General features: G+C 42.2%; 1 protein-coding gene across 1 annotated transcript; it reads right to left on the bottom strand.

The window, feature by feature from the left end:
• Positions 1 to 5,955: 5,955 nt before the first annotated feature.
• Positions 5,956 to 39,659, bottom strand: galnt13 (polypeptide N-acetylgalactosaminyltransferase 13). Its single transcript, XM_079518257.1, has 11 exons — positions 39,445 to 39,659; positions 34,538 to 34,706; positions 31,869 to 32,035; positions 31,120 to 31,327; positions 28,312 to 28,482; positions 26,810 to 26,927; positions 25,091 to 25,271; positions 20,385 to 20,524; positions 18,989 to 19,087; positions 17,361 to 17,495; positions 5,956 to 7,091 (listed from the first exon to the last, which is right to left on the bottom strand). Exons 1-11 carry the CDS (start codon positions 39,584 to 39,586, stop codon positions 6,951 to 6,953), a joined length of 1,671 nt encoding a protein of 556 aa, XP_079374383.1. The 5' UTR covers positions 39,587 to 39,659; the 3' UTR covers positions 5,956 to 6,950.
• Between the last annotated feature and the right edge of the window lie 19,374 nt (positions 39,660 to 59,033).

Below are 59,033 nucleotides of genomic sequence, written 5' to 3'. Positions count from 1 at the left end.
AGGTCACTCTCTGAGAGAATCAGCCTATCACTTCAGCCGATCTCCTTTAATTTTCCATCTCCCCATAATCTCCACAATCAGGGATACAGCATGAGCAAGACTGTTTTGATGTGAGCCTTGATGGATTTGTTCATCCTCTCGCCATCTCGCTACTTCTGCATTCAAAAGTCCACGTAATCTCGTTGTGCTGGCACAGTATTGATTTTTGAATCCTTAAACCAAACAATCTTCTGTTCATCTGAGAGGGTGCTCCATGATTCCCCCCCTGGTAAAAATGAGGTCCTTAATGTCATCTGAACCATGGATGAAGGAATAAGAGGTCCTCCTCCATCCTTGACCGTGTAATGCGAAACCATGTGGCGGAGGCCGGGGCACGGCAGCATCACTAAAGTGATTCCATGAAAACTGGATCAAATGATGGAGGCCCCGAGGAATAGATTAAACTGTCAGCATCTTGTGGTAATCAAAGGACATTGTAGCTGCCCACAAACGGCAGTGTCTCAGGGGTAGAGTGGCCGGTAGAGCAGCCGGATGGCAACTGTGAGGCTCCCAGTTCGATCCCGGGCTCCCCCAGAGTTTGAGTCGAATTGTCCTTGAGCAAGACTCTGAGTCTGAACCCCTAATTGCTCCTGACGTGCAGGTTGGTGCTTTTCATGGTTCCTCCGCCATCGATGTATGAATGTGTGTGAATGGGTGAATGTAACGCACAATCTATGTAAAGTGCTTTAAAGCGCTATATCCTATAAATTCACCATTTACCATTTACAAACCGGGACTGCCTGGGGCAGCCGCACGGAAACTGCGACGTAAACTTGGGCCATACTATTAGTTGTATATTGGCTGTGGGCAAAATAATGCTGGTAGTTAGATGGTTATAATAATGGCAACACAACAGCTTCACAGGGGGGGATTGCACACATGTGGGTAAAATAGGAAATTCTGTATAGGACAAACAAAGGGAGAAAGCAGTACATCCCTCACATACAGTACAAGGCTAGACAAGGTTGCTCCTACGGTCAAAAATAGCATCACAACTGGGTTATTTTCTGGAGCAGTTCCTGGTGATTGGTGATTGATTACAACACAATTACTGTTGAAAGCATGAGGGCCCCTCCTCCTAATCACTGCTTTGGTCGCTAAAAGGGTATTATCACATAGGAGAAGCTTAGAAGCTTGTTAGGGCTATTTCCTCCCCAGCTAGTCAATAAAAAAGAAATTCCCAAGAGGATGTAAACATCAGAGGAACCTCAGTGGAATCCTATAGGCTGGGTGAGGATCTGTACACTTTAGATGTACAGATCCTCGTGTGTGTGTGTGTGTGTGTGTGTGTGTGTGTGTGTGTGTGTGTGTGTGTGTGTGTGTGTGTGTGTGTGTGTGTGTGTGTGTGTGTGTGTGTGTGTGTGTGTGTGTGTGTGTGTGTGTGTGTGTGTGTGTGTGTGTGTGTGTGCGTGCGCGCGCCTCCCATATGGCAAAAGAACTGACCCCCACCGAGACTCGTAGCCTCAAACCATGTCTAATTAAAGCTGCTTTTCAATGCAGGCACTTTGGAACCCCAGGTCCCCTCAACAATTAAGGGCAGCCTTTCTCTTCTGGTCTTGAGTAGGAAGAATAGGCCCCATCTAGAGTGTTGATTATCCCCTTCTCTCACCCACTCTCCCTCTGCCTATTATTGGATTTGGAGACTAGATGGAATCCCATATATCGAGCAGGGAAGAGACGGAGGGGAAGCCTCGCACACAATCAAATACACCAGAGACGCATGCAAATAGAATGAAGAACAAAAGTGTGGAGAATACTGTTTGACAGTGTTAAGAAGCTGCTCTTGTTGTAGATATGCTAAGAGTCAGATGAGTTATTTTCAGTGAGCAACATGGCCGTATGACTTGGACCATAGTACAATGGAGTTGTGCACCCTCTAGCTCACAACACGTACGTCAAGTTTGTATTTTCGGTACGATAAATCGGCTATTATAATTATATATTTGGTTTAGCACTGTCCCCAATTAAAACCATACCTGCTGTTACTATATACTACATCTACTACTACAGTCTTTCAGCTGATGCGTCACATTTTATTTGCTTGAAAATGCTGTAATTTTCTATGAGCGGTATCACATCTTTGCTCGAAAATGCAGTTATTTTCTGTGAGTGGCATGGTATTATATTATGATATATTATTATGCTTCATGTGAGCCCACACCACACACTGCTGCTGACTGTGTGTGATGGAAGGGATAGAGTTAACTCTCTGGCAGTCTCCATGGTGAGAGAAGCTCAGATCATGTTCTACCTCTGAGAGCCACAGTGAGCCATGTCAGATAAGGCTCCATTAGGCGTATTATTTTAAACCATCTGCACCCACTAATGGACTACCCTTGCTGGGCCACTGCCTGGCTATCTTATCCCCATGGGTCCATTCTGCCGTGATCGGTTCTGCCTCATACAGGTGTGAGACCGCCTGATTGCCCCAGTCCTACAGGGCCCCTGCAGGGACTGTGGTGAGGTGCTGATGTGTTGTGCCATTAATGGAAGCCCCATGAGAGGCCATTAATAACTGCTGTGTGGTTACCTCAGAGAGGTTTACAAAATATGTATTAAAAGGCAGTGTTGCATTGGTGATCTCTGGTGGTATGCTAATGACGTCACAAGCACGTCGCTTAACACCTATTACCACCTATTTCCGTCAGTGCCTTACACCTTATCCCTAAACTTCTTTGCCTTTTTTTACTATTTTGAAAAGTATTTTAAAATTGTTCAACTAGCCGATCTACATCGACACGTTGTGAGCTTGTAGATCGGCTATTTGAACTATTCAAAAAAGTTTTTCAAAATAGTAAAAAAAAAGGCAAAGAAATGGTAAATGGTGCATTTATATAGCGCCTTTATCCAAGGCGCTTTACATAGATTACATTACATTACATTCACCCATTCACACACACATTCATACACTGATGGTGGCGGAAACCATGCAAGGTACCAACCAGCACATCAGGAGCAATTAGGGGTTCAGTGTCTTGCTCACACTTCGACACTAACTCTGGGGGAGCCCGGGTTCGAACTGGCGACCTTGCGGTTGCCATCCGGAAACTCTACCCCTGAGCCACCGCCGCCACCTAAACCAGAAGTTTAGGGGTAAGGGGTTTAGCGGTGACGAAAATGGAGCCCTAGGTGTCTGGTCACACAATGGACCCATGTGACCCATTAGCGCTGTGTGACACTCGGCACTCGGCAACCTTTGTAAACTATGTTGAGGTGTGAACGTAAGGTTGTTTTTAATCAGTGCATGTGCTTGTGTGTGTGCTCCTGAAAAACCTTTGGGTGGACGGCATGGTACCCCGTGTAATGACCAATGCAGCACTTTTGAAAGGACATCCCTCCCTCCCAAGCGAGGAATTAGGGAAAAAATGTGTGTAACATGGAGTGAGGTACTGTTGATTATTATAACAACACTGTGTTTGGGTATCCTATTTCTCAATTTGCCCAGAATTATAGTGACAAAATCTTGATCAAGCCAATAAATTGTGCTATTCATATTTGTAATCTAGTACCAGCTTCAACTATGCAATTTCCAACCCTTAATCTCTCTTGTAAACTGACCATGTTCCATTCAGGCACATAGATTACATCTGTTATTTCCTGTCAAATATATATTTTTTGCTCACATGGTGGAAAAATAACGAGCCTTATAATCGCTATATCTCAACAGGTAAACACAGTTGTTGCTGAACAGAGGGGCAAGGTCATTCATTATAATGCATTTGTTTTGGCATCAAATGTTTGTGCTTTTTCCTGTAATGGCCACCAGGAAACAAGGTTGCAAATTACCACTTTTAAAAGCTCTCCTCCAACCCAGAGAAGATGGGTAATGCAATACATGGGGTATTGTGTTGTATAGTGTTGTTCACAGCTTCACTAGTTGATGTGAACCCAGAAGTCAAATGAATTTCAATTCAAGACTCGGGTAGTTTTTTCCTTTTTTCTCTTTAATTTTTATTTATTTTCCCTTATGTTCCTTTTTTTATTTTTTATTTTTTTTACAAAAAGAAAAACAGAAATATACAAACATATAACATATCACGTGACGACCAGAACACTGAAACACAAACTACATTCCTATCATAGTAGCATGCATTTAAACATAATGGAAAACAATAAATGTGTACGTATACGTACTATGAAAGAGTTGATTGGATTTCAGTCTGAATGCCAAGCAGACAGCCGGCAAGGATTCAGTATTCAAGCAGCATTGATAGTGTTCCACTATTTGACGTTCCTTCATGTGTAATTGCCTAATGCTTTATTTGTGTCCCATTTGTATAAATAGCAGATCTACATGCTCACAGATCGTGTTGTAATGCAACGCGTTGTGAGCTTGTAGATTGGCTATTTTTCGCAGCACGACAGCATCGTACGATGAAGTATACTGTAAATTGGTCTTAAGGTCCATAAGGTAGGTCTGTCAATGGCTTCCTTGGGACTCTTTTTTTCTGGATTTTCCGAACACATTGCAGTGTAAAAAGCCCAGGAATTGTACGATTATATTTCATAATAAAATAACACAATACCTCATCATGTCATGATCCGTTACCATTCAATTTTCCTTTTCTGAGAAGGAGCATTCAAGTTTTACAGAGTCTTAGAAAAATAATTGGTTCTGTATGTACAATAACAAGGGTGGTAGAAACATGTTAACAGTATTATGTACAATAATGTTTCCTGCCTGATCTAGGACAGCAATCCACTTGACAATCTAAGTACCTATAGTCACATTTGCTTGGGAATGTACTGTAGGATTGCATGTTTGGTCAGGCATAAACTATTGCAGTGTTTCCCAACCTATGAGTCGGGGCCTACTGGTGGACCGTGAGGGTATTGCAGGTGGCCGCTCATAAAGTATAACTTGGCAAAACACAGATTTGAATGATAATATAACATTAACAAAAAGATGACTTAGTGGGCCGTGAACACCGATTATCAAGTCGGCCCTGATCCAGAAAAGGTTGGGAAGCACTGAACTAATGATCCTCGCAACCTATTAAATACTAATATACTATTGCAATTAAATTTTAATTAATACGGGCTAAACATTCAACATTTTAAATGAAAGAATGATTAAATAATCTAAAAACTTGATAAACGAATACACCAACCAAAATTCTAAAGGCACACGCAACTATTCCGTTCCTAGACATAATTTATGCTCGTTAATATTGTAAAGAAATGGGTCCCAATATTAAATACTGAAATATGACCGGATCCAAACAATGAGAGTTCTTAGAGGGACTTGATGACACCATATGGATTAAAAAGCGCCACAGTGCAGTACAAAGTATTTCAGAACACATGTTCATGTAGGGCAAGCAATTACATTCAGAATTGAATCCTATCTGCAGACATCAGAAAGAGCTATCGTACTTCCAAGCCATGCTCTTTTCCCTCTCTCAGTTCCTCAAACAAATTACAATAATCTTGTACTTTAAGGCATTCGCATTCTATCGATTCAAGGGACACTTCCAAGGAAATGTGGCCATGAATTTTCAAAGCTGCATACAGTATACTCCTTTCCAACAACATGAACCTTGTAAGATTCCTTATGCTGTTATTTAAAAAAAGAACAGGGGTATTAAAGCAGCGTTAATTTTCCCTGCATGAACTGTGTACAGATGATGGCATATTCAGCTTTGTTATTTAAATTTTTACACATCATTCAAAGCAACATCACTCATCCCAACATCTGTTAATAATGTCTGTACAATATACCTAAAGACTAATGTACAGTACTCTATATATACAGAGCACAACACAGGTCATGTGCAGTCAACACCTACAGTATGGACAGATGCAAATGGTGACGCTCTCTGTTATAGATGCTTTGTGATCATAATCAGCCTCTACTTGACCTGGATGAGATGTTGATATGTTGGTGATATCCGATAGCCAATAACACTTTGAGCTGATATGACAGAGGCTGACCAATCAATCGGAAACAAAATGCCAACACGGCGCACGCTGAGCTACGGAACTGAGGTACTCAATGAATCAGACATGCTATTTTCTCCTCATCTTTGTGACTAAATAAGGCTATGGGTATGTGATGAACAAATAATTACATTTGTGTTTTACTTCGGTAACAAACACCCAGGTGATGATCTATATATGATATGCGTTGCAGTTTAAGTCCTGGGATTCAGAAGTGGCCTGCACATGTGGTGATAAAGCAACAATACTGGATGCCAACTGCCATAAAAGGACAAAAAGAAGTAGAACAGGACCTGCACAGCAAGTAGATGCATCTGTTGAGAGTTGGCTCACAGCTACACGTACTGTGTGGTAGACAGTGTGAGTCCTCCGATATCAGACTATCCTGTACACAACTACTCAGCAGGCCCCGAAAATCATTCTCCCTTGTCTGGAAAGTTGAGGCAGGCACTTTATCCAGCATAGCCTGTGATATGGACCCGAATGAGAGGTATACAGTCGTTATTGTGCGGATATTACGTCTCATGGTGAGCCTTGAGGGAATGTCCTCTGGACGCACAGGAACACAGGCGGCTATGGCCCAGATACCGGGTGAGTACAGTAGCCTGGGGCCAGGCAGTCACAGCAGAAGGCATGGGATGTCTGTGGAGGTGCAACGAGCCAGTGAGTAGGGACTAGGGAGGCAAGGGGCGGACTGGTGAGGCAAGGCCTCAAGGGCAATTCAACTGGTGAGGCAAGGCCTCAAGGGCAGTTCAGACCACACTGGGATTTGTTTCTGCAACGTTCTAATGCTTAGTTTATGCTCCGTCGCTACGACACTGTCACGTGCCAAAAATAGCTGATCTACAAGCTCAGACAGCGTCGCACCTTGCAGATCGGCTATTTTTGGTGCACAACATTGTCACATGACAAAGTATAAATTGGGCTTAAAACGGCTTTGTCTTGTCTTTGTCTCTGGTCTGAACTAGGCCTCAAACATTCAGAGTCATGTTGCGTAGCAGCCACTGCTGCGAGCGGCTTCCTGTGCAGTCTCTCAATGTGGGAACCATCTTATCCTCCTCTGAGGGCATGTCCAGACACTGGTTACTGTTCACGTGCAGGAGGGTCAGTAGCTGCAAAGACAAGAAACAACAACACTGAACACACGTACAGTTGCACACAGACACGGCCAAGTGTACATACACACACAGTGCACAGCCGCACACATATACAGGTACAGTACACATTCTTTCTCACACACACACACACACACACACACACTGGAAAAAATAGTTTGTCATTGCCCCAGGATTTTACTTTTAAATATGTCTGATCTGGTATTTCATCCTCAACATCTTTGCTGTGCAGGCTGTGTATTTGCGATAATGTGAGTGCAAACCCATCATTTGACCCATATTTTGTAGGCTATCCTATTCCCTCTCATTCTTCCTCCTTTTTCTTTCTTCTCCATTCCGTCTCGTCAGTGCTAACAACAAAACGCCAACTGCAAATGCACCTGTAGCGATGAGTTTAATTTAATTACAGTGAGATAATATGAATCTCAGTGACTACCATCACAGGCAATGACACACCGAGAGAGTGAGAGAAAGAGGGAGAGGGGGTCAGACTCAATGGCCTTAATTAACCATTTATGTCCATTTCCTTTGCGCTAACATACGGTACTTCTGCAATTTTGTAGTTCAGTGGCTTCAGGAGCCTCAGTAGCAGTAATGATCACTGAGAACTTGGTTATTTTGTCACCAGTGCCCTTGACTGAGACTAAACGTGAGCTATAGTCCATACAGACACCATGCTAATGAGCTAATGAGTGCTGTAAAAGCTTTCTTAAGAGAACAAAGATGAAATGAAAAGAAAAAGAAAATACCCCTATCGCTTCAAAAGGACCTGCTGCTGAAGTGTTTCAAGTGTTAAAGAGGTTAATATATTTGCTCACAATATGAGAGATGATTGTTGGTCATTAAACACAGCAGCCATTCAGTACCAAACTAAATAAAGGAAGGAACATTACCAAAAACGTGAATGAGTAATCAGGGATAATAATTTGCATTCTCACACAGACACAGACCACTTGTTCTTATTCCTACAGTGAGACAGTGTGGATTTAAGCCTTCATTAAAAACCTTGATTGTGAGTTGACTGTTGACAGAGGATTTCCAATCTAATGAGATGCTCAAACCATAATATTTGAGCTTGAGCTTCACCCAGTTTGTAATACAAATATCTGACGATCATTCTGGATGTGGATACACATACGTACTTGGTCTCTCTCCCTTGCGTGTGCACACTCACATACACACACCCAGAGTATTGGACTCGAGACTCGATGACTCGACTCGAGTCCGACTCGAGTCATTGATTTGACGACTTGCAACTCGACTTGGACTTGAGGGTAAAAACTTGAGACTCGACTTGACTTGGAAGACAATGACTCCAGACTCGACTCGACTTGAGACAAGCTGACTCGGACAACTTAAGTAACCGGCCTGTCCGGCAGAGTATTGGACTCGAGACTCGATGACTCGAGTCGAGTCCGACTCGAGTCATTGATTTGACGACTTGCAACTCGACTTGGACTTGAGGGTAAAAACTTGAGACTCGACTTGACTTGACTTGCCCACAACAGAAAAACTTGAGACTTGCTTGAGACTTGGACCAAATGACTTGCTACTCGGACTCGGATCGGAGAGACTCGTGCAATTGTCTGCACACACCTGACTTACAGGGCACTTTGTTCAAACAAAGCGACATCACAGAGAGCATGTGGCATGCACTGTTAAAAACACCTGCCAACCATTACAGTGAGGCAGACCTATGGATGAAATGTAGAACTGTGATTCATTCATCACTGACAATGTCTTATTCAAAGTATTGTCCTGATGCCCCATTAGCCTCAGTCTTCTTGCACTTTTGGAATAAATACAATCAATAAGTAATAGCTTTCATGGTCCTATATATATATAATAATAAAACATCCCAGCATAATGGCAACGTTATTGCAGACTTATTAATGATTCATTTAACATACTGTGAGCCTTATCAGAACTAAATGCATGCCGTGATCAGTAATGCACTAATGAAGATATCCTTTTTGCTCTCATTCAAGGATCCAACCCTCTCTGGTTGCATAACTGACAGGGGAGAGACTACAACAGAGGGAGGACGAACAGCCATTCCATATTTAATGAAAATATTAGAAATGTGGGGCCCTTGTCTTTTGCTCATAATTATTTCATGGCTCCTCTGAGGCAGTAAAAACTCCCATCTCAGCCTCCCAGCAAAACCAACCAGTGTTGCAAGAGCAAGTGTGTGTGCGTGCGTGAGTGCGTACGTGCGTGTGTGCATGCGTGCGTGTGTGTGTGCGTGCGTGCGTGTGTGTGTGTGTGTGCACAGCTGAGACCAGCTAATTAAACGACAGTTTCTAACCATCAGCCCTGCGTGAGGAATAAAGTCCTCCCCCCTCCCCTTTGTCACCAAGGAGCACATTGGACTTGCTGACAGCTACTGAAACCCTGTTTAATGTGCACTTGTGCTTACACTGGTGGACTCTCCAGGACTGAGACATCTTATGTCAGGAGATCAGTGGTGGAAGAAGTACTTAAAGCTGCTATAAGCAATAATATGTCAACATTTTAATATTTTTGAATAAAATACAAAATGTTTTGTAATAATAATCTAAATCTGCAAGTAACTAGAGGCTAAGGTTTTCAAATAATTGTAGTGGAGAAAAATTTACAATATTTGCCTCTGAGATGTAGTCTCTGAGAGTAGAAGTAAAAACTAAAGTATTGAAAATGGAAATACTCAAGTAAAGTAAAAAATCTTAACATTGTCACGGTGACATGCCACAGAACACAGAACAACACATTTGACACGCCTAATTTGTACTCGCCAAAAGTAACAGATTTTTTGGAGAGTGATGCGGTCGTGAGACAAAGCATAATTTAAGCTTTAATGCTGCCTAGGTCGCTCACTCTCAGGAGCTCAATTCTCTGTCTGAGCCTGGCTGTGTGTGTCACAAGGACTTTGAGAGTTAGCAGCAAATCAGGTCATCTAACAGCAGGTCACTTCACCACAGCAAACTTTGACACGGAACACCAGCCCCAGGAGTCGTTTACCCAATTTACAGTGCCTGGTGACCAAACAGTGGCATGATACAGTAAAACACTCTTTGCCTGACACAGAGATGCAGGCCGCAGTGCTTTAAGGCATTGCCTCCATAGAGTATATAAAAGGATAGAGACTGAACTGGTGCGAAGCTCCGTCCCCCCAGCTATTCATGTCAGTGGAAGTTGCTCAGTGGCGTTTTGAAGCACCCGGAAGACTGCCGGAAGTACCGTCTCAGAACGTCTACTTCCGCATTTGATCACCAAATTTTGGTGGTCAAATGCGGAAGTGCAACCGAGCGCTCAATGTTAAAGCCCAGCTGCACGGGGTTTCCTGGTCATGAATCCACGGGTCCGTCTGTAGTCCCTCCTCCTACCACTAGGGCCCAGTGCTTCAACGTTGAATAGCCTCACTGGCCCCTTGAGTGCCTCCCAAACTTTTCAGGTGGAGACCCAAAAGAGAGACTAGACGTTTGCCCGGGACCCAAAATAGTGAAAATAGCAGATATACAAGCACACAACGCGTCGCTTCACTACTTCTTAATTAAATTAATGGTATTTCTTAGATTTGTTTGTCTGTTTTAAAATGTATACAATTATTTGAATTGTTTTATTTAAAAAAAAAACTTTTGAAATATATTTATTTTAAATGTAGGAAAGGAAAATTGAATTTTTGGTTTAATTCTTGTTGCATTCAAAATAATAAGTTGCATTACAATGTTACTGTCTGTGTGTAGAGGAGATTAATTATTATACTATTTCTTGCATTATTTTCACTACAATAACTGCAAAAGCATGACTAGGCATTCTAAATGGAAGAGAATAATAATAAGGTCACAAGGAAGGTGTATTACCTTTCTTTCCCTAAATTTTTATCCCAGTTTTTGCAACCCAGTTTATTCACCCAGTGCCAATTATCTAATGTAATCCTGGGTGCTACACTTCCTCGGCCAACCTGGGGGGGCAGCGGACTGACCTCATGCCTCCTTCTATGCATGATGAGTCCAAGCTGCTTCTTTTCACCTGACAGGGGGGAATTTCCCTGGCCAGACGTAGCGCGTGGAAGGAACACATTATTCCAACCAGTTCCTTTCCCCTCCATCAGGCGCCCCGGCTGGCCAGGGGGAGGTAGTTTTAGAGACCAGGATTACTGCATGTTTTTGTGAGGGTACCTACCCTAGGGGACACAGGGAGAACATGCAAACTCCACACAGAAAGGCCCTTTCGCCAACCCCACCTCGGGTATGGGCACTGATGACACGGAGGAGGGAACACACCCCCAGCATCCCCAGCGGGAAGCGAACCCCGGACCTTCTAGTTGTGAGGCGACAGCACTACCGCCTGTGCCATCGTGCCCCTGTATTACCTTTCTTTAAATGTTTGCTAACGTCCATGTTTTGTGCCCGAGGACCACCTTGAAAATGAGATTGTCTCAAGAGCTTTGTCATCTTAATTTGATTTTTAAATAAATAAATAAATCCTAATCATTTAATGGCCCAAAATGCAGCGCTAAAGAGCTTTCCTTAAAAAAAAACATGAATAGACAGGTAGAGTGAGAGTGGTAGAGGAGGGTGATAATTGAAATTCACTGCTCTGACAATAGGGACACAACGCACAGTGTACACAGCTGCTCCGTGGCCATAGTAGTGTTCAAATGCAGCGCTCGCTTCCCGAGAGGACAGGACCATGAAAGCTATGCTCACAATGGAGGATCACTTCAAAAGAACTTGTAAACAATGGCAGTCCCATTTCAATCTGCCCGGTGCATAGATAATCTGCTAAAAATAAACATGTCCTCCGCCTGCAGGCGCCGTTCACCAAGGGCTGGCACTGGCAGTCCAAGGGACAGCCTGTGAATTATCAAAATAAAATATTTATGTTGGAAAATAAATGTCAAATGAGATCTAATTTGGTGTGAAGGCTAGCTAAAGGTCTTGCAGATAGCATCTTGTACACAGCTGCATTCTGATGCGATGTCTGTCATTGCCTTACGTGTCTGTCTCCCTCTCTTTATTCATTCATTCCCAAAGGTCACTGGTAATAGCTACTAATGGCCCAGAAAACTACTGTACTGTATGTTGCATGCATATTGTCTAACAGTTAGACAATATGCATGCAAATAATTTTCTGGGCCATAAGGCCATTACTACCTGAAAGTACCTGGAAGCTCAACGTCATGATGATCTTAGCACATGTATATATTGTACAGGTAAATGAAACTACTAACTACAAAGTAAAATGTGGTTTTGTTTTACTTTGAGTGTAACCCTTACAGATCAATGTTTACACTCAAGAGTTCAATTAACCACTTGAACTCTATATACTTTGTCGTACAGAGAATAACAAAAAATAGCCAACGTACAAGCTCGTTGTGAGATTGTAGATCTGCTATTTTCACTATTTATGAAATATCTTTGTCTACAATGCCCAAAATAGGGAAGCCGGGTTGAAAGCAGCTAACATTCTGTTATTATTAAAGTCCACAGCAAGAACAATGCATATCTATTTCCGGCCCACACATGTCAGTAAAACACACCTCTAGCCTAGACCACTACAAAGGGTTCAGGAGTTAAACTGAGACCCCAGACTACACTACGATCTACTGTAGTTCCACTGACCTGCTCCTATTAGAGACCCCCGGCATAGACCCCCACTGGCCCAGACCCGGAGGGTGGGCTACAAAAATCAGTCTTGTAGTAGAGGGCGTTTAAACACCTCCGGCCGGGTGTGGTTGCGGAGGATCCAGGTCTGCTTGGGGCTGTTGTTACAGGTCGCCACGGTGGGGCCATAGGTGCCATCCTCCAGGCGGCTGATGGTCAGACAGGACTGGGTGGTGATGTGGAGGAATGTGTGCTCCTGCATTTGGCCATGATGGCAGTGGCCCGGGAGGAGATTGGGAAGACGGGTGAGATCTGACAGGTCATCTCTACTAAAGCCCAGCCTGACCAAGAATAATGATTCTTCATTTTGTGACATATTTTCTTGCCTGTGAAATGTAATAGTTTCGGACTGTGTGTGTGTGTGTGTGTGTGTGTGTGTGTGTGTGTGTGTGTGTGTGTGTGTGTGTGTGTGTGTGTGTGTGTGTGTGTGTGTGTGTGTGTGTGTGTGTGTGTGTATTTAACCTTCAATAATATGGGATTATTGGGTTAGGATTTGACTGATGGCTCCTAATGTAGCAAAGTAATCTGTTACTCTGTAGCCTAATATGTCCCAGGACCTTTTGGACGAGAGGTATGCCGCATTTGTGATGCGTTGTGAGCTTGTATCTGTCTGTCTCTGTTTTTGCAGAATGTTTGACTATTTTTGCTAAATGTTTGTCTATTATGACATTACCAGAATAGGGACATTAGGGTTCATATGCTGAATTACAGAACGTAACAAGCATGTGTACTGTAACTGTATGCAAAACCAAAGCATAATAATCAGATTATGGGCCAAGTCTCAAGCCTTGCTGAAAATTCACACAGAGAACATGAGTTGAACCTAAATTTGTCTATGTCAGTGTCTGACTCTAGAGAAATGATCTGACAGCCGCCATACATTGTAGTGGTGTTTTGGTATATTATTTTGGCTGGTGAGATAGAACACAAGGAGCACAGCTCATCGCTGGCTCAAGCCATAGCTGAGTAGGCGGAAAAAAGGGCGGCCTGTCTGTCCGTCTGTCACGATGGCAGATCAGAACAGCAGGAATATGGAAAAGTCAGGTATTTCTGTGAAGCCGAAACTGATGACCAGATGAAATGTTAATGGGATTGTAGCCACCAAGGGTTCAGGGATATCTGTTCTTGTCTGTCACACTGCAGCTAAGAATAACCATGTCCATTGACAGTGTTGAAAAGCCCCAATGCTGTTTATGACAGGGACAAGCCTTCTTCGTTCATGAATTATTCAGTTATTTTATATTAAGGATGTACCCAGAGAACAAAGCTTAATGACTTGGGCTCTCTCCAGGGTTTGTACAGGGCTTGATGGAAAGGCCCCCAGATTATTCTCTTATCCTCGTCTACTGTACGGCACTTGTCAGCAGGTGAGGACACATCTCTATCATTGATAGGTGACATACCATCTTATTCTAAAACTGTATCCTACCAGTGAGAGAGTAAATAACATACCTTTATTATGAGAAATAACCCAGGATATATTGTGAAATGTGAGTTTTCTTATGTCATCATCATCTCTTCCTTAAAAGGCAACTTTACCAATATAGTTGAAGCCTCACTATGTCACTTTTTTGAGGGGCCTGTCCTATGGCCAGCTTGTAAAGCTTGTAAATTGTGATTGGCCAGAATGAGATGATGTATGATTGATGACGTATGATGATAAGAGCGCCCCTCACTTCACACGGGCGATTCTTAAGGAATACAATGTCATTCTTTTGTGTTTTGTCTAATCTGTATGGTATGTAGGGTAAGTATTTTAATACAATATAACTTATACGTATGGGGTGGTTGTATTTAGTCTCCATGCTCTTCTATTTTGTCATTTACAGTAGATTTCATGTCTCACCTAGACACAGGATCTGATATGAATTTTGACCTTGTGTTCATGATTCAATTTATCGCCTGAAAAATGGCAGCACTTGAAACCAGGAGTAGGAAACCGGGTTCAAATCCGGGGTAGAAGAGGAAAGCTATAGTGCTGCTTTAATCCAATCCTTCTATATAGTGAGGAGGACATGTGAAAATCTGACATAACACTTAAGTGCTCCATGTGTTAAAAGCTCATTCACTCTCTTGGCACTGAAATATCGCTGACATATGTAGCTGTTGATTTGAATGAATTTCATGTGCCTTTTACTCTGTGATTGGTATTGTAATCGACAATACAGTTAAAGTTGAGTTGAGCCCTGCCAGGTAGTACACCCAAGCGAGGTACCAGCCAAGCGAGGTACCAGCCGAGCGAGTGCCTGCGCCCAGTACTGTGATGGCCGTGCTGTCGACTCAGCAGTACTGTCCGAGTTTCTGAAATCGGTGGAAATCAGTTCTTATCTATTTTGAAACTACACATAGTACTTGACAATTAAAGTAAATGAGACTACACCTAGGGTTAGTTATAGTTTCTACATGGACCGCGTTGAGTCCACAATGTCCGCATTTATGAGGGTCGCTAGCCCCTCCTATATTCAGCTATTAGTGTAGATTTTCGTCTTACACAAACATTAAATTCCCATTGACAATAAATGGAAAATGTACGTCATATGTGGACAAGCAATTCGGCATTTTTGTCCTACACAAACATTAAATTCCCATTGACAATGAATGGAGAATTTTATGTCATAGTGTCTGAGCAAATAGGCATAGTGTCTATTGATGATGTACGATGATAATAGCGCCCCTCACTTCACACGGGTGTGATTTTTATAAATTGAATTCTTGATTCACAAACGTCGACGTTCAACATAGGCTATCCGTTATTTGCCGAAACATAGAATGTTAGTTATCCTCTGGTGATTGGGTTGGTCGAGCAAATGTTTATTTATGTGCAGCAGATTGCGACTCTGACTCTGGTTTCTATACATAACAGTCTGTACCTACAGTGTACATATGTATTATTGTACATATTTTATACAGTAGGCCTATATAGATACAGTAGCATCATTTGCTACAGACACCTGTGTGCTTGTCTCTGCCGTGGTGCTATATACTGTGAACCTGGATTTAAATTATCTGCTATAATGTCCATTTACACGTCACAAGTCTCTACAGACCACAATGGCAATGTAAATACTGTTGTAGGATATCTCTACAGATTCTGAAGGCTACTGAAAACAAAAGGACGACACTCAAAGGCAAACTCTTGGACAGCTTACCATAAAATCATATTCCCAGTTGCCAACATGCTATATAAGGGGAAACAATGGGCAACATATGGCATATTATAACTAGAGCTGGGTGCAATATGCAGCTCAAGTGCTATCTCTGAAGTAATTGGCAAATACTGGGGCACAGCACCATCTGTTGGCTAGAAGAAATGCATGTTCCACTTTGCTGTTATGGGACTGTGGAATATGTATTTCTGAGTCTGCAGTCTCTTTCGAGTACTATAAAAAAGTCCAGTCAGTAATATGTCAGTGAAATCACAATCTCTGAAGCCTACCTATAATTTCAGAGGGTTCATGTCTGATACATTGTCCTGCTACCTTGTCCTCCTACCTTTTAGCCAAAATATCGGACTGTAGGTAGCCTCGGGAACCCACGCTACGCAGCCTTCTCATCTAGAGTTTGGACTGCTACATGGCCCTCACACCTATGTCTCACCACCGATCCACTGTTGTGTCTGATGTGAGTGCAGGCTGAAAACCTCTATGTACAGGTATGTGCATTTGACACGATTTCTGTTGTGTCTGACACCAGTTCATGTTGAATGGTTTATGTTGTGTGTGACATCAGTGGATGTTGATCTCCATATCATTATCATTTGACTAACGGGCACCAATTGCTTTGGCGGGCACTATATGCATAATATAATGTGCTTTTGACGGGGGCCCCCTGGGGGCCTCAACAGGGTGGTTCACTCAACCATTAGGCAATTTAAATATAGGATTTGAAATTGTGTATTTCATAACAAAATTCTCCCGTTCCTAGAAACGTAGTGGAGTCAAAAGTACAATATTTGTCTTTGAAATGTAGTGTAGTGAAAGGCTATCTCTGGTCTATAGCTTAGAGCTATGGAACTGTTCTCTTCCTACGCTCGCATCAATGCAGACCAGCCTCTTGTCTGTAGCGAAATATAAAAAAAACGTTTTACCTACTCACCAATACAAAGGCCGTTTTTTTCTCCGGGAAGGAAAATCTTGTCTGAGATTTTCTCTTGGCAATATCGGTAGAGGGCGCAGTGGAGTAGCTAAAACTATTTTTTTTTTCAGTGGAAAAACAATCCCTTTCTGGCCAAAAAGTGCATTTTATACATGTGGTGGGGGGCTTAGAGTGCGTCCACTAAGGAAAGTAGGCTTTCTAATTACACAAACCGCCTTTGTATTGGTGAGTAGGTAAAATGTTTTTTATATTTCTGCTACAGACGAGAGGCTGGTCTGCATTTCATGCGAGGGCTAGAAGCAAAGAGTGGCAGAGCCTTAATACAACGGCAGCAAAGGGCATTAGGGCTATGGACCAGAGCTAGTGAAAGGCATACTGTAGTAACCAAAAAATACAAATACTTAAGTAAAGTACAGATTATAACAAATATAGACAAAAATCTATTCTTATTATTTTCTTAGTTATAGTACTCAAGTAAATGTACTTTGTTACTGTCCACCACTGCCTGTTATGTAGATCTTACCTCGGTATCATATTCAAACATCTGATTGCCCTTCATGTGATGACACTTGAGCATGACCACAGGGCCGTTGAGACGCGACACATCCAGACACAGGTCATCTGTTCTGATCTCCTTATCTGCCGTATACGAGAACACCTGGGGAACCAAGGTTAGCATTTTGAATCTTTCATTCTTTTTTATTTTTAGTTTGTTTTGACTTTATCCAGTGCAGCGATTGTTCATTGAGACACAGAAGTCAGTCAGAAAGTGTATTATATAAGACCCCCCCCCCACCCCTTCATTCTCTATCAGTAATTCATTCCGCTCCTTTAAATCAGCTGTCTCTCTCCACATCAACTCCCTTCACTCTCATTCACTGCCAGCTAACTCACTCACTCGCCGACATTCAATCAGATGGTCCTTTTAAGCAGTCACTACTCTGTGTTCAGTCTACATGCCAAGCTGACTCTGTGGTTGTTCAAATTCCCTCCACCTCCCCGGCCTCCTCCCTGTGGCATTTAGTTTTGTAATGGGTGATTCTGTGATTATAATGTGTTTTATGGATTGTATTATGATCATGTGATATGTACAATATCTATGTGGTATATGGAAGGCATTGGAAGTTATGTTGTTGATGTAATCTTATGCTCTGCTCTGCGGTTTGTTATTGTTGTGTTGAGCTGTGACTCGGTGCACAGATAATCTGAGATATCAAATGTGATATGATATCAGAGATGTGTCTCGTGCACAGATAATATGGGATATCACGAGCAGATATCATGAGCAGAGCCACACCGTCATACTAAATGCAATAGCTTTGCAATAAATGGTTAATGGTCAATCTTAGCTGAAGAGTCTTCATGAATTGTTTTCAATTTTGGTTTAGTTTTGATTCATTTTTAAAGGTTTGCGAGATTAGTTTAGTTTTAATTTTTGAAAAGGCATTCTGCATATCCAGTGAAGAGCGGATACGGAAATGGTCTCTGTGTGTGTGTGTGTGTGTGTGTGTGTGTGTGTGTGTGTGTGTGTGTGTGTGTGTGTGTGTGTGTGTGTGTGTTTGTGTGTGTGTGTGTGTGTGCATACTGTATGTGTGTGCAACATTAATGGATACAGTAGGCGGGCTCTTGATTGAATATGACCACTGAAAACAAAAACTAGGCTTTTCACAGGTAGTACAGAAAGGAGAACGCTTACTAGCTTCCTTTTTAGGGACACCATAAGACAATTGTAAAGGGTTGGTTTGCATAATATGCATTAAGTTTAGTTTTAGTTTAGTTTTCATGTATTGCTGCTATTGTGGAAAAATGTCACAATGCAGGTATTGCGAGCTCCTCACCTGGTTTCCCCCCATGCCATGGGCCATTCATTCAGCGCCTCACCTGGTTTCCCCCCATGCCATGGGCCATTCATTCAGCTCCTCACCTGGTTTCCCCCCCATGCCATGGGCCATTCATTCAGCTCCTCACCTGGTTTCCCCCCATGCCATGGGCCATTCATTCAGCTCCTCACCTGGTTTCCCCCCATGCCATGGGCCATTCATTCAGCTCCTCACCTGGTTTCCCCCCATGCCATGGGCCATTCATTGAGCCATGCCATTCATTCAGCTCCTCACCTGGTTTCCCCCCATGCCATGACATTCAGCTCCTCACCTGGTTTCCCCCCATGCCATGGCAGTTGAAGAAGCCCACTTTCTCATTCTCTTTTCTTCCCATGTTGTCCACACACTGATTGGTCTCTACATTCCTGATCTACGGGTAGTAAACAAGCACTGTTATTCACAGTATATGTTCCTCATAAAAATGAACTTTTCGAATATACATGATGACAGCAAACAATCCAGGAAACAATAATCTAAAGCGCGCGTTTCTTGCTGTTCCTTTTGTTTGTTTCCACAATCATTTTGGCACAGATGTCAAGTCTAATTACATATTCACACATATTTACCATTCAGTGAAAGGTGTAATCTAAACTCATTAATTATATTGCTGCAGGAAGTGGCACTAATATTACTCATAATCATGGCACATTTACAGATGAAAAGGATAAATGATAAATGACACAGTTCTCCACCACCGCCGCCATAAAAATGTGCTTTACGACTTTATAATTCACTGTGCCATCTAATAAACTAGCACATTGCGCTAGCTCTAATATCGAGCCGCCTTTATACAGTGTGTTGCATAAGAGGCTTATTATTCCTATGATGCAAGGACGGTGGCATTCATAATTGGGTAATATAAAACCTAACTGCTCCTGCTTAAAAGAGGTCCATATGTTATGGAGGGAGGGAATCCGTACGAGGACGACGGGAGCTGAGCGGAATGCCGCAGTGGCTCAGAGAAACGGAGTGAGACAGCTTCGTACTGCAGCAGCTGAGGAATCCTGGAGTCTCAGCACTATTAAAGTTTGAGGATTTCACCCTCATCTGACCATCAACTCCTTTACTGCCACTCACATTACTTTTAGATGGCCTCCATTTATCATAGGTGTGCACGCACGCACGCATGCACACACACACACACACACAGTAGACACATTTTTCTATTAGTAAGCTGTGTGTCAGCAATTGCTTCCCCCCCCCACACTCTGCTCGCAGATGTAATATCACCTGCACTCCGTATGTACTGTAATAAAATAAATTGTTTTTAAAGATGGGGTTTGAAGCAAATCTAGGGTACTGCAACTGCAATATAGAGCAGATCTACAAGCTTACAACACATTCACGATGCAACACGTTGTGAGCTTGTAGATACTAGTCTATTTTTGTTATTTTTGTGTGACACCGTAGAACAACGTATACGAGTATAAGACTGATTGATTTAGTGGTTTATTTTAGATTTGTCTCATGTTGATACACACACACACACACACACACACACACACACACACACACACACACACACACACACACACACACACACACACACACACGCTAACACTGTGATACTGCCTCCGGAAAACACAGCTCTAGACTAGGAAAGCCAGGCTCTGCCTGTGAAGTGGCTGCTGTGTTGTTGGGGATCAGAGTACAAGAAGAGTTCATACCTCGCCAAGAGAGTAGTATCTCCTTGGGATCTGCGAGTCTGGGTAGATGTTCTCCAGATACCAGGAGAATGGCCTGCATCTCAAGGCTTCGCGCAGGGCTTTGCGAGAAGACACATCTCCATAGTCCACCCGCACCACTCCTACAACACAACACACAGCCAAATCTTAAGTCCGAAAGTGTGCAAATCGTTGATGTCGGGTGGAAACCTTGAATGACCGAAACCGCTCCTACACGCAGCTATTTATGTATGTATGTATGTGTGTGTGTGTGTGTGTGTGTGTGTGTGTGTGTGTGTATGCTGTGTGTGTATGTATGTATGTATGTATGTATGTATGTATGTATGTATGTATGTATGTATGTATGTATGTATGTATGTATGTATGTATGTATGTATGTATGTATGTATTTGGTTAAAATGGGTAAGGTTTAAAAAAAAGGCAAAAGCATGCTCTGTTGCACTGGCCTAAAAGTGGGTCCTCTAAAACTGCTTCAACTTCTGAGAATGTGTTTGGTTATGTATGTATATGTATGTATGTATGTATGTATGTATGTATGTATGTATGTATGTATGTATGTATGTATGTATGTATGTATGTATGTATGTATGTATGTATGTATGTATGTCTGAGCACAGAAGTACCTTTTGTTCACCACCAAGTGTCACTGTTAAGCCTAACACACGTACAGTACAAATATTATCAGATCTACAAGTTTACAATGTGTTGCCATGCAAGTACAGTACTACGAAGAACAGTACAGTACAGTATAGTAAAGTTCTCAACGGGCCCAAAAATTAAGGCCCGGCCCTAACTGGGTCAGCCCGAAGCTCGGCCCGACCCTAAAAATTACCATAATGTTAGGCCCGAATCCCGATAAAGCCCGACAAAAAAAGAACGCCACTTTAATGCATGGCCAGCGCAGCGGCGCGCGCCGTGGTTCAGTGTGTGTCTGTGTGAGAGTTCAATGGACTTATCGCCGAAATAAAGGATTTATGTAGCTCACGTTAGACTGTTAATGTACCATTTCCATATCATTCTAATGGATTCCATTTCCAGTGGTCGTGAGTAGCTCCCCTTAGTGTCCTCTGAAGTGAAGCAGCTATGTCCAAGACCCAAGTATCGTCCCCGTTCGGTGTCCAAAAGAACAAACATAGCCTACAAAGTTTACAAACCATCCACGCACCCGCTCATGGCGTGTCTCGACAGCTTAGAGATCTGTTATTTTAAAGGACCACTTCACCACTTTTCAACATCTCTTCATATAATTGGTCCTCACTAATGTTCATGATAAAACACCACCATTTTTTCCTACTCAGTCTGTGTCTCATAGGAGGGCTTTGGGCAGTTCGGACACCCGTCCACCAGTGACATCATCATTAGGCAGATTTGTTTTTAAACAAGATTTGTTTTAAAATATATTTAGATTTTTATTATTGTGAGAACGATGGCTTCAACTTTTGCATTGCAACTTTTCAGGAAAAGAAAGCCTGCCGTTTCTATTAGCTTGGATTCACCATCGATGATGTCACTGGTGGACGGGTTTCTGAACTGCCCACAGCCTTCCTATGAGACACAGACTGAGTAGAAAAAAATGATGGTATTTTATCATGAACATTAGTTAGGACCAATTATAGGAAGAGAAGTTGAAAAGTGGTGAAGTGGTCCTTTAAATCGGGCACATATAACGAGGAGCGCCGCCGCACCGAGTGACGGACGGCGGTTATAATACTAATCATTTTGTTAATCAAATAGCCTGTAGCCTGCAGTGGACTGTAACATTACGTGGTCATCATACACTACAGAATTATATGGATCGGTTGGTGACTATATGACGTTGATTAGGCCTAATGATTAGGTTATTCATCGCAGCCAGCTGGGTTTAATGAGATGGCTCAGTGCAACTGTTTTCGTCATGTTGCAGTCAGTCACACGATAGCTGATGCTATCGTGTGATAATCCGATTGATTTATAAAACATTTAGCATATGAACTGAAGCTCATTTGGTGCGCTGCAAACCAGAGGCCAGTCAGCGGTATAAACAACCACCCCACCGTTCACTTCTCTCTGCTCATGCCTTTAAACTTTAAATGATAGCGTGCAACTGCCAGGAGACAGGATTTGCCATATTTATTTAGTGTTTAGACAAAGGACATTGTTTAGAATTAAGATTGTCTAGTCCGGTCCTAATTTTTTGCACTGCCAAAGCTGACCACAAGAGGGACCTTCTGCATCATCAGATCTCGTGAAGCGCCCTACTGTTCTTTCCCTGAAAACTATTTGGGTGTTTACAAATGACATGTTTGTGAGTTAGGTGATAAACATAGCATACATTAGATACATACTGTAGATGAGGTATTGCTAAAGGAGAGGGTCAGTATTTCAAATGAATAAAAGGCTATCATATAATTGACACTGGGTGGAAAAATGGGTTGCAAATTTCGTGGGATAAAAAATATTAAAAATAAATAAATAAGGCTATCATAGTTGTGTATCATAATGTAATTTACTTTAGGCAAAAATCCATGACGTATCAACACAAGGTGTAATTCATCGAAAAGGGATTTGTCAGCAACTGGGTAGAGACACTCTCTAACACACCAGGCAGATGGCTTCTCCACAGTGTCTCTGGAGGAATCATAGAATGCATGTAGTTAGATCCAGGGGGTAATTTATCACAAAAGAGCACATTGTGATGATTGACGATGAAAGAGCAGTTTCAGCCGAACTATGAACGAGACTTACAGCAGCACAGTCATCAACCACAGACCCGAGACAATGCAAAGAACGCCTGCTGTTATCTCAACAACTTCCAGTGCTTTCATCCGGGGAATTATTAGGCATTGAACGTTATCAGATTAGGCGTAAGCAGAAAATCTCTCCCTCTCTCTCGCTTCCTCAACCCCACTTTGCGTTCTCTCAGTAGGGTCTGAGGCTCATATGTTGCAGATGACGAATGGCCTGTTTGATCGTGAAATCACCAGTGCAGAATAGGGACTGGGAGGGAGATACACTTTTTAAATGGCGTCACTGGATGCCAATACTACTGTGCTCTGCCTGATAGCCACGCTGTACAGTATTCCTCTGTGCCAATATGGGGACCAGGCTGAGCATCAGCACGGCCCATATCATTCCTCCTAATATCCTGGAGGATCGGGGTTGTCGATGTCGGGCCATGGTCCACAGAAAGCCTCATCTATCACTGCCTCGGGAGTCGGCACCGCCCACAGAGAATCCCACCTGGCTGCCACTCCGAGGAAGACTTTAGTGGTCAAAGGAAGAGGTCATTGTCATACCGTAAGATCATGAACGATCCCTTATATCGTAGGTGGCCAGGGCACCTTCCACATGTAGCCAGAGGCAGTGAGTGGTGGCCAGGCACCTTCCACATGTAGCCAGAGGCAGTGTAAAATCATGAGTGTTCATTTAAAGCTTTATTCATTCAATTGTTTTAATGAATACAATTATATTTTAATCAATCTGTATGGTATCCAATGAGTATGTTAATTGATAATACAACATATACTGTAACTAGCACTATCCCTCCTCTTTCATTGAGAGTAGAAAATGGTGTCGGGTAGGACAATACTGCCTGAGTGAGCTCATGAGCCCAATGGCCAAGCGGGGATTACGTATTGGAAGAGCTGTATGAATTTGAACTCCCACATGGGAGCCAGGTTCGAATTACGGGTAGGACATGAAATGTACAGATTGTAGCTTTGAGAGCGAACACATTTGTATGGGTTAATTAATTTGGTTAGATTTATATCAGGCGTTTATAAGGAAGCTCTGCTGGATTTGAAGCTGATAATGGCCTAGATTAGAAGATGTTGCTATTTCCCGCCTGCTGGCTGCAGGGGAATTACTACGCCATTGATTACATCATATACTTGATTTTATTACCTTCTTAGGCTTAGAACATTGTCATAAATTCTTCATGCGTTCATCGCTACTTTAAAGTCTTCTTTCAATTAGGCCTATTATTATTATTATTATTATTATTATTTTGTAAATTATTGTCCCATTCATTTTTAAATTGATGAAGTAGTGTGCTTCTAGAAGCAGGGCTTCTACAGGTTCTACCTTCCAAAAACGTAGTAAAAAAAAACGTTTTACTGTATACTATGTCTGAGGCCTGCCACTGTAAAAATGGCAATGGCATTGAGCCAGCTGGTTGGAGGGCCACTCACCTCTGACACTGTGTTATGATTTAGTTTCTGACCGAGCTCTGTTTTCTCAGTGAAAATGTGATACGAAACCAACCCATTTTTTATGGAGCTCAACTTTAGAAACATACTCTTGTACTGTGTTTTCCATAAATAAAAGATCAAGTAGGGGAATGAAAGTGTAGCTGTACAGCGAGAGATAGAGGCTGGGGTGTTGAAACCACCACTGAATACTAATGTGAGACGGAGAGGACGAAAAAAGAAAGTTGGATTCATTAATGACCGAGAGGCATACAGTGCAAAGGACTCAAAAGAGTAATGAATTAAATGAAGCAAGGATTTTGCTTATCATACCATGTTAGCTAATGCTGCATAATAACTAGCACAGGACAGGAGGCTAGTATTGTAGTGGGAAAAGATGGGTTCATATCAACAGTGATGCATACTGAATGGCTTCCTGCGTGTGACAGCACCATTGTCCCAACAAATTTGCCCTAAGATATTATGTACATTTAGCAAGTGTATTTTGATCGAACGGTGTACCTGGTGATATGATATAGAAGAAATCTTTGAAGTCGTCCATCCAGACCTCTGCCAGACGCCTATTGTTCTTGTTGATGACTTGGCCCGTTCCTCCGGGGAAACTATATGGGGTGGCCTTCCGGAACACATGTCCCACATGGGAGCATGTGACAATCTCCAATGAGCCGCCGCACTGCCAGATCTACACACAAAGTAACCACTTAACCCATTTAGGCCTGACGTCGAAATAAAAAAAACGTTCGCTCTGAAAGAATATATACCTATTCAAAGATTTGTGCCGCATTTTTATGATTTTTCAAAAATAGCAGACCTACAAGTTCATAGCGCGCCACTCGGTGGTGCGCTATGAGCTTGTAGATCTGCTATTTTCCAATGGCTAAAGTATAACAGAATGCTTGAAACACCAAAAGGGGTTCCCGCCCAAAATGGGTTAAAGGTGAATACCACTCATTTTAAACATTGAACTAAGTCATTCATATAAATTTGAGTTGTTGTGTGGGATATAATTACCCCCCCCCCCCCATTCTGTTTAGCCTAGAACTGGTGTACTGTTTGGCCTGCAGCGTACACTGATGTGATGTCATTGATCACATGATCCCAAGTTCTAGACCTCCAGTTCTACGCTAGAACTGGAGGGGGGGACTTTCTTTGAGGTGAGATAGCCCATCCTATGTCCAGCTTGTGGTGTGTGTAACCCACATTTTTTTGTCTTAACACAAACAAACACAAACATGAAATGCCATTGACAATGAAAGGATCATTTTGAGTGTTTGTGTAAACACAAACATTGTGTAACACAAACATTGAAGACGAAGGTGAGGACGTAAATTCTGATTGGCCAGAATGAGATGATGTATGATGATGTACGATGATAAGAGCGCCCCTCACTTCACACGGGTGTGATGTTTGTTCCACAGCTTTTTTCCCCACAAAATGTCCGCAACAGATACATTAAATGCCATTGACCATGAAGGGAAAATTTACGTCATCTTGTCCCCACACGTTTCATATTTGCCATCGACAATGAAAGGAGAAATGAGGTCAAATGTCCGCCAAATATGACGTAAATTTGTGGCAACAGTCATTCTGATTGGCCAGTGTGAGATGATGCATGATGATGTACGATGATAAGAGCGCCCCTCACTTCACACGGGTGTGATTTAATTATTTCCACACAACTCTAAGGTATATTAATGACATAGTTCAATGTTGAAAATGAGTGCTATTCCCCTTGAATCTCACTACATACTACATAGAACGAATAGCAAAAATTAGCCCAGCTTGCACGAATTATTTTATTTTTTATATATTTTAAACTTTTCAGAAAACTCTTTCACCTCTTCATCTATACTGGCATGTCCAAAATAGATTTTGGGCGGGAACCCCTTTTGGTGTTAGAATTATGTTGTGCTTTAGCTATTAAAAAATAGCAGATCTACAAGCTCATAGCGCACCACCGAGTGGCGCGCTACGAGCTTGTAGGTCTGCTATTTTTGAAAAATCGAAGAACGACTGACATAGAAACATAGCTTTTTCAGAAAACTGTCAGGATTTAGAAGACATTTTTAGAATCTGATCTCAGGTCAAAATGGGTTAATGGGATTGAGGACAATATGGGGTAGTACCATTTGCATGGCTCAGAAACACATTTCGTATGAGGATGCTAGACAAGACACTGCCATAGCAAGGTGGAAATGTCTCTCCATGTCTGTCACTTACTCGGAAAGACATCTCCAAGTTCTCGCCACCCCAGATATCCATCCCGGGATCATAGGTTCCGATTTCTTCAAAATATGTCCTGTCTATTGAGAACAAACCGCCAGCCATTGTAGGGGTCCTGCAGAACAGACAAAGCACGTTAAAAGACTGGCTTCACAAATGCCTTTTGCGATACAGTATCATATTTCCTCATAATGATTATAGAAATCAGTTTACTGTACTCCCGAGGAGCACCCATTCAGGATGTAATAAACCTTAAAGTATGTTGGATGCTTTGAAACAATGCCATTATGTTTTTTAATTAATTATATTTTCAGCCTACACTTGTTTTATTGCTTTATTATTTGGGTCATGGAACCTATGACTCGCTGTCAGTCTGCAGAGTCTACTCTGTATGCGTCAAATACTAGGCCATTGGCAACCACACTTTATTTTTTCTGCGCATAGTGGTGTATTTTAAGGAGTGTATTGTTGGTTCCAATGGACTAGTGTTACAAGGAGTAAGGAGATACGTTGCTGTATCCTCAAATCCTACATCCTACAAATATAGTCAATATGAGAGGACCATGATAAGGTGGCATCTATCATCACCCCCAGATATTTGTAAGATATAAGATGATATAGACTCTGGGCTCCATTTTCGTCACCGCTAAAACCCTTATCCCTAAACTTCTTTGCCTTTTTTTTACTATTTTGCAAAACATTTTTTGAATAGTTAAAATGGCCAGTCTACAAGCTCACAACGTGTCAATGTAGATTGGCTAGTTGAACTATTCAAAAATGTTTTTCAAAATAGTAAAAAAAGGCAAAGAAGTTTAGGGATAAGGGGTTTAGCGGTGACGAAAATGGTGCCATCTATGTCACTGGCTTGCTGCTACTGTAGACTGGATGGGTATACTCTAAATATTATTTAGAGGAAACACATCAATTTCTATCTGCAGGTGAAAATGGAAGTTTCATGGTCATCAGAGGAATTTGAGCATGAATCTAATGCCTGATTTATTTTATTTTTGTGTAGTTTCTAAACAGTACAGTGGTACGATGTTACAGTGATTGTTAAAAGGATAACACAAAAAGACCTTGTTTCAATTGTGGTCCTGGGTATTCAATTCATCAAGATTTTTAGACAAAGTTGCTCGCCGGTGTCGTGCATCGGAAATAGCCAATCTACAAGCTTGGCACACGTCGAGCTGCGAGACATTGTAGAGCTTGTAGATCAGCTATTTTTAGTGCAAAACAAGATGCACAACCATGTATAGATCATGTGTAAACTAGCCATGTCTGTGTTGCAGCCTCCCACCATTATAATCAACCTATATCTCAGCTGAGATGATTAACTGAGAGCTGACATCGATTTGGACTTTAAATCGTTTTTCTGACGTCCGAGTGTATCTCACTTGATTGGTGTATTGGGTATTATGCCACAGTCAGGTCAGTCACAAAGACCTCTGGAAAACGCTTTGGAAATGGCTTCATAGGATGGCACATTTCCTTAAGTGTACCTGACAGGAAGTGTTCTGTCCCCCTTGCGTCGATCCATCTCCCTCTGGGGAACGGGGTACCAGCGGAAATTCAGCTTCCAGTTGAATCCGCCATAGGTCATGTCAGAGCCTGCCATGTATTCAAACGTCTCGTCGCTTATGACATCAATAATAGGGCACACCACTGCTGTCCTGCGGACATTCATGAGAGTTAAAAAAAGAAATGTTTTTGACAGCTTATGAAAAAGGATTTACGTTACTGTAAATGTCAAGCGTATTATACAACTAAACTTGCCATTATCATTGAAAGGGGAAAAAAATCATACACATTTGTAAAGTTATTAATGTCTCCTTTCACATCTATTTTCCCCAGACTGTAGCCAGCAGCCTCTATTCATTCTCAGACTGTGAATAAACCTTTTGTATAACTAATGGTTTTGTAAGTGTTCTTTCCTTAGGTGAGAGGAGAAATTAACTGCCAACTGCTGACCACACATATTGCTTTATGCTGTAGCTGCATAATTCACTGCTTTAATACCAACTCAATACACAGAGAAAGGCATCTGCTTGTCATTTCTCCAGACATGACTGCTAAGGAGAAAATCCACTTAGTGGAATCTCGCTGTTGCATTATTGATTTAGAGCAAGTTGAGTTAAATCTTAAATAAAGTAGCCATCTTAGAAAAAGCTGGGGCATGGTGGCACAGTCGGTAGTGCTGTCGCCTCACAGCTAGAAGGTCCTGTGTTCGCTTCCTGCTGGGGACGCTGTGGGCGCTGGGGGCGTGTTCTCTACCCGAGGCGGGGGTGGCGAAATGGCCCTTCTGTGTGGAGTTTGCATGTTCTCCCCGTGTCCCCTGGGGTAGGTACCCTCACAAAAAACATGCAGTAATCCTGGTATCTAAACTACCTCCCCTGGCCAGCCGGGGTACCTGATGGAGGGGAAAGGAACCTGTTCCTTCCACGCGCTACGTCTGTTTTGGCCATAGTAGATGATTTATTATGATTATTGGTACCGATCATTGTCATGTCTTTGTATACAAAACCTAAAAGGCAAAGAAATGTATATGTCTGAATGTTCAATACCAAAATCACTATTAAAATCAATATTGATATATTTGTATAACATTTAATCGGCAACTAAACTGTCATGCCTTTGACAACCCTAATGTTCTTGCCTTCTCCTTAAGTCTTAGAGCTAAAATTGTCAGTCAGATGCACTCAGAAACACACATATTATTACATTTGGGAGAATTCCACGCCCACATATTTGTGCCCATGGAGCGCACAACTTTGTGCGCCAGCTCAGGTGAGCAAGTCATACACCGTGACGTATGTGGAGTATGCGGAAGTGCCGTTCACACCTGTGCTTTGTCGCCGTGATACGTCACTGTCTTGGCCTCTGCGTCTTCAACCCAGCATTGTGGGGTCTGTGACTACTGGACAATCACAGCGTGGCTTTCCTACACCCAGCTTTTGCAGTTCTCTAGCTCGGTGTTGAAAGTGTGAAAGTGTGAGAGAGCCCTTTTCTGTATCGCATCGAAAAAGGGAAAGGTAACCAGCACGGACAAAAGACGGTCAGTAGCCACCGCGGGGCTTTCCCCCAACTGCGGTGAAACAACAACACCACAGACCCGCTTGGATTGTCTCTCTTATTCACGTAGAAAAAACAACAACACGGAACAACACAGAAACAACACGGTCAGTGACCAAACGCACATCGCTGTCTGTCTTCGTTCAAAATGTACGGTTTGTGTGTGCCTCTCACTCAGACACACGAAATTCACGGAGAAACAACAACAACACTGACCGTGTGACGGTAGATGCGAGTGCGCCGCAGGCGCGCGAGATTCAAGTACTATACGTTTCCTGCACACAGAATCTAATCAGTATGTGCACCTCTATGCTCTTGAACATACTTACACACATCGATACATGTGCAGGAGCATAAAGGTTTAATGGTTCTATAATATAATAGTCTGTGTAATATGATACTAATTTCTGCCAGGCACCTGCGGCAAATGAATGTCTGACCCCAGATAAGAGATGAGGCATTGCAAAATTATCATCATTCTTTCCATTATAGCATCACACTTCCACACAGGAACCTTACCTTCCCCCTGTTCTTGCAAAGCACAGATATGAAACAAGACTAAAGGGATATCCCACATGCTCAACAGAAATAATACAATACACAATATAAGACCCGTCAATCATGACTAGAGTCATGACTAGAGTCAAAACAAGCCATCAGATTTCGCCTTGTACTGGGAAAGCATTTGCTTTGAAAAAGCATATGCCACAGCTATCACACATCCACTTATTTTTTACTCTGGATTGGAGCTGGCATCTGCAATTTGCGTCACTTCTAGCACAGCTCACCCAAACAAAAAGCTAATTTGGGTTAGATGTTCCTCTGAGGCAGCAACAGAAGCTAACAGAATGAATAATCACTCTTATCAGCAGTACTGCACAGCAAACAGAAAACGTGAGTGTTAATTCAACTCAGAAGGCGCAAAGATGCACTCGAGATTGTGTGTGTACTGTCCTCAGCCATGTCAAAATAAAACATCTCATTGTTTGTGTAACTAGTCACAAGTGCTTCTGGCCTCTCTACACCGCCTGGAACTTTGCATTGTATTTTTAGTGTGTTTAATGCGGTGTTGTGTGAAGATAAGAGAGCACAGGAGACTGGGATCTGGATACATTTGCATCAATAACAATAACCTAATTTGTTTCTCTGTCTCAATAATTCTAAAATGAATGGCGTGAACTCTGTACCCTATGCACGTGCCTTTAATTCTAGGCAGGCATGTAATATGCAGTTCCCACCTGTCCTCTTTGATCCGGACCAGAAGAGGTTCAAGCCAGCCAACGGTGCTCTCACAGTGGGCGTCCAGGAAGGTGATGACCTGTCCTTTGGTGGCAGCTGCCCCCCTCAGTCGGGCTCTGATTAGACCCGAGCGCTGTTCCATTCTCAGAACTCTCACTGGCACCTCAAGTGTCCGCACGTAGTCGTCTAGCTTCTTCTTCAGAAAGTCTGCAGGGACGACATGTTTGTTGCATCACTGCATGCTTGGCTCCAAAGACAAATTTGTTCAGACAAAGTTGTTCCTTTTGCTTGTCATTCGCGATGTCAAACCTGCATGCTTGTGTGGGTTTCTCTTTGTGCTGCTGTGCATTCATACAATATGAATGCATACAAAGTTCACAACATTGTAGCTACTAGCTACCCATTCAGCTATTGCCACCCTTTAGCAGAAGTAAGCTCTCTGAACAGTAGTTGCAGTGTGCTTTGTTTACACCTCAGAAACACATTAACCACATTAAACCCTATACTTACTGTAGCTGACCAGATTCCGAGTTTTATACTAGGCCCCCCTCCTTTCATTAGTGCCAATGAATAACAACACTCATATAAATAATTTAGTAAAACAAATTATACAAGCAAATGACAATTGAATTCATAGCAAAAAAAAACAACCTCTGCAAATAAGGGGTAATAATGCAAATAAGCTCTTGTAAGCTTTATAGTGTTTATACTATTGACCCTTTATTTATAGTGCATACTACCAAGTTACCTCTCTCGCTGGCATCATCCACCAGCAGAATTTCCACTAGCAGGTGTCTGGGGGAACGGTTGATGACACTGTGGACTGTGCGGAGCAGGGTGCTCCATGCCTCGTTGTGGAACACAATCACAATGCTGGTGTTTGGGAGGTCGTCCGGGTGCACCTTGGCCTTACATCTAATCAACAATGGAAAAAGGACTGGGTTGAATGCAGCACAGCGCAATGCAGTGAAGTACAGGCGATCTGCATTACGGTAATGGAATCATGTTGGGGAGTAGAATCCATGGGGACATCTCTGTTGAACATGATCTACTGTACAATAGATTGGCTATTCTTGCAGCGCAACACCGGCACGTATGAATTAAGCATATTATAATGGAAATGTCCATGTCCTATATTATTACACATTACTTCACCGGTTGGGTAAGGGAGTGATCCTACACAGTAGACACAGAAACAAACAGATGGATGTCCAGTCTGTATTTATTTGTCAATCAACATACCGGTCTATTCCAATGTAATTTCTGTAGCTGTGATGTACCGTCTCTATCTGCCTGTCGGTCTGCCTGGTTAAAACAGCTTGGCACCTGTGTCCTTCCTATTACTGCACCTGTGACCATCTAAATACATACCCAGTGCTGTCAATCTAAAGCCTGCCACGATCGGGGTCGAGGCAGATGTTTAAACCCTCCTTGCAGGTCTCAGTAGCTTTTTGGTTCTTCCTCATAGCACAACTCCCCTTCTAGTTGGAAATGTGGTGTAAAATATTGTAGCCTATGTGAAAAGGTTGATAGTCATGTCAGCATGTCCTTTGCTGAACTGGGTGGGTGTCTAACAAAAGCAATGACTGAGGTCAGGAGACTGTGACCGTGCTATAGTGGAGCAATGTTAAATACAGAGTGAAGCTGCGTGGTGTCAGAGTGGGAGGTGGCAGAGGGTGGCAAAATTTGGCCAAGCAGGCACCATACTATGAGTTCCATTCACAGGACAGAATGACACAAACTAGCCCAAGAGGATGGCCTAGTTGACAATGTCTTATTCCCCATCCAGAGGCAGTGGTTGCTGGCTATTGCTGGCTACTGTCCACTGGACAGTCCATGCGACTGGTGACATTTTGCAAAGCCAGGCTGTGTATTAGCAATATCACTCTTGGAATGTTTCCACCGAGCCAGAAGGAAATACGGGGTACCTTATGCAAATGAATTCTCTCTCAAATGTAGTGTAACATTTTGACTGTATGGGCAAATATGATCAACATTTTTACTTTTGAAAAATGAAATAGCATCATACAGCGAAATTGTTTCGGGAAAGGGCAGCTGTGAGGGTGGTGTGCAATAAAGCTATTCCATAATTTCTCTCAACGCTGGCTGGCAGACACCTCAGACTGTGCTTAATGAAAGCGCTGTTGAGAATTCATGTTAGATTGGAATACATAAACATGAATCACTTTGGTCATTTCTCCAGGAGAGGAGAATGCCTGTGCATATCAGCTGCTGGAGATGAATGTGCTCATGTTTCACGCAAATTGCTCTTTGGGCTTTCATTATGTGGCTCAAGTGGATCGTAGACGCCTGTAAACAAAGCTTCACTCCCATCAACCTGTCAGCCATTCAGTCAAAATCAGTACCCGTAATTAATAATTATTCAGTGTTGTTGTTTGGTCCATTGTCAACATCAGACAAAACCAGTTCAGAAAACATCCGAATCTGACTCCAAGGCTTCACGTATAGAGATCTGTGCGTAGATCTTGCTGCTAACAAATTGATAATGACGACAGTAAGAATGGTTCATTTGTAGTAACACCACCTTCTGTACTGTTTGCATCCCCGCTGAGATTGTAAGGAATCCCTGCTGTCGAATAAACTAGATGGAATTCTGGAGCATTTTATAACGCTGACATCCCATTACTCTGACTACGTATGCGGTTAGGGTTCGGCTAGGGTTAGGGATAGCAGAATAACGCGCCGTCAGAATAATGAGCCGTCGGACAAGTGACCCAGCACCAACCCAGAGCCCAATGTCTCTCAACACATAAAAGCGCTAAAGCGGCAAGAGTCTAGAAACATATAAGTAGTGAGAAAGCATAAAAGCACAAAGCATTGTGTGAAATGTCAGCTCATTTATAAAGGCACCACAGCGTCCACTGAGCTATCAAAGCATAGGATATGGAAGAAGAGGCTGTGAAACCAACAGTGGGGATTTGTGTGCGTGTGCGTGTGCACATGCGTGCGTGGAAATGCTCCTAAGTTTATGCGTTTATGCTCGTTATGCACGAAGCGTTGTGAGCTTGTAGATTGGCTACTTTCTGTGAGTAACACCTGCATGCATATTCAGGTATATTCAGTGATTTCACTTCATTCAAATATCACTTATTTTTTCTTTTTTTTTTTTGATAATCCTCCCTACTATAGAGTGTGTTGACCATATAAGGAGTTCCTCCCTGTCCCCAGTGAGCCCCTGGGGTCAAAAACCCTAGTTTCAGTTGTGGTGGCGGGTGGCAAAGCCTTCCTCCAATCATGATCGAGTGGGGGCGGGCCTTGGTGCACATGCTGTTGGCCTGTTGCACTTCCCCCCACTGTAGAGCGTGTGCATGTGCACATTTTGTTACCGGGGCGGACTGGGTGGTTTTCCAAATCACCCAAATCACTGAATGCTCCTGTAACTCTGGTTTAACTCACCCATCCAGCCTGACGTCTGGCAGACTCCTGTTGAGTGCGATCATGTCACTGGCCATCAGGTTGAACTGATTAATCTTAAAGAGCTCTTTCATTTTCTCCTGGTCATCCTTGGGTATGTTCACTGATTTGCCCATCTCTCCTGGGCCCTCATGGCTCCGCGATATCACAGCTGTAACACAAGGGGGGGAAGGACGAGAATATTACATACAGCACATGAAAGCCAACTCACCCTCCTTCTTCTTGGTGCCGGAGGTCAGAATTGCAGATCACACGACTGTAGGTGTTCTACTGTTGTTAGAAAGAGTGCTATATAATGTATAAAGATTCCAGTGGAAATGGGATGAACTCCAAATGAACTCATCCTTGTTGTAGGTGGAGAGTGTGGCTTTAACACAGTCGTAAGATGCGAGATAAGATCTAATAAAAAAATGTGTTACATGATTATTCTATTAATTGAAAAAGTAGAATCGATAGAATGATCCCTAACAAAATAAGATCTGATTTCATCACTCCAGGGTTGCACGGTCGTAAATAACCTCCCACGTACATAAGACAGTACCCTCTCTCTCTCTCTCTTCAATAATCTCTTAGAGTAGAGGCAGTTATTTCCATGAAAGGGGGCACACAATTCACACTGGCTGCATGGCCTCAGGTTAAGAGGATTCCCTCTAACCCCTTCCTGGAGATGGGCTGGTGTATGTCGAATTGTTGGCCTCGACTGATCCGGCTCTTTTCTCTATGGTGCCGCTGACACTCTCCATTAGGACATAGGCTTTAACCTGATGTGCTTGGCTACGGAGCTGAGTGGAATTATTGACCAAACTGTCCATCAAACACATGCTCTTACCGGACTCGCCAATCCATCATCCTATAGGGACGGATCATCAGAGATCAGCCGTTTTACAGGGAAATGCTTACATTTGATGTAATTATTGCCTTTAGAAGGTTTTATGACAAGAGAAGGGAAGAGCTACAGTGTAAAGCTAAAATATAGTAAACCATCAAGGATTGCAAGGCATTGTGAGCTTGTAAATTTCTATGGAACCGAGTCAAATTACATTTAAGCCTCAAGTGCTTGTCAGGGTAGGGGTCCTCAGTTCAAATATGGTTATTTTTGGGGGTCCCCAGTTCCAATATGACGTCCAATATGACGTACATACGTACGTACATACATACATATATACATACATACATACACATGCGCGCAGCCACGCACACATGTGTATGTGTGCGTGCATGCGTGCGTGTATAAAGAGGGAGGTATAATGTTTATACAGTAGCCTATATAATATATATGTATTTCAGATGTGAAGAGAACCAACTTAATATTCATTTTCTGGCACCTTCACTGTGACCGCATGGTGTTTTTTAACTGCCACTATCAAATTAAGCCTATTTGGAATAAGATGAATGGTCAAGGGCCAGGCTGTAACCCCAGGAAAACTGATTTCCCTTAGCAACGCGTGTTGGCAACCCTTGGAAAAGGAATCCCAGCCCAACACACCCTTACTGACCTCGTGACAAAGAGCATTCATTATAAATGATGGCCACAAACCACAAATTATAACTAAGGGAAGAAAACAGTGGCTTTGTCCTAAGGGCTACCAACATAATTCATTGGCCCTGGCTGCTGCTTGATCTTGGGCCATTACAGCAAAAAGCTTCCCCCTGACTGCACTCTGTAGAGATATGATCACTTCCAGGTGTAGTTTTAAACAAACATGGACATCATCACCCGTTTCTTTGTGTTTTCATGTGATGAGGCACATGCGGAGGCGTCTGGAACTGTGAGTTTATTATTATGAATTGAGATTTTTAGCAATGCATTTCTTTAAAACCACCTAAGCCCTACTTTGCACTTCATCATACGACACCAGTGTCACGTCACGTGGAAATAGCCATTCTGACACGTTGAGAGTAGAGATGTCCCGATACTGTATTGGTATCGGAAAAGTATCGGATCGGCCCTTATTTGGTCATATCGGGTCATATCGGTATCAGCGAATATGCCAATCTAACCTCCAATCTGACACAGGGGTAAGGGGTTGACACTATGGCAGGTAAATAAAATGTTGGAGCATGTGGAGTTTGCTTTCGAGTTGCCCAAACTGCAAGTGCACAGAGTGAGGAGTCTGCTATAAAAACAACATGAGATATTCAGCTAGATAGCTATAAACACTATTCCCGGTCGGTAAGATATAAATAGTACTCTCTGGTATCGGTATTCGGTATCTGTATCAGCTAACACAGAAATTGTGGTATCGGGATCGGAAACAAAAAAAGTGTATCGGGACATCCTTAGTTGAGAGCTTTAGATCTTCTATTTTTGGAGGCCAGGTTTAAAATGGTTCAAATCAAAACTGGAACAACATCAAAAAATAAGTTCAAATAAATTCATTCCAAGTGTAAAACTTCTGTCTGTACAGTATGTGCAGGCAGCTCACGTTGTGTTATCCGATTCTCATAGGATGGCCTCTAGCATCTCCAGGCTATTTTCATGCTAGATTTAATTTACAGAGGAAAATCTTTGCTAGGAGTTTTAGGTTTCTTTATAGACTGGATCCGCAACCTGTTCTTTCATCCTCTCTTATAACCTCTTCCTCCTCCCAGTCCGACCCAGCTGGCATGACATACAAGTATCAAATAAACTCGTACTCATCCCCCGCCATATCAGAATCCAAGGCTTCAACGCCCTCCAGAATTGCATCATGTGCCGCTCCTCCCTTGGTGCTAAATGCAATGCTAGTGACAAACAAAAACAAAAAGCGGGGTACAAACATCTGCCGGCAAAGGATGATTTGCAGTAGATGGACCAGTTGTGAAGTATGTTGGGGTGTGTTTGCGTGCGTGCGTGCGTGCGTGCGTGAGTGCGTGCGTGCGTGCGTGCGTGCGTGCGTGCCTGCACTGTGGAACGAGGGCAAGCTTTGTGTGGTGCGCAACTCTCCTCAGTACTGTATCTAAATAATTCATGCGTTTGAGGTTTTTGGGGATGTTCTTTTTTGTATTCTGAGAATAACAAGAGCAGATTTTTCGACACACCCCATATATTACATTTACAAGAGTGGTATGATCTTTTCACCTCAGCTCCCCTTGCCATCTTAATAGTGACGTAACCCCTTTAGTATCACATTCAAATCAATAGCTAATGGTTAGAGTACATTGCAACTATCTTTTCTACAACTGAAGGTACACAAATTCTGTATCTGTACTTTTATGAGGAAAAGATGAATTCCAGGAGTCATTGCACATGATGGATTTTTTGTAAAAAAAAACAAGAAAATGACTCAGTCAAAACTGCCAGGTACAACAAGCTCATTAGCTGCTGTTGCCACTCGCTCCGCGTTGCGGTGTTGAGAGTATGAGTTTTTATGCCGTTCAGACTCCCATTGGCTTAGGCGGCAGCCAATCATGACTAGGCTGCTAGTCTTTACGGTCGTCAGTAGTGGTGCGTGCAAATGTAGGCCAGCCTGCTTCGCACCTGCCAAAAAGATCTTCGACAGTATTTCAGGGGTCACAATGGTTGCCAATCACTGAAGAACGTATCAGTACACTAACTACACATGGGTAGTTAGTGTCACATACCTGTACAAACAATTCACAAAACCCATTTCATATACTTTGCTGAGACTCAGATAAGCTGGTGGGTTTAGTTATACAAACTAAATTTGACATTATATTACGTTGTTAGTACATGAAGCTATCATCCTGAATAAGAGTCAAGGAAGGATTCACTGCCAACAAGCAAATCCCAGCCCCATAGCACCACATTGATCACTGCTTGATTCAATGGCAAAACTGTTTCACACCTGGTGAGTATAATATGAGATATGACCAGCCCCAGTGACAGAAAACACTTTGTCTGACACATGGCAATACTACCAGAGCAATGGAATGGAGCAGTTCAACTACATCATGTAAAACCACTAAATGGTTTCTGAAACAAAATCCTGTTGAAATCTATATATGTGTAGAAAGCACAAGACCTTCTCAGTGTCAATGGTAATTTGATCATCTCAATGAATATTCAGTACACCATGTGGTCACCGTAGCTTATATGTAGACATATGTTGACAATATGGGCATAGTATTTATACATTAGTCCAGACCATGTGGTTAAATGGGCCTATTTCAGACTGATCAATTAAATCTATTTGTGGAACTCAATAATATAATACAATAGATTTATAATGGGTTTACAAACTACAATTGTTTAGTAGCTACTAGCTAGTCTTAAGAGACACAATAGACTGAATGGACAATATTTTATATTACATTCAATACATAATCAAGTGGGTGTTAATTGATTCCATGGCCTGAAAATGTAAAAAGCAAAGAAATGAATGGCTGCATAATTGTCAGCAGCCTGAACCTGAACAGAATGTCTAATTGAGACTCATTGGACTAATTTTGAGTTAATCCCCTCAAAGCAATCACAGTACTGCACTATTGCCCTAACACAGCTCATGAATTCAAGTATTTGACACATTTAAACTTGTCTTAAAGCAAGACGTTTGTAATGCTAATTGCTCTTTTTCGGCAGCAGTAGAGTTTTGTGTGTCTCCGAGAAGTTTCTGCCCCAAGCTTCTTGGAAACCTGCTTGAATGGCCATGTAAAGGAAATTGAGTGCTAAAGAAGGGAAGGACACTGCTGTAGTTTCAGGTCGATTGGCACATTTTGTTCCCGCTGGGAGGCAGAGGAAAGGACCTGGATCTGTCCCAAACCCTTGGAGATGCGGCCGACGCTACAGTACAGCCATCATAGAACTGCTAATGCCAGTCTCAAGAGAAAGAGAAATGAATCTCTCCCACCTGAGCTTGGACACTGATGGATGGATCCCTATTTAGGCCCCCTATGGGTCTCTGCGTCTCCAGGCCAGAGGTGAAATAGGCTCGCTGAGGAGCACTCACCTCTGAGGGCGGGGAGCAGCGAGTGGTCCTTCCTATCGTCACATTTGTTGCACTCGCTGAAGTAGAGCAGCAGGAACACATCCACGAGAACCCACACTAATGAGGTGGTCAGAACCACCTTGCAGTAGACAAACCTCCGCATCACCTCTCTGGAATGTCAGCCAAGCTGGGTGGTCCGACAAAGAGAGATAGAGGGCGGACAGACAGACGGGCAGGGCAGGGCAGGCGGTTGAAGTGTCAGGAGCGTATCAACCACCGATGGGGGTTTTGGAGTGAGACGAGAGGGTGAGGAGACAGGGGAGAGACTGAAGGTGGGTGTCGAATGGGCGTCATGCCGTCATCCCACTGTGGAATGGGGGAGAGAGAAAGTGAGGGTAAAAATAAGGCAAAATAATAAATATAATTTTAGGTTAAGGTGTTTATTCCCCTTCCCTGGGACATTTTTTGATCCTGATCATTATTTCAGTCTTGCTACACAAATGATTTACATACATGAAAATACCATGGCGTAGTCATCTTGCATGAGGAAACATGACAATTAAAGGACTACTTCCCCTATTTTCAACCTAGCTTCATATAAATGGCTCTCACTAATGTTCATTAAGATGGCATAATTTCTGTCTATTCACTTTGTGTCTCTGATGAGTGCTGTGGACAGTTCGGAAACATCCCTACCAGTGATATCATCGGCAAGCACATTTGGTAATTTGGTAACACCAGGTATTAATTCATGAATTAATTATTCCACCACTGCCACGGAACCAGAAGTAAACAATGACTGTAAAATGCTGCACAATCGTATATTCTTTCACAAGAAAAATCAATTTTGTAACCACGATCATCAGTTCTTTAGTTAAGGGCTGTGAATAAAGCTTATTTGACCAAAAACGCCATCCTTTCCTGCATTTATCTTTGATTCTTATCAGAGATAAATGCATTTGAGTAAATCTGTTTACATTGAAGCGGATGGGAGACAGACTTTTCACGTCATTGGCGCATCGGTTAATCTTCTGTTTCTATCCTCTTGCATAATAATAATAAATACAAATAAAATACAAGGTTGAATTCTTGTTTGAAACGACCAAACCTATACCTCACTGGTAGGCAGGTTTCTGAACTATCTTGCCACACTAATTAAAGCTGTGCGCCCCTGTTTATACGTGCACCTTTGTTCGTCTTCTCCTACCAAACCTCACATATCTCACCATGCACACCTACAGCATGCCTGTCCAGACACGCAACTGTCATAACTACTGTACAGTTTGCATTTGCATGAAATACCATGTTATTGCGCAACATTTCACGGCGATGCAAATTACATCACATTTTAGGCCACACCCCGCTCCACTGCACGCACGCATGCACACACACACACACACACACACACACACACACACACACACACAGGGCGCAACAGTACGGTACAGTACAGCACAGTACAGTACAGTACGGTACGGTACGGTACGGTACGGTACGGTACGGTACAATACAGTACTGTATGGTACATTACAGTACAGTACCAGTGTGGTACCGTACAGTACAGTATGGTACAGTACAGTACAGTATTGTACAGTACAGCACAGTACAGTCTGGCACAGTACAGTACGGTACGGTACGGTACAGTACAGCCTGATATAGTACAACCTGCTACAGTACAGTATGGTACAGTACACTGGCCACCTGGATGGCATGGCGTGGCGCTAGAGTGAGACCGGCCGCAGGCCGGTCAAATTCTACTTCACAGAACTCTCACAGAACTCCACTGAGACACAGACCAAATACAGACATGGTACTTCCTTATAATGAGCATTAGTGAGGAGTGAGGACCAGTTATATGAAGATATGTTGAAAATGTGTCCTTTAAGTCTGACAATAACTACTTTTAAAATGGATCAATAGTATTGTCCCCTTCACCCTTGTGTGTTCAAGGATTACATTATTTTAACCTTTACCATAGCAGCTTCCCAATTATGGGCATGTCATAACAGAGGAACATTCAGCAAGAATAGCAGATGTACAGTACAAGTAAATCGGCTATTTTCGCAGAAGAAATTTGCTGCAGATGGAGGACAGCTCACGACACCATGTATAGACCCCTGGGGTAACCCGGTCAACAAAGTATATAGGGTTTAAGTGGTTAACGGAAAAGGAGAAAGCTAATTCTCACTAGGAGGATTCTGTCGCTACAATGGTTGTGTTACCAAGATCAGGGAGACAGATTTCCTACTATAGTTTGTGGGGAATAGAGGCCTCAGTGGAATGTATGCTTCACTACAGTCTAGATGAAAGATACATTTATTTGCTAACACGACTTTCACTTATGCCGAAATTATAGACTGGTGAAGGAGCATCTAGCCTACTTCTACAAGCTGATATGAATGTAGAAACAAAATGTAACTAGTAAAGTACTTATTTCATTTGAGAAGAGAGAAACAGATTCAAGCTTCTAAAGTAGCAGCACGTAAACATAGGTGGCACACGGCAGTGCATAATTTATAAATGCACATCCAATTGACACTGTACAATCTTGATGTTCATTTAACTGAGTTTACAAATGTAACCAAAGCTAGCTTCAGGGTCCATTTGGTTACATTTACACTCTGAGTCTAAAGGGATAAATGAACACTGAGGATTTTACTGTGGCCACAATATAAAGTGCATAGAACAGTACATTGAAGATCCAGTATGCTGATTTGAATATCAAAGGATATCAGAGCAAAGTAAATTCATTCAGATTCATTCTGTCAGGCTAATAGACTCTATTCAGAACCCTTTCAAATTTCTGATGTCTAAGATGCATACTTTGAGAGACTGTTTTCGATCGATGTTTGTATTTCAATAGTCAATATAACTCCTGCTGTGTGGGTGTGTGTGTGTGTGCATGTGAGATCTGTTTGTTGCTTTGCGCAGATGCATATATACACACACATCATGCATCTGTGGCCTGTGTGTATCTATGCAGATGTGTTAATGTAAGTGTTTGCGTGTGCAATAGCTTCCCATATTCCTCTTTACCTTCCGTATCAACGCACGCTACCTTGAGCATCTCCTGAGGGGAATTTGACAAATGTCCTTATCTTACTTCTGCAGCATATACTACTGTTGGCTTTGCACTCCACAAACACACACACACACACACACACACACACACACACACACACACACACACACACACACACACACACACACACACACACACACACTGACACACACCATGGTCTCTGTCTGAATGTCCATCACAAGAGCTGTCACCATGGCCCTGGGCTAACCATTATCTCCTTCAAAAGCAAGACTGTGTCTGTCCGTCCATATCAACAGCTCAGATCACACTGTACAAAGGAAGGATCACAGACATACAGATGTGATCTTAAATTTACATACTGTATTCCAATGCCAATAAATAAGTGGATGCTTTAATGGGCTCAGTCGTAACACACACTTTCTTAAGTATCACAGTCTAATCAACTAATTGGTTTAATTAAGAAAGCCAAACATGCGCACTATAGACTTTTAACACAGTGCAACCTGCAAATGTAGGTAGAGAGAGAAAATGAACAGAATAACTCTGGTCTGACTCTGAAATGATGGTGAGAGATGAATGTATAAAACACTTGCGCTCTCATCATACTGAGTTGTATGGTAATTCCACCTCAGCAATCTGACCATGTCTGTCTGGATCTTGGACCATCTGCTTGGCCTATCAGTGGCAGAGTGGTGTTTAGGTCTGGTGCCACCAACAACAACACTACAGGCCGCTCACGGTGCCGCACTCATAGCCTCCCCTGAAGTAGCCTGGGTCATTAGTCCAACCATCTGTACAAATGAATATTCCCTGTCCACTGGGCAGTGTGCTACAATGAGGTCTCCACTCATTACCAGCCAGCCACATATCCCACTGAAAACACCAACATGCCTTAGACGTCATTAACTGCATGCCATCCTCTGCTGTGTGTGTGTGTGCGTGCGTGCGTGCGTGCGTGCGTGTGTGGTGCTGAGCCACCAGTGTGGTATTTATATATTTATTGATGATTTATTTAACAATGGTACCGCAAAATGAATGTGAGATTGTGCTAACAATAGTAATTACTATCCCTGAGTAATCCAAACATGCATAACTAGATCCACACCAATTGCCTAATGAGAGGTGTTTGAAATGTATGGTGCTCTCCACCAATTCCATTAGAATAGTATAGGCCTACAGTAGTACCACTGTCTACATCTTTGTTGTGCTGTGGCTGTGCTGTGCATGCATTCAGTTAATCAGTTTTCCAGCAATAATCATAATAATGGATTGCATTTTGATAGCGCTTTTCTATGCACTACGTGCCTACTCTACTGCCTACTCAAAGCGCTTTACAATGGTCCATTCATTCATACATTTGGAGGTGAAGCGGCGAACAGTCAACGCCAGCGTCCTCACTTACCACATTCACACACCAATGATGGCAACCACTGGAGGCAACGTGCAGTTCAGTGTCTTGCCCAAGGACACTTCGACATGTAGACGGGAGGAGCCAGGATTCCAACCGCCAACCCACAGGTCATTGGACGACCTGCTCTACCTCCTGAGCCACAGCCGCCCCAATAGCTTATTTAGAATTCATACAGTAAGACATTCACACGTGGGAGTGGTCCCAATACAACAACCTTCATGGTTGGCCAAATGGCCAGTGAACACGTTTTCCCATGGAGGAGACTGAAGTTTGAATGCCTTGCTAAAGGCAGGCGCCTTTAGTGGCACACTTTAGGCATGTGTTGGTTTGTGCTTTTTGCCGACCCACAACACGGCATTCAAACCAACAACCTTTCAGACAAATGCAGTGCTTCCTTTGTTTTCCTAGTTTTACTACCAGCAGGAACAGCAGGTGATTATCAGACTCGAGGGATGATCCTCTTAAGACCAAATCTAAGTGCTCTGAACACCACTAGTCTACTACTACAACAACAACAACAAAGGTACAGGTGTGTCATATGAGTGTGCTCTTGAACATGGCCTCACACCATTTTCTCACCAATAGATAATAGTATATTGTGTAATAAGAAACCATGTGCAACTTGCAACATAATTCTCATTGCTAAGTGTAACATTGAATATTATTTTTTATACAAACATCTATTTTATTTATACTTAATGTGTAATGTTGATGCATGTTGATTTTATCATTTGCTGTGAGATAATGTATGGTACTCACCTGTTGTAGGCTACACATAGCCCACACTGGATAAAAGGGTACCGGTAACTTGAAACTAACCATCATCACCACCACCAACATCATCATATTCATCACTGTCATAACTTATATTAGCCTATGTCATATAGGCTATGAATTCAAGCATTGTTTTGATAAAGCAAAAATAACAACATGCTACTTAGTACTTACAGAAAATACTGGTGCAGTGAATAAATGACCTGTTCCAGTCTTGCTTTCCAACAACGTGTTGAATAGGCATAACAAAACATAACCTATAATAGACAATAATTATTAAATGAAAACTGAATAAATTAGCGTAGCAACCACGCATTTTCACTAGCCAGACAGTCCATCTCGGTGGTCCACAGTCAATTGATAGTCCAGTTCGATTAGATGAAAGCTATTTATGCACTCCTTAATATAATTTGCCCCTAGTTCTTTTGCAGTCGCCCCGTCACGTACAGTATACAATCTCAATGAGTTGGCCGCACAGCGTCATTTTGTACGTTCCAGTTCTATGCAGTCGGTGCAAAATAAGATATGTCTAAGGTATGCACCTGTTCTCCGACAGAATAATCTATGTAGCTATAACGGACAGCAGGCGATACACTGTATGCTTCTAGCACAATCTAACCTCAGCTCACCGAACATAGAAGCGAGTGGAGACCGTGTGGAGAGGAGAAAATACCTCCTCTGTCATTGGTTGTAAACGGTGTCGATCATAAAACCCTCGAAGCGTCGGGGATCTGGTAAATGTAGGCATTTCTGTCGTCGGACTCGTCGGACGTCCGTCCCAAGCCAAGCATCACTAACCAACCCCAATAGACACAACTAGGCTACAGTCGCAAATATATAATTGCTTATGAATTATTAACACACAGTATTTTACTGATCTCTAGGAAGATTCAGTTAAAGCCTAAGGCAATTAAGTTTGTATCATGATGTAGCCTAAGGCAGATTTTTTTGACCCCTTATGGGCTGTACAAAAATTAAAACACCTAACCTATAGCTAATGGTACTATGTCATTGTTTTAATTAAGTTATACATGTATAATATAGTCTACAATTGTGTGATGATAAAAGGAAAATGCAAAAATATAGCTGCAAGCAGCGATAAGACGGGGCCAAGCAATAAGAAAAATCACACCTGTGTGAACTGAGCGGTGCAGGCTACTCAAAACACTGCTGTCTGGCTGCAGTTATGTTATAGTGCTCAGTGTGAATGGCCCTTTTAGGCTGCCACTTTAGCAGTGGTGTAATGGTGATTGTTTTCCCCCCGGTACTCGCACGCGCACTTGCGCGCCTACATGTGTGCATCGCTAATAGGCTATAGCCTAACCTAAGCTTACATTGTTAAATAGTGTATGAGAGTTTTAGACACACAAAAGTAGACAAATAATCAGACAAACTTCTTTACTGCACAGTAGCGAAACTAAAAAGCTTGCTTTGGACAAATTAATCTCTTCTTTGATGGAGGAGGAGGCATTCTTGTTGTTGCGTGCAGAACACAGCAGTAGCCAGTAGACTACTGGAGCCATACTGCTGTGCTGTGTTGCTTACCGTGCATGAGAACATGCATTCAGGTAACAGTTAAAGCTGTTGTTATATGCAAAGTAGTAGCCATTTAAATTCAGCACGGTACTTGACACGGTGTGAAAATAGGGTGGGGGGGTACTTGGTGCGTCCCCCTAGATTATCTTGAACCTAGGGGGACGCGTTCTAACATGCACGCACGTCCACCGTTCCATTCCGTACCTGTGCGTGTCACAATAAGGGCCGTTCTCGGCCCTCTCCCATTGTTTATATTGTGTTTAGGATCCAAGATGGCCGCAGCACCAGGAGGGGGTGGGGCGGAGGTGAGCGGGCAGGGTCGACATATGCCCTCACTGGGCTGCATTCAAGACACTTGCCTTGTGTCTGACACCTGACTTGTGTCTGAACACAGCTTTGATGGATGTGTTCTGCCCCCCTCCCCCCCATCAAACAAAATGTTTGGTCAAGCCATATGGGCTTCCATTGGAAATGCATTGGAGCGGCCATTAAACACAGGCACAAAACAGACACGAGACAGGTGTCTTGAATGTGTGAATGCAGCCCAGTAAGGGCATAATGTCGACCCCACCCGCTCACCTCCGCCCCACCCCCTCCTGGTGCTGCGGCCATCTTGGATCCTAAACACAATATAAATAATTGGAGAGGGGTGGGGCCGAGAAAGGCCCTTATTGTTTTGGTACCACGCCGTGGCACTGCGCTCTACGAGCATGACTCCACTGCACTTTAGGGCTGCCACTTTAGGTCACCCAGCGGTATTGCAGCTGTTCGTACCCTAAGCATACTGTACATACATACAGACAGGCAGATGAGTTATCCCTGTTCAAAGTACATGTTATCGCTGCTTGCAGCTATATATACACAAGGCCGGTCGAACTCTAGCGCCACACCACACCATCCTGGTGGCCAGTTGTCCAGGTGGCCACTCATGAATGGGTTGATGAATGGGGAATTTGTGATGTAATTTGCATCACAGCGAAATGTTGTGCAATAAGAGTGTGTCAGACAAAAGTAATATTTGTACAGTAAATATGACAGTTGCATGGATGCAATGTAGCCTATTAGAATTCCTGTGGCATGCAGATTTTTGTGCATGGAGAGATGTGTGCTAACGGAGTGGTTTGGTAGGAGTTTCTTTTACAATTTTTTATGTGCAAACTTCTCTTCAACTGGGATTTCAGATAGTTGTCCATAGATTGTGTGTAGATTAGAACGTTTCACACAAATTGTTCAAAAATCCTGGTAGAAAATCAGGTTTAAGTGATTTTCAAACTGCTCATAATGGCGGAAAATCTGAGGGCAGAGCTTACTGGTCAAAGTGACAGATGTGTTCCGCATGAGTCAAGGCACATGTGTAAACAAGGTCCATGCGTCATGAGTTATGCCGGTTTTTATTTACAAGCGATTGCTATAGCGACCCCCTTTGGCCAATTGGAGTAAGACTGCAGGTTTCAGCGCTATTTGGCATGACCCTCTACCATACTGGAAAGTTTCATAAACATGTGACTCTGCATGTATGTATTAGGGGCAGAAGAAGAAGTTTCATAACTGCAATTTGCATTGGCTCATAAAACCTTCATTTCTAAACAAAAACAAAAGCCCAACATTTTCATTAGATATTTGTCAAAGTTTGTGTGTAGAAATTGTCTGTGAATTTGTATCAAAGATCCCAGGAGTAGATAGATCAGCCCTGTACTAGCCTCCCTCCACTGGCTTCCTGTGCGATACAGGATTGACTTCAAAGTATTGCTCTTTGTCTTTAAGTGTCTAAATGGTTTGGCACCCATTTATTTATCTGAACTGCTGAAACCCTATGCTCCGACACGGACGCTTAGGTCCTCTGACCAACTTCTCCTGGTGGTAAAACCAGGCTGAAGCTCAGAGGGAACCGAGCTTTTGCAGTGGCAGCTCCCAAGCTAAGCTCTGGAATGAGCTGCCTCTGCACATAAGACAAGCCCCCACCCTCCAGGTGGGGGCTTACCTTTATTCCTTGGTATTTCCAAGCACAGTATGAGATGTTTTGATGTTTAATGTGACACTGTGCATGTTGTTTGTGGTTTTTCAATGAAGTTGTGTTTTTTAATGTTTTACTGTAAAGCACTTTGGTACAACGTTGTTGTTTTTAAATGTGCTATATAAATAAAGGTGGTATGGTATACGGTATGGTATGTTTTTCATATAATTAAAAATGGTGGGTGATCTAAAGGTCAGTTTCATTGCTGACGGTCAAACAGTTCATGAGCTATGCCTCTTAAAAGTTTGCATTTTCAATTGAGTGCTATAGCGCCACCCTTTGGCCAATGATCGTGGGCTTTGCGTCCTCACCGTTTGTCATAGCCCTCTACCATATTTCCAAGAAGAAGAAGAAGAAGAAGAAGAAAAAAACAGACAAATACAATAAGGCTTGGTCCCTTATGATTAACTTATGAGCTTCATCCAACAGCAATGTGTTCTTCAATATAGCCAGTATCTGTGTGTTTCATTTGCACAGCAAGGTGCAGTTTCAGCTGGCGAGATGAGATTCTGCTTACTTGGCATGTCCCGATTTCCCATAAGTGTAATGACTAACAACATTTAAGCTAGATTGCAGTAGGCTATATTGAGTGTAAAATGTGCAGCTCCATGGGGTGTGTAGTATAATCTTCTAAAGCTATGACACAAACATTTAAAAAATAAACGAAATTGACATCATGTTTTCTTGTTGGATCATTGACATCATGTAATGTAGACAATGCTGACATCACTGTTACCATTGAGATTTTAATGATAACTGCTGTGCAGGCCGATATTAAATAAAAACTATTCAATGTGTAAATGTTTTATGAATCTTCATAGTTTCCTCTCTAACCTGATCAAATTCGTATGATCAATTATACAACGTTTCTTTTGGTAGTGAACTAGTGATTTATATGCACCTTTTTTTTTCTTTGCCCATGCTGCATATCTTACATCATCATCAAGGAGGACCAAAACCACCAAACCCCCCGGGTCTACCACTTAAAAATGCAAGTTGGATGAAAGACGTCCACTAGATGTCAGTGTACCCATTGATGATAATTGCTCTAGGTTACTGATTTGATTTTACTAAGCTGCAAAGTGCAATAATGTAGTTGAAAATATAGGCTTTCGGGGCGCCCGCTGGCCAAGTGGCCCAGGGCAGGCGCATATAGGCTCCGGCCTGTTCGAGTCCCGTTCATGACGACCTTTGCTGCATCTCTCCCCTTCTCCCTCTTTCCTATCCATCTTCACTTGATATAGCCTACTGTCAATAAAGGCAGAAAAGCCAAAAACTAGCCTTTTTTTTTGATAGGCTATATTTTTTATTTTATTGTATATTATTTTATTAAATGATTCTGTATCAGAGGAACAAACAGGATTCTTCAGTGATGAACATTCTATTTTGTCTCTAGCCTAAAATTTGAAAAACGTATCCCAAGGGTTCAGTCTCATGGTGGCGCTCTTGATGTGCGCTCCGAGTCCGTAGGCTACTCACGCATCATTGAGCTCCGACTCCTCCGAGCCCTCCCTATATGGTTTCACCCAAACAGGTAGGCTATAATAATAACCACGGGTTGCTCTAGCTGTTCATACTGCACTGAAACTGGGTAGAGAACGCATGGAATCAACAGTAATGCGATGCCAAAGCAGATTCATAAACTGCACAAGAGCTGTACCCGATTTGACGGCATCAAATCAAACTTCATCAACTCCATCTTTAGGCTTCTTGGAGACATTTTCTTCTGGTATCGCGTCAAGTGTTACTTAATTATTTTATCATTGCATATCGGACGGTGATACCTTAAAGTTCAAGATTTGGAGATGAATTCGACCGGCTTCAACCTGACGGACGCTGGGCTCTTCAATAAAACTGAGGATTTCTTTTGCTGCAACTTTTCCTCCGTGGTGACTGATAATGGCTTTGTGGCAACCGCTCCGGATGAGAGAAGTCTCTTCATCATGAGGGTTGTCCAGATAGCCGTCATGTGCGTGTTGTCGCTCACAGTTGTGTTTGGCATATTCTTCTTGGGTTGCAACCTTCTCATAAAGTCAGAGGGAATGATAAACTTTTTGGTAACGGACAGGAGACCATCGAAAGAAGTGGAAGCCGTTATTGTCGGTGCCTACTGATGTGGACATATGGCGTTAAAGTTGTGTAAAACGGTAGCCTCTGTGCGGCAGCTGACGTCCCACATTACTATGAAGACACGGGAGAAAAGACGGCGATGAATTCCAAACGAACATGTTTTCTTGTTGGAAAATAACTTTAGAACAACGTGTCAATATGGTGTTTTTTGAATCCCGCATTGTGACTGAGGGTCTGAGGCACAGGTTGCTTTCTGTGACGTGACTATGAATCTATGCCGACAAACAAATTATCCATGATGAGTTGGTGTGTTTTAAACACCTGGTCTTATAAAGTATTCAATCACTGTTGTAATTTGAGTAGGCCTACTGTAGTTGGAACTCCTTATTGTCTAGCAGCATCCTATTGTCATTGATAAATTGGTAGTTTTTGCTGATAAATCCTGCCGCATATTGCTAAAGTAATGAGGAAATAATGAATGTGTTTTTGTATGTGTTTTTGCATTATGTTAATCAATGTAATTTCGCCTATCCAAGTTTCCTGATGAAATTTGTAAATCATTATTGACAGCATGGGCAGTAGCTAGATAAAGCCCAGCATATTATACCCATGTATCTTGGTAGCCTAATAATTGAAATAAATTCATTGTGTAAGTAAATATTTTGTTTTAATTAAGTAGACCTATTTTCCTATAGTTGAAAAGAAGATGGATTAGACTATACTTTGATGGCCACAGTTTAAATCCATAATGTCTCCAGCACATATAACACACAGTTTAAAGGCGAGCAAGCAAAAGAGAAAATAAAAGGCAAAAAAACTAAAAGTGACAACTGTAGTTGTGGCCTTGTGGGCAAGGAAATCATAGGTTTTGTGAGATTCCAATGATTTCAGTTCACCGTCTATTTGAGAAGACGTACAAATAGACAGTTCAGTTGATTCACTGAGTTTCTTACTTGTTTTTGAAAGTGACACTTTCAAAAAGACACTGCATGTCTTTCTTTCTTTCTTTCTTTCTTTCTTTGATTTCATTCATAAGGTACCAGAGTTATAGTTCATTTTCACCGGCAGTCCCTTTGGCAGGTCAAGATTAAAACAATAACAAACGGATGCAAAGCAAAAACTGTATACAGTAGCTCGTACAAAGTTGACAATGTTGATCCATGGAGCATTTAGCATATTTTCTCCCTTCTGCGGAAGCATCTGCCCCTGGCTCACCTGGTCACAAGTCCCCGGGGTAAAACTAACAGCTTCAGAAATGACTTGCCTTGTCAAGCCAGGGATGATGAAGCCACTGCAATATGCTGCAGTCTGATTTCCCTGCACCTGTGCTCGATACAGATTCATGATGTTTGTTTCCACTTACACCTGCTACCACCGTCTCAATTCTTCCTGCCTAAAATCACATGATTTAGTGTATTTTAGTCCTATGATGTATTGTCATTGATGACCACAACAAGGAGGCTGCTGTCTTATGCTGCTGCAAGTATTACCGGTATTTGTTAAGTGTGTATTACTGACTGTAATTTGAACGCACACAGTAACAATCACACCAGAGGAAGGAAAGTGTACAGTAGGTTAGGCCTACATGAAAATGATATGAAAATATGACATTATTGTGCCTAAATAATTTTGAGTGGTCCAATATGTTAGCAATTATTATTGATTTAAATTCATGTTCAGTGTATTTCCTTTAAGTATGGGTTCAATTATAAAAAAATGCTTTTATAGTAGAACCATCTTATAAAGCACTCCATAAATAAATCCCTCAATAGATTTGTTTTTTTCATAAATCAATGCTATTGAACTCCCTTCACGTTTGTGTCCAACTCCATTGGACCCTCAAACTGTCTGTCTAAAGCAGCTAACTCCACCCCCTCTCATGCAAGTAATTGACAATATATAAAGTCAGACTTTGATGGGGCAGTATTGCATTTTTTTTTAAATACATGGTTTTCTTCATTTCCTGAAAATGTTGCATTTTTCATTTCCTGAAAAATGAACATTTTGGAGTTAGGTGGGTTCAGATAGCAGAGATATATTGAAACATGCAACATGGCTTAGAAAAGGAAACGCAAAAGCATATAACTAAAGCATTGTAATAAATGTAAAAATCACAGAAGTGGTCCCAAGTGTGCATATAGTTAATAGTACCAAGCATTGTGTCTGCGTGCGTACGTATGTTACCTTACAATTGAATGCACCTTAAAACACGTATACTATTGAGATACATTTCTGTGGAGTGTGTGATACATGTTTGATGCATGCTTAAACTGAAGCTTGAATGAAAGCCAAACCTAATATACAGGGGACCTAGTATACACGTACAGTATAAATTAATAGAAATAAATAGAATCTCAATTCCCATATCTAATTCCCGTGACGTAGGTTGTCTTCATGATGCAATGGCTATGACAGAAATGATCAATTTCAGGCCAAACAGCAGACAATTATATTCTGTACATGGTGGTGACTGTTACCCTGTACACCTTGTGATTGTTTCATTAAGGAGTGCAAGGGAATAGCTTCCAGGAAAGTGTTGTGCCAGTTTAATATCCAGCAGAGAACAATTTTCTGTCTGCAGCAGCACCATTGTAAACTGTTTCATGGTGATATATAACACCATTCTTTTTTACCTTCCCCTTTCTCATGCACTTGTCTCAGAACAGGAAAAATATTGCTTCTTTTTGAACATTTTGGAGAGCCTTCATAAGGTGGCTATAATATTGACGCTGGATAGGAGGAGACGTGTATCATAGCAAGCAACCTTTCCTCAGATTTCTATAAAATGTGAAATCCACTTTAGTTCCCTATCTAGGTGGCAGACACAGACAACTCAAAATTCCTTAGCGTTCCTAGATATTGAGAGGATAGCAACACCAAAAACACCCATGGCACTCTCTCTTACTATAAACAAACAGATAGTCCACCCAATGGGCATTTGAGAAACTCTGCCTTGCATCTCGAGTATGAGCCGTTGATTAATGAGGGAGTTTTTCAAGCCAGATATTTGATCTAATTGCTCAGAATTCAGCATGTGCCGTAATCACAGGCATTGTTCCTCTTATGGCACAGCCAAGCTTAATGGTTTCACTTCTTTAAAAAAAAAGAAAACTACAAGCAGCCTAATCAGTACAGTATGTATCTGCAGTATAGGTAGGTATAAGCCCATTTCGTCCCCATGCCAGAAGCAGTATATCACATAGGACTACTCAAAACAGCATAGGACTACTTTACGCCCTATCCGTGTCTACTGCATGTGAACTCCATTTCACAGACACAGCATCTGCAGGGTGTTGATTATAGACTAAAAATGGCCCCAGGTCCTGGGTTGCCTTCCTATGATTGGCTGGCTGGTAGAAGCTCAGTTGATGAACTGGATGGCTACTGAGAGCAGCAGATAGCTGCGTGGCAGCCACAATCATCTGTTCGGCCAGTTCACTTCTGTTCACACTCTTCCTCTCTTCTGCTGCTTTTACTCTTCTCTATTTTTTCTTTCAGCCAAGTGGTAGGAAAGGTTTTGCAAATAAATGCTCCTAGCTTATAAACAATACAATACATACGGCTATTATTAATTTATGGGATTTTATACTATTTTTATTTATTTTCTTTTACAGTATTTCTTCGTGTTAAAGCAACAGTCCATACATTTTATGTCTTCTTCTCCCAACAGGTGGGTAATTGTAATGATGTCCCAATGGTGGCACCTATCTATCACCTATCTAGTTATTGTCGTAATTTCTCAATGGAAGAGTATAGGTAGACCACCTCCAAACACTGCATATATGCTAGTTATATTGTATTAAATAATATAATCTACCTTAAAGACTGGTTAAAATTAAAATGTATTCATTAAAATAAGTCCTATTGTAGCTAATTGTATCTGATGTATTCTATTGATTTTGCTTTGCTATTGCTTTCAAAGCCATGAAATACTCTGACCTCAGTAGGAGCTGAACATTTCAGTGGTGGTAGCTCATAGATTTAAAAAAAGCCGACACACCATTTTGGGGGAATGTGTTCAATACTCTATCCAACATTCTACATCAAAATCTAGACCCAGATCCCTTAGTGGCTCTCCTTGGCACTGCTGGAAGGGATGACCTTCCTCTAACACGCATAGAGTGTCGTATGGTCGACTTTGCCTTGTTGCTCGCTAGGCGTGCCATTCTGTTCAAATGGAAGGATGCTGCCCCGCCCGTGCTCCGTCAGTGGCTTCGTGATATAATGTCCTGTCTCGAGTTGGAGATGTTAAGGTTTTCAATTGCCGGCTCTGAGAAAAAGTTTTACAAGACCTGGGGCCCGTTTATGACATTCTACCACAACACACAAACTGCATAGTGTGCCGTGCCTATGCCTCGGCCAACGCCAAACCACAACAGAAACAAAATCTGCTCTATGAAAAATCTGCTTTTTTTATTTTATTATATTTTTATTTTTTGTAATTATGTATGCATGTATTTTGTGTATGTGTGTATGTATATATATATATATTTATTTTATTTCCTCCAGACTGTTCCGACTATCCTTGGGATTGTGGGTGGGGGGAGGGTGGGATAGGGGATTGAGTTTTATTTTTATATTTTATGTGTCTGTCTAATACTTGCCCCTGGGCTATTGTCGAAAAACCTGAATAAAAAGATTTTGAAAAGAAAAAAAGCCGACACAGGTCATGCACTTACCAGCGAAATACAGACATTTCCATCAGGGGATCCGAGGGTAGTTGATCTAAAATAAGCATTATGTGGCATCGTGATTCTATGACAGCATCAGTAATCAGGGGGCTCAAGCTGTGATAAATCTCCATGGACTGGTTTTGGAATAATTCCATTACTTGTCGTCTCAGCTGGGTTCCAGCCACAGGATGAGTCATGGCACTCATACACTGTTGATTGTTTCACGGTGAAATATAACATCTGAACAATCCAGTCCTACTCTTGTTAACTCCCCCATAATCCCATAGTGTGTGTGTGTGTTTGTGTGTGTGTGTGTGTGTGTGTGTGTGTGTGTGTGTGTGTGTGTGTGTGTGTGTGTGCGTGCGTGCGTGCATGCTATTATAACTTTATTTAACAATAAGCCAGCAGTAATGTAATACATTAGAACTGTGTAGTGTCACTTCAAAATGGACTCAGTGTGATTGAACGTAATCTAATCATTACTGATCTAAATATTGTATTGTTTGGCATGCATTCTGGGCATGTTAGTATATCGTCCTCTTGTTGAAATATAATAGAGACATCCATGCAGCAGTACATTACTCTTTTTGTCATAAAACAGGAATAGTACTTGTCACTTGCTTTTGTTAGTGTCTGTAATGATGTGATATTGATCCTTGCTCAGGCTTTATTGACTTCGTAATCATGCAGCTTCATCACAACATTTGAAAGTGAACTTTATTTTTCCTTTCTATTTTTCACAGGAATGATACAAACAATATTACTTTACAAGGGTAATCCCACCCAGCCCTCAAGTCATAGATGTGAGGGACTTTTTCCTGGGGATCGTAAGATAAACTTAAAAAGGCGACCTTTATTTCATACATGAGAGTGTGAAGCCTTTTCCATGGCAGTGTTTATTCTGCGTAAACACTGACAGACAGGTCACTTTTAATGGATATACTGTACATTGTCTCCCATAGGGTCAGTACTACCTACGCATGTGTCATCATCACTCGTCACAGCCCTCAGCATTCGTTCTTTGAAGGTGCATAACAAACTTGATTGACCTACATGCAACATGCTCTACAAGCACCCTCTTGATCTTCATTTCCCTGAAAGTGAGTCACAGTTAGCTGTCATCTTTCAAATCAGACCATGTACTCCAAGTGACGTTCCTACGTTTTTGGATTTGGATTAAAATTGCCAGTGGACATCATAAACGTAACATGCAGACTTTGAGACGCACCAAACTTGCCACAACCACTGTTCCGGGGTCTGGCATGGGGCACCCGGGTGCCACAGGTGCAGCATTGCTCTGATCCGTATGCACCAAACTAGTCACAAACACTTTTCAGGGGTATGCCATGACAATATAGTCACCCCAGGGGCCAGGTTAGGGGCACCTGGCTGGGGACCACAGGCACACAAGAGAATTGTCACAAAAAAAAAAGCACACATTGGGCACTACAGCCCTGTTACATCAGTGTTTAACACTTCAAATCACCATAACTCAGTGACCATTGCTGAGTGCAATATGGAGCTAGTTTTTTTAAGGAAATGTATGTATTTAATTCAGTCTGACCAGAAGCAGGAATAAAACATTTCTTCACCAGTGATAAAAATGAATGACCAGAGCAGAGGCATACCATACCAACATTTTGAGGTACCTTTTGTTCATAACCTGTGCACATTATCATTTGTATTTCAAGTGATCACTACTTGAACATAAGACCCGGGTCCGGCTGGCAACTCTTTTTTATAGCTTTCTGTGCCACATTGTCTTCTGACCTGCCACCATGAATCAAGTGTATTGGAACATGTATTTTTCATCAAACTGTTGAAAAGGTCTTCCGTTGAGACCCTTGTGCCCGGAGCTCTTTGTGTTGAGCTCTGACAGGCTGTCTCAGTGTCTGTGAAGGCCACCAGAGGATCTCCATGCCAGCCTCACAAGAGAGACATTCTTTAGCTCAGTGCCATGTCAGCTCTCCTGGGGCCTGATGTGGGGAAGATATTATTCTGTTCCCAGACTACCACCAAAGAATGAGTAAGACATGACTGCAAATGCTGCATGTTAATTCAGTGCTGAATTCTGGCAAAGCAAAGGCACATTTATTGTTGATATTTGAAGGCATGTTTATACATAAAAGTGATGGTTGATGTGTGACTGTATGCTTCCTGAACAATCCCATCTGGTTAAAGACGCGTATACCACATACAGTAGGCTTTGACACCTCATAGTATGCCCCGAGTTCAATTCCTTAGCGGATTTGTTGCATGTTGCTTCCCAGTTCTCACCTGTCTCTCTCTCCATTGTCCTATCGAAACAAAGGCATTCAACATCAATTCATTTAGAAGAAAAAAACAATGACATGTTTCTCCCCAGCATCTGTACTGAAGAAATTAACTCCTGGGTGAGCAAAGATACACTGATGAAAAGTGTTCTCTTCAGACCCAGCCGTAGAAATCGCTGGTGACAGTTCGGACCTGCCTGCCAACTAGTGGTGTCCTGGCTGTCTCCACAGTGCACTCCTGAGCCCTGGCTGTCAGCTTCACTCCGTCACTAGTAGTAATGAACAACCTTTGGCTAAACCATCTTTTGCCATTACCCACATATCCTTCCCTTATTATCCTATGGAGTGGACATCAACTTCCTTCAATAAAAATAATGGCTGTACAAACTAATGATGTTGGGGTTACACTATAGAGAAAAGAAAAATGAAGGGATGTCCGCACACTGAATTGTAGCTCCCAGGAAAATCCTTTATTTGATACAACGTTTCGACCACTGTGGGTCTTCGTCAGGTTACACTATAGACCATTTTCCTAGGGCAGTAAATATTTTTGCAATGATAAAATACAGAAGAGATAACTGAAATAACCGGTGTGTTGTTTTCTAAAACAGAATGCGGAAGCAATACAAATGCTCTGTGAGATAAGCGGAACAGGAGGAGCACTGAGTGCATGACACCGTAGAGAAGCAAGGTATACCAGCTCTAATCTGATTTGCCAGCTGAGCAAAGTGTCCTGTGTTTTAGAGCCACGGTACTGCCTTGGGAATTCATGCCTAATGGTGCGCTCCCTGGTACTGTCACAGCACATGAAAGTTTGTCTGAGTGCTCTATGATAAAACCGCTTCAGGGTCATGACTTATTGAGCTTCCTCAGATTGCTTCTCGCTGTGCCCCCTCCCAAGCCTGGTCTCCATTATCACTTGGAAATGTCTGCAGGTGCCCTGCCATCACACCACTGTCGGCGTCCATTTAAACCATGCTGCAGCTTAACTTCTAGAAAGCAACACAAAACCACGGTGTTGTTGGTGATAAACAACTGACCCAAAATAAACACATCAACAAACATGTAACAGATACAGGTTCAGTTGGTTCAGTAGCTGTAGGCTAATGGCATCCATAGTTTTGCTGGCAATAATACTGAACTGCACATTTCTGATAGGATTTGTGTGCTGATTATGTTGTTTACAAAATGGGTAGAGTCAAGTGAAGAGATACCGTTTAAAAATAGGGACACCTTACACTTCCCGTTGTCATTTTTTCTTTGAAGGGAACGATTACTCTCAGATTTGGATTGAAGAGACAGATTTGTGGAACACACAGAACCCTTGTGGGTTGACTGAGGATAAAGATAGCGTTTTACTTTACAATCTACGGTTTACTGACAAAGGACATCTGTCATAAAAAAGAAATGGGAGGTAGGTAATAACACACAGTTTGTAAGGGGGGAAAGATTCAGAAAGTTAGACTACATTAAAAGTCACTCTATGTGAAAGATATATTCTTAACACTCAAAGACAGTTTCAATCACTCAATGTCAAAATCATCCATCTCACATGCTGTGAGTGTGAACTCACAACCATTTAAGATGACAAATGACATGCTCAAACGCCACTGTGCAAAAATAGAGAAACATGCATACGTAGCAAAAGCAATTAGCTAATCATTCACTCTATGCATAATATATTTCTAAGCACTGTGTGTGTGTGTGTGTGTGTGTGTGTGTGTGTGTGTGTGTGTGTGTGTGTGTGTGTATACACACCTATATATATATACACATAAACTATATATATATATATATATTAGGGGTGTGCTGAAAT

The sequence above is a fragment of the Electrona antarctica genome (assembly GCF_951216825.1).
Source record: "Electrona antarctica genome assembly, chromosome: 13".
NCBI lineage: Eukaryota > Metazoa > Chordata > Actinopteri > Myctophiformes > Myctophidae > Electrona > Electrona antarctica.
This window is presented reverse-complemented; position numbering and strand designations above follow the sequence as displayed.

Bases quoted from the DNA above. Each gene is read 5' to 3' on its own strand.
- galnt13 (XM_079518257.1), bottom strand. From the start codon at position 39,586: ATGCGGAGGTTTGTCTACTGCAAGGTGGTTCTGACCACCTCATTAGTG. The intron at 32,036-34,537 runs GTGAGTTAAACC...ATTGTTGATTAG, and splicing joins CCAGACGTCAGGCTGGATGG to ATGTAAGGCCAAGGTGCACC. The intron at 28,483-31,119 runs GTGGGAACTGCA...GAATGTCCGCAG, and splicing joins GTCCGGATCAAAGAGGACAG to GACAGCAGTGGTGTGCCCTA.